General features: G+C 37.2%; 1 protein-coding gene across 1 annotated transcript; it reads left to right on the forward strand.

Moving 5' to 3' along the window:
- The first annotated feature begins 31062 nt into the window (after positions 1 to 31062).
- LOC108461238 (uncharacterized) lies at positions 31063 to 33499 on the forward strand. The gene is made up of 4 exons (XM_017761006.2): positions 31063 to 31655; positions 31863 to 31976; positions 32061 to 32348; positions 33165 to 33499. Exons 1-4 carry the CDS (start codon positions 31227 to 31229, stop codon positions 33363 to 33365), a joined length of 1032 nt encoding a protein of 343 aa, XP_017616495.1. The 5' UTR covers positions 31063 to 31226; the 3' UTR covers positions 33366 to 33499.
- The last annotated feature ends 38590 nt before the right edge of the window (positions 33500 to 72089 follow it).

Raw genomic sequence — 72089 nt, forward strand, 5'->3', positions numbered from 1 at the left:
CATGAAATAGTCAGAATTGAATCTAGTGATTTAAATGGATTGTCGGCTGTAATATATTCGATGAAAGCTTTGAGTATCTTGAGAAAGGGTTGTGTAGCTTATTTTGCATATCTGATTGATTCAAGAGTATCAGAAAAGAAAGTTGAATCTGTACCTGTTGTCTGCGAGTTCCCTGATGTGTTTCCTGAAGAACTTCCGGGATTACCTCCAGTTAGAGAAGTAGAATTTGGCATTGAATTGGTACCTAGTACTACTCCGATTTCGATAGCTCCATGCCGAATGGCTCCAACTGAACTAAAAGATTTAAAGTCTCAATTGCAATAATTGACCGATCGAGGATTTGCTAGACCGAGTTTCACACCTTGGGGTGTTCTGGTTCTATTTCTGAAAAAGAAAGATGGTACGATGAGAATGTGTATAGATTATCGTTAGTTGAACAAAGTGACTATCAAGAATAAGTATCCCCTGCCCCAAATTGATGATTTGTTTGATCAGTTGAAAGGAGCTGCTGTGTTTTCGAAAATAGATTTGAGATCAGGCTATTATCAGCTACGAGTTAAGGATTCAGATATTTTCAAGACTGCTTTCAGAACGAGGTATGGCCATTATGAATTTTTAGTTATGCCTTTCGGATTGAAAAATGCACCTGCTATCTTTATAGATTTGATAAATAGAATTTTCAGACCGTATTTGGACCAATTTGTTGTGGTATTCACTGATGATATATTGATTTATTCATGTGATGAATCTGAACATGTCGAGCATTTGAGAATAGTGCTGTAAACTTTGCAAGATAAACAGTTGTATGCGAAGTTCAGTAAATGTGAGTTTTGGTTGCGAGAAGTTGGTTTTCTGGGTCATATAGTATCAGCATCTGGTATTCGGGTTGATCTAAGCAAAATGTCAGCTATTTTAGATTGGAAACCTCTAAGAAATGTGAAGTCCGTAGTTTTCTAGGACTTGCTGGTTACTATAAAAGATTCGTGAAAGGTTTTTCGATGATTGTGACTCCGTTGACAAAACTGTTACAGAAAGATGTGAAGTTTGACTGGTCTGAAAAATGTCAGAACAGTTTTGATCAGTTGAAGACTTTGTTAACTGAAACTCTAGTATTAGTACAACTTGAATCGAGTAAAGAATTTTTGATTTATAGTGATGCTTCGTTGATTGGTCTAAGATGTGTTCTAATGCAAGAAGGAAAAGTTGTTACTTATGCTTCGAGACAGTTGAAGCCGCATGAGAAGAACTATCCGACACACGATCTTGAGTTAGCTGGGATTGTGTTTGCCTTAAAGATTGGCGCCATTACTTGTTCAGTGAGAAATGTCACATATATTCAGATCATAAGAGTTTGAAGTATTTGATGACTCAGAAAGATTTGAATCTGCGACAAAGAAGATGGCTTGAATTACTAAAGGACTACGAACTTGTGATAGATTATCATTCGGGTAAAGCAAATGTTGTTGCTGATGCCCTGAGTCAAGAATTGTTGTGTGCTTTGCGTGTGATGAATGCTCATTTGGTACTGTCTGATGATGGTTCAGTTTTAGCTGAATTAAAAACGAGACCTTTGTTCTTACAACAGATTATCGAAGCTCAGAAGGTTGATAATGAGATTTTAGCTAAACAAGCTCAGTGTGATGTAAAGTCTTATTCAGATTTCAGAGTGGATAAAGATGATTGCTTGAGATTTAGAGATTGAATTTGTATTCCAAGAAATCCAGAGTTGATTCAGATGATTCTTAGTAAAGCTCACAGTAGTTGTTTATCTGTACATCCGGGTAGTACGAAAATGTATAATGATCTGAAGCAGCATTATTGGTGGTCTGGAATGAAAAGAGATATCTCTGATTTTGTTTTTAAATGTTTGATCTGTCAACAAGTCAAAGCTGAGCATCAAGTGCCATCTAGATTGTTACAACCGATTATGTTCTGGAGTGGAAATGGGATCGAGTAACCATGGATTTTGTTTCGGGTTTACCTCTATCTCTGAGAAAGAAAGACGCAATTTGGGTTGTAGTTGATCAATTGACGAAATCAGCTCATTTTATTCCGATTCGATTTGATTACTCACTTGATAAATTAGCTGAGTTATATATTTCTGGTATCGTGAGATTGCATGGTATGCCATTGTCGATAGTGTCAGATAGAGACCCGAGATTTACATCGCGATTCTGAAAGAAATTGCAAGATGCTCTGGGTACTAAATTGCATTTTAGCACTACTTTTCTTCCACAAACTGATGGTCAATCTGAACAGATTATTCAGATACTTGAGGATATGTGGAGATGTTGCATTCTTGAGTTTGAAGGTACGTGGGAACAATATCTACCTTTGATTGAAGTTGCTTATAATAACAGTTTTCAGTCGAGCATTAAAATGGCACCGTACGAAGCCTTATATGGTAGAAAGTGTAGAACTCTGTTATACTTGTCTGAGCTCAGTGAAAATAAGATTCATGGGGTTGATTTGATAAAAGAAACCGAACAGAAAGTGAAAGTGATCCGAGATAGTTTGAAAGCAGCTTCTGATCTTCAGAAATCATATGCAGATTTGAAAAGAAAAGACATTGAGTTTGAGATTGGTGATAAAGTGTTTTTGAAAATGTCTCCATGGAAGAAAGTACTTCAATTTAGTAGAAAAGGCAAGTTGGAGTCTAAGGTTCATCGGGTCATATGAGATTATCGAGCGTATTGGGCTGGTAACATATAGATTGTTGTTACCACCAGAGTTAAAAAAGATTCACAATGTGTTCCACGTATCGATGCTTCGATGATACAGATCCGATCCTTCGTATGTAATTCCTCTGTCTGAGATTGAAATTCAGTCTGATATGACTTATGAAGAAAAGTCGATCCGAATCTTAACTCGAGAGGTTAAAGAGTTACATAATAAGAAATTTTCGTTAGTGAAAGTGATGTGGCATCGATACGGTATTGAAGAGGCCACATGGGAGCCTGAAGATGCTATGAAACAACAATATCAAAATCTGTTTAACAGTAAGATTTTCGGGGACGAAAATCCCTAAGGAGGAGAATTGTAACAGTCCGATTTTGACCCTAGTCGGAATAGTATTTTCGAGACCACATATCCGAATTAAAAAAATATTTTAATATTATTTTTCGTGCCTATTATATGTGAATGTGCATGTGCGAAGTCTCGTATGAAAATTTGAATATTTGTGTGCTTAATTTTGAAAAAAAAAACCTAATCACGTAAAATGTAAAAGTTGTCTGATACTTGTTAAAGTGTCTATTTGATATGGCTTTGTAAATGAGAGGTCCTTATGTGGTTATTTGACCATTGGAAGTTTGAATGGACATTAATAACCATCCATTATGTGATTTTATAATGGTTTAACAAAGGTTATAATGGTAAAATGTTTATTATGTAAATATTATTATAAAAAATGAAAAATAAGGCCATTTTGCATGTTCATCCATCGAAAATAGAAAAGAAAACCTTTGTTTGAAGATCTTCAAGTTTTGGCACACACAAAGCTTAATTAAGGTATGAGTTTTGATAGGTTTTTGATAATTTCTACATTTTTGTGATTGTTGTTAAGTATTGTAACTAGCTCATGCCTCAATTTCTGAATTTTTTTATGATTTGAAAATGTTCCATGGATGAATTCATGATCTTTGTGATGTTATATGATGAATTAAGAAAGCTTGATGTTGGGTTTGAATGTTTTATTTTTGGAATTTCGATGAATTTGAGCAATTTGGGCTAAATTGTAAAAAAGTTATTTTGAGGGACTAAAATACTAAATAAATGAAATGTGTGGACTAGTATGAGTACAAGGAGAATTCGGCTAAGCTTGTGTATATGCAAATTATGTGTATTTTGTGAATTTGTGAAATAGGGGCTAAAGTGTCGAAATGTGAAAATGTGAGGGCTAGTTTGTAAAATGCCCTAAATATGTGTTTATGGATTGAACTGAATTATTTGGTGAATAAAAAGGTTAATTTTGAAAACATATAGATCAAGAAAGGAGGAATTTGGACTTAGATCGAGGAAAGTCGAAGGTTATCGAGTAGACAATTCAAATCGACAATTCCAAGTGCGAGGTAAGTTCGTACGTAATCAATGATGTTAGAGCTATGTTTTAATGCGTTGCTAATGCATAAATTGTATAGATATTTGATTATGATTTGAGCATAATGTTATTCGACTATGCTTGGCACTAAGTGTGTGGTTTAATATAGCTTCGACTACATATAGCACTAACTGTGAGAGTTGGAATAGCTTAGGATATATAAGGCACTAAGTGTGCGATACCAACTTAGTTTCGGCTAACTGAAATGGCACTAAGTGTGCAGAATCATTTTAGCTTCGGCTAACCCTTATAGCACTAAGTGTGCGGATGTTAAAGTATGAATAATTTACGGAAAGTCTTGAATTACTCAAGCAAGAGGTAAGAATGAAAGTGAATATGTATGGGAAGATCCAGGTATGTAATACCTTTGTGGTAGATGACATTATCTAGGTGAAGCTTATTGAATTATTATGAACTTATGGATCTAATTGGTATAGATTTGATAGATGATTTGAGAATTTATATATATTTATGTATTGATGTTTTATGCTTATATACCGTTGATAATTTTAGTACGAGCTTACTAAGCTTTTGAAAGCTTACTTTGTGTGTGTATTTGAATTGTTTTTTTAGATATCGAAGCTACCACAAGCTTGGGGACTGTCAAGGATCATCACCATACTATCGAACTCATTTTGGTACTTTTGAAAATGTAAATATTTTTAGGTATGGCATATATAGGCTAGAATGTATATGTATTCAAGCTTTGATATGTATATATGTTATGGCATGAGAGTTGGCTAGCAAATGGTATGTTTGTGCTTAGTTTTGGTAATGGTTTGTGATGCCAAATTGTGTATGCTTGTAATGGTTATATAGCCTTGTACGTGGTGGTCATTTTGAAATATGCCAAGTTGAGGAAATTGTAAGTTTAAGCATGGGTTAGAATGTGCCATAAGTGAGTTATGAAATTAGTATTTTGGCATGCTGTTGTAATAAGATTTTTAATGTGTTTTGGTATGGATTTGAATAGGTTATTGAATGATGATGATTTATTTATAATGAAGCATGTGTTGACCATGGAATTGGCTGAAAATTTTGGTATATAAGTTGTTTAATATTGCTTGTAGGAATGACCCAAATAGGGGTGCCAAGTTGGTTTAAACCAAGCTTGCATTGTGCCACACGGTCAGGGAACACGGGCGTGCCTTGTGGCCATGTATGCAAAGTAGTAACCTCTTAAGATCACACGGTTAAGACACATGGGCGTGTCATATGGCCGTGGGCTCAAGTCAGTAGCTAGCTAAGTATCACACGACCATAGCACACAGGCGTGACTGTTGGCCGTGGGTGAAAGTCAGTATGTATGCTCTATTTTGGCACGGTTGGATCACATGGGAGTGTCTGGTGCCCGTGTGAGGCACACGGACAGGTCACACGGGTGTGTGACCTCAACAGAAGTGAAAAATTTTCTGAGTTCTGAAATTTATGAATGTGTTCAGTTTAGTTCTGACTTTTCTTAAAAGTATGTTTTAGGTCTCATAGACTATCATAAGGGATGAATTGTTGATGATTGCTTATGTATTAATGTTATGTGATATCTGTGATTTTGAATCGGTCTGAAATGTTCTGTCTATCTGGTAATGCCCCTTACCTATTCCAGCGATAGTTACGGGATAGGGGTGTTACACTGGGTTTATTGCTGGACGTAATATCTCTGATAATATCATCATTGCGCAAGAAGTCATTCACTCGACGCGCAGAAGCAAAGGAGGTGGAAACTGGATGGCCATCAAGTTGGAGTTAGAGAAAGCTTATGATAGGTTCAGCTAGGATTTTATTGATGTGTCCCTTGTAGCTGCTAGGATTCCCGAGTTCCTTAGAAAGGTAATTATGGGTGCTATCTCTTCATCTTCTATGCAAATTTTATGGAATGGAGTTTCGTCTCAATCCTTTAAACCTGTAAAGGGAATTAGACAAGGTTGCCCGTTATCACCGTATCTTTTCGTCCTGTGTATGGAATGGCTAGGACATATTATTCGATCTGAGATATCAGCAGGGAGGTGGCATCCGATTAAGCTATCTAGGACATGGCCGTTTTTGTCTCACCTCTTTTTTGCTAAGATCTTGTTATCTTTGGCAAAGCGGAGATGGATCAAGTTGTTCTGTTAAAGGAAATTCTTAAATGCTTTTGTGATTTCTCTAGGCAAAGGATCAGTGCAAGGAAGAGTAATATATATTTTTCTAAAAGTGTTGACAACAGTTTATGTGACCAGATTAGCCAATTCTTTGGATTTCAAAAGGTTTTTAATCTTGGGAAGTATTTAGGGGTGCCTCTCCTACATGATCAAGTCACCAAAAGCACTTTGAATTTTAGAGTTGATAAAGTGAGGAGTACAATTCAAAACTGGGAACCTAGGAAACTATCATTTGCGAGGCGAGTCACCCTTGCCCAATCGATTTTTCTCACTATTCCGAGCTACTTCATGCAGTATTTGCTTGTTCTAAAGGGGGTTTGTGATGATATTGAAAAGATTGCTAGACAGTTTATTTGGGGAGTATCTACTGGCCATCCTAAAAGTGCTTTGGTTGGATGGGACTCCATCTGTCAACCTAGATCTTGTGGTGGGCTTGGGTTTCGGCATCTTCATGATCAGAATAACTCTTTCCTTATGAAAATTAGGTTTAATCTTATTTCTCGAAAGGATGCTTTATGGGTTCGAGTTCTTCGTTCGAAGTATGGATGGAAAAACCAGCTCCCAGAAAATATTTGCAGGAGCAATTGTTCTCATCTTTGGCATTCCCTTTCTAAAGTGTAGCCCATTTTTCATGAAAACCTCTTGTGGTATGTTGGAAATGGTGCAACAATCCTTGGCTGGAAAGATTCTTGGATTCCTGATGTGGGTCCTCTTTTTCTTATGTCCCGACTGTGACAGCCCAAAATTGACCCTAGTCAGAATGTGGTTTCGGGACCACAAAACCGAGGCATAAAAATAATTTAAAATTTATTTTGATGCCTATGATATGTGTTAATTTGTGTGTGACATTTTTGATGATTGATTTAGTGTTATAAAGGTGAATTTCACTAGAAAGGACTTAGTAGTGAACTTTGAAAGTATGAAGGGAAATGTGTGATGACTAATTAAAGCATGCATGCAAAACAATGGATGGCATGTCAAATTCCCTTTTATAGGTGGTGGCCGGCCATGACAAAGAATATGGGCTAAACATGTCATGAAACATGTTTTGTTGGGCATTAGGGAGAAATAATAAACAAATAAGCATGGGTAAGAAAAGAATGAAAAAAAATGTGTGTGAGTGTGGTATCTCCCCATTGCCGTGAGTTGTAAAGGAAGAAAGAAAAAATTTGTTCATCCTTTCTTTGAGCCAAAACTAAGGAAGAAGGAGGGATTTTTGCTCCATTTTTTGGTTTAGAAGAGATCTAGAAGGAGATTTGGCTATACTTGCATCAAGATTAAGGTATGTTGAGGTTGTGTCATGAGATTCATGCTTGTTTTGGTTGCTAACTTGATGTGCATGTTAGCCATGGTTCAAATCCTTGCTATGCCATGAAAAATGGTATTTGGCCAAGGTTGATATTGTGTTAAAGCCATTGCATGCTAAATGTGAAGCTTGTTGATGATGCATGCAATGATGGATTGGCTACTCTTGAAATTTCTTTTTAGTGTTCTTGAGTAGGACATTGAATTCTTTGTTTAACCATGACCGAAGTTAAAAGGGTATGGTTGTGAAGTATTCGGCCATGGTGCATTCATGAGCATGATTTATGCTTGTTACTTGATTGGTAAAAAAAAAAAAATTTTGTGTTTGGATGGGTATGAACACCTTGAGATTCGGCCTTGCACCTATATGTGTATACATGTTTGCACATGATGTATTGGCATGACATATATACTATTTCAAGGTATATATTTGCTTGTGATGATGTTTCATTATGAAGTACATGAGAGATGTGTATTGAGCTACAATATGTAATCGTTAGTTAGTAAAATGCATGCTGTTTTTGTGTGGTATTAAGTGCATAATTGGCCTCAACATGGACATGCATATTCGCCACATGAGGGGAAATTGGTGTGCATGCATTCGGTTAGAGGCAAGCATATTGATGCCTATTTTGGCTTAGAAAATTCGCTAAGAGGAATATTAACTAATGTGTTGAGTTCGATTCGTGATTTCGTACATATGCGACTTTGATGCCTAATGAGTATATATATTGGCTAGGTATCTTGAATTCCCTTCGATGCTCAAATGATAAAACCAATTTATTTGTTAAATTAAGCTCAAGAGCAAAGAGGAGCTAAACCGATAAGGGAAGGAAAAGTCGTCGAATAGCCATCGAAATCGTTCGACCACGTCCGAGGTAAGTTTTCGAGTATCGAAACTTAGATTTTGATTCGATTGAATGAAGTAATAAGCAATCGAAATTGTGCCTTTGTATGTGGCCATTGAGCCGAAATGATATTTTGCTAAGTGAATTGTGCATAAAAGTTGTGTTATGAAGTTGAAACAAAGATGTGTATAAATGTTCGAGTGATATCCGGGCTAAGTTCAAGGCAAGTTAATGCAAATTGTGACATCCGGCTAAGCCGAAGGCAATTGTGCAAATTGTGACATCCAGCTAAGCCCGAAGGCAATTATGCGAGTTATGATATCCGGCTAAGCCAAGGCAATTGTGCGAGTTGTGATATCCGGGTTAAGTCCCGAAGGCATTTGTGCGGGTTACCATAACGGGCTATGTCCCAAGGCGTTTGAACGAGTAGCTATATCCGGATAAACTCAAGGTATGTGATTCGAGAACTTTGAACTTGCTGTAAAAATTTTCAGTTAATACGCTTGTGAAATTCCCAACAATAAGGTACGTTTTGTGTGTGCTTTGCACACTATGAGTAAGTGTATGTGCATATTCGCTCCGATGATAAATGAGTTATCGGCCTTGACTAAGCCGTTATTAGTGTATGAATATAAGAGTTGGGATTGTGAAGTAAGCATGTCTTTGAGAAATTGTGCATATGAATTATTGTTTAGCTACTTGAATGCTATGCTTGGTTGTGTGTATATTATGGCTCAAACTTACTAAGCATAAATTGCTTACTCCGTTTCTTTGTTTCTCTGCTTATAGATTTTGCTCGTTAGCGATCGGATTCGGGATCATAGAAGTTGAAGTCAACCACACTATCAAAGCCCTTTTGGTACTCCTTTAGTTGAGTTTTGGATATGGCATGTATAGGACTACCCTCGGTTGTTTTAAGTACTTTGTGATGTATATGTGTGCGCCATGCAAAAATGGTTCGTAAAAGTGGAGTATGGAATTTGACCATATGTGGTTTGTAATTATATTTGGTTTCATGATGTGATTATGGTTTGGAATGAGAGAGTTGGTCACATGATCAGCCATTGGAATGGCTAAATATGATCATATGTGGACCTAAGTATGACTAGACTATAGTTGGTCCATGGGAACTACAATATAGGTAAATCCTACCTTAAAAACAGATGCTGCTAGCTGCAGTGACGTGGATGTGAAAAATCACCAAAATTTGTAGGAATGGTGTTAAATAGTGAATAAATTATGCGATCGAACCTTGACGAGTCTATTTTCATATGAAAGTAATGAAACGATCATATGAACAGTATACCGAGAGATATTAAAGTTCTCGTGATACAGGACCAGAACGGTTTCTGGGTCCCCTGTCGCGACTTTGAAAATTTACCATAAATTATCCAGAATTAATTAGAAGTCATGCCTTATATGTGCAGATTCCTTTTTGAGTCTAGTTTCATAAGAAAAAACGGCATCAGTATTGAAACCTTGTACAGAGAGATATTCAAGTTGTAATGCGCGAAGGTCAGTGTAGTCGACCCCTGTAACATGGGTGACTTTAACTAATAAACTGTACCAATTGGCCTGACCAAAAATTCTAGAAATAAATCCATGGATGGATATATGAGTCTGAATTCAGCGGGAAAATTTACGGAATCAGTTTCCGAGTTGTGAAACTCGAGATATGCTTTTTAAGGCGACAATGACGCAGCTTTTCCAGCTTGCTCGGAATGTCAAATTGGTCGGTGCCATAAGTGGTTTTGGCTTGTTACCTCGTGTCCGACACCGCAACGGTCTCGGGTTCGGGTGTTACAATTTATTGGTATCGAGCTACGGTTTAGTCGATTCTAGGACTACCGTGATATGTTTGGGGTCTAGCTATACATGCCATTAAGTGATAATTGATAGTGTGGTGATTTCGACAATTGAATTTGTGTTTGTTTATAACAATGGATCCCGATCCCAACCGAGCAATAGCTGATGATGTGGAGAGTGTGGCGCTGCTCCGCGTAAGGGACAGCACCGCGAACTCTCAACCTATTGCCAAGAATCCGAATGATGAGGCTAGGCAAGCCTTTTATAGCGTGATGAATGATTGGTTCAACCAATACATTCGAACTAACACTACTGTTCCACAACCTCCATTCCCGACTAATGCAACCCCGCACCTACAATACCTCCGAAGAATCGACCAAGTAAGGTCAAGTAAGCCCCAATCGACGGAATTGAAAACATGGGGCTACGAATTCAAAGCTACGGATAGCGACGATGCCGAGCAAGCTGAATTTTGGTTGGACAACACTATCCGGGTGCTCGATGAGCTATCTTCTACACCCGATGAATGTTTAAAGTGTACTATCTCCTTGCTACGCGATTCCGCCTACTATTGGTGGAGTACTCTGACTTCGGTTGTGCCTAGAGAGCAAGTAACTTGGGAGTTCTTCCAAACCGAGTTCCGAAAGAAGTATATCAGTCAGAGATTCATCGACCAAAAACGAAAGGAATTTCTTGATTTTAAGCAAGGCTCTATGTCCGTTACTGACTACGAGTGAAAATTTGTTAGACTCAGTAGATACGCTCGGGAATGTGTTTCGTCCGAAGCTATTATGTGTAAACGCTTCGAGGATGGACTGAATGAGGATATAAGGATGTTCGTTGGCATTCTCGGAATATGAGAGTTCGTGGTACTTGTTGAGCGAGCTTGTAAAGCCGAAGAGCTTAGAAAGGAGAATCAAAAGGTTGATGTGGGAACTGGAGAATTTCTAAAAAGGTCCTTGGGAAAGTCTCTTCAATAGGCATCGAAGAGATTTCGAGATGATGTGAGCCGGTCTAGAGGCGCTTCGGGCTTTTCTAGACGAAATCGCGATCGACCCCCTGTGACCACACGAGTCACTTCGATCGCCATGATGGTGGAAATGATCGTCGAGAGAACGGAGTGTCGACATTGTGGTAAATGGCATTCGGGAGTCAGAGGTTCCGTGATCGCTCCTGCTATAAGTGTGGATCGGCCGACCACTTTATCAAGGATTGCCCGAGGTTGCTTGAACAAAACGTAAGTCAGAGTGGAAACCCGGGTGCTACCATCGTCAAGTAGGCCATCCGTAAATACGGCAATACTAGTGGCGGTCAGAGAGGGCGAGAGATGCTACAACAAGACCCGAGGCTCGTGCTCCCGCTAGGACCTATGCCATACGCGCACGCGAGGATGCTGCCTCACCAGATGTCATTACCGGTACATTCACTCTTTTCGATACTAATGTGATTGCTTCGATTGACCCTGGTTTTACTCATTCTTATATATGCGAAACCTTAGCATCCAGTAAGACTTTGCCTATTGAGTCTACTGAGTTTGTAATTCGGGTGTCAAACCCCTTGGGTCATTACGTGCTCATCAACAAAGCGTGTAAGAAAAGTCCCTAGTATTTCGAGGTTCTTGTTTTCCGCGGACTTGATGCTTTTGCCATTCGGACTAATTCGACGTTATTCTTGGTTTGGATTGGTTGACGATGCACGATGCGGTTGTAAATTGCAAAAGCAAGACTATTGATCCGAGGTACACGAATAACGAGATAATTTGGGTTAAGTCTACGGACTTAAAGGGTTGCCACCGTAATATCGCAATGTTGGCTCGAAATACGTAAGAAAAGGGTGCGGCGTACCTTGCGTATGTGCTCGATGACAAGGAGTCAGAAAAGAAACCCGAATTTGTGCCAGTGGTTTGTGAATACCCGGATGTTTTCCCTGAAGAATTGCCGGGTTTACCACCTGTTCGGGAAATAGAGTTTGGCATCGAATTGGTACCTGGTACCACTCCAATTTTGATAGCTCCGTATCGTATGGCACCAACGGAATTAAAGGAGTTGAAAACGCAGTTGCAAGAATTGGTGGATAGATGTTTTGCTCGTCCGAGTTTTTCACCTTGGGGAGCGCCAGTGTTGTTTGTGAAAAAGAAGGATGGAACCATGAGGCTGTGCATCGAATATCGTCAGCTTAATAAAGCGACGATAAAGAACAAATATCCGTTACCGCGTATCGACGATTGGTTCGATCAACTAAAGGGAGCCTCAGTGTTCTCGAAAATAGATTTGAGATCGGGCTATTATCAGTTACGAATTCAAGATTCGAACGTACCCAAGATTGCCTTCAGAACGAGATATGGTCACTACGAGTTCCTAGTGATGCCGTTTGGGCTTACTAATGCCCCTGCGGTATTTATGGATTTGATGAAACGGATCTTCAGACCATATTTGGATCGGTTCGTAGTCGTGTTCATTGATGACATCTTGGTCTATTCAAGAAATGAGACCGAACATGCTGAACACCTGAGGTTAGTGCTGCAAATTTTACGGGATAAGCAATTATATGCTAAGTTCAGCAAGTGTGAGTTCGGTTAAGAGAGGTTAGCTTCTTGGGTCATGTGGTATCTCGATCGGTATTCGAGTCGACCGAACAAAATTTCAGCCATACTTAATTGGAAGCCTCAGAAATATTTCGAGGTTCGAGCTTTTTGGGGCTTGCTTAGGTTATTACCGACGATTTGAAAAAGGTTTTCAACGATAGCCACGCCAATGACGGCTACTCCAAAAGGATGTTAAGTTCGAATGGACGGAGAAATGTCGAAAAGTTTCGATCAACTGAAAACTTATTTGAGTGAAGCCCCAATTCTAGTGCAACCCCAATCTGGCAAAGAGTTTGTCATCTATAGTGACGCCTCCCTACTTGGGTTAGGTTGCGTATTGATGCAAGAAGGTTGAGTTGTGGCCTATGTGTCGAGACAATTAAAGCCACATGAGAAAAATTATCCGACCCATGATCTCGAATTGGTCGCCATCGTATTCGCCTTTAAAGATATGGCGACATTACTTATTTGGTGAGAAGTGCCATGTGTATTCGGATCACAAAAGTCTCAAATATTTGATGACTCAAAGAGACTTAAATCTACGACAAAGACGTTGGTTCGAGTATTAAAGGATTATGAGCTGGTCATTGACTATCACCGGGAAAGGCGAATGTGGTTGCGGATGCCTTAAGTTGTAAATCATTATTCGCTTTTACGAAGCGATGAATGTGCACTTGTGCATTCGATCCGACAATGTGTTAGTAGCTGAATTGAAAGCCAAACCATTATTGATACATCAAATTCATGAAGCTCGAAAGTCGACGACGAGTTGGTCGCAAAACGGGCTGAGTGTGTTCCGAACAAGGACTCGGAGTTTCAAATCGATGATGACGGTTGTTTGAGGTTCAAAAGTCGACTGTGTGTTCCAAAGAATTCAGAACTTATTTCGATAATTCTGAACGAAGCCCATTGTAGCCGAATGGCAATCCACCCGGGGAGTACGAAGATGTACAACGATTTGAAACGTCGGTTTTTGTGGCATGGTATGAAACGAGACATCTCTGACTTTGTTTCGAGATGTTTAATATGTCAACAAGTGAAAGCGAAACATCAAGTGCCTTCAGGATTACTTCAGCCGATCACGATACCCGAGTGGAAATGGGATTGAGTCACAATGGACTTTGTATCCGGACTGCCATTGTCAGCGAGTAAGAAGGATGCGGTTTGGGTCGTGGTAGATAGATTGACTAAGTCGGCTCACTTTGTCCCCGTACGTACGGATTTTTCAATGGTCAAACTAGCCGAATTGTACGTTTCTCAGATTGTGAGATTACACGGGGTGCCTATTTCCATCGTGTCGAATAGAGATCCGAGATTTACCTCGCAATTTTGGAAGAAGTTGCAAGAAGCTTTGGGTACCAAGTTGCATTTCAGCACCGCCTTTCATCCCCAAACCGATGGTCAATTCGATGCGGATAATTCAAATACTTGAGGATATGTTGAGATGTTGCATCCTCGAGTTCGTGGTTCATGGGAGCGGTATTTGCCTTTGATTGAATTCGCCACAACAATAGTCTTCAATCAAGTATTAAGATGGCACCCTACGAGGCTTTGTACGGTCGTAAATGCCGTACACCATTGTTTTGACCGAGCTCGGTGAAAGCAAAATTTTTGGGGTGGATTTGATCGGAGATCTGAAATGAAAGTGAAAGTAATCCGTGAAAGTCGAAGATAGCCTCCGACCGTCAGAAGTTGTACGCGGATCTGAAACGAAAAGACATCGAGCATCAGGTGGGGGATAAAGTGTTTCTCAAGGTTTCGCTGTGGAAAAAGATACTCAGATTCGGCCGTAAGGGCAAGTTGAGCCCGAGGTTTATTGGGCCATATGAGATATCCGAGCGAAGTCGGTCCGATTGCATATCGCTTGATTTTGCCCCGAACTCGAAAAGATTCACGATGTCTTTCATGTTTCGATGCTTCGACGCTATAGATCCGATCCATCGCACGTGATTAGTCCATCGAGGTTGAAATACAAGCCAATATGAGTTATGAGGAAAACCGATTCGTATCCTATCACGTAAAGTGAAAGAGTTGCGAAACAAGCGGGTTCCGCTAGTGAAAGTGTTATGGCTCAAACACGGATAGAAGAAGCTACTTGGGAAACCGAGAACGCTATGAAAGAGCGATACCCAAGCCTATTTACTCGGTAAGATTTTGGGACGAAAATTTCTTAAGTGGGGAGAGTTGTGACAGCCCAAAATTGACCCTAGTCGAATGTGGTTTCGGGACCACAAAACCGAGGCATAAAAATAATTTAAAATTTATTTTGATGCCTATGATATGTGTTAATTTGTGTGTGACATTTTGATGATTGATTTAGTGTTATAAAGGTGAATTTCACTAGAAAGGACTTAGTAGTGAACTTTGAAAGTATGAAGGGAAATGTGTGATGACTAATTAAAGCATGCATGCAAAACAATGGACCGGCATGTCAAATTCCCTTTTATAGGTGGTGGCGGCCATGACAAAGAAATATGGGCTAAACATGTCATGAAACATGTTTTGTTGGGCATTAGGGAGAAATAATAAACAAATAAGCATGGGTAAGAAAATAATGAAAAAAAAAATGTGTGTGAGTGTGGTATCTCCCCCATTGCCGTGAGTTGTAAAGGAAGAAAGAAAAAATTTGTTCATCCTTTCTTTGAGCCAAAACTAAGGAAGAAGGAGGATTTTTGCTCCATTTTTGGTTTAGAAGAGATCTAGAAGGAGATTTGGCTATACTTGCATCAAGATTAAGGTATGTTGAGGTTGTGTCATGAGATTCATGCTTGTTTTGGTTGCTAACTTGATGTGCATGTTAGCCATGGTTCAAATCCTTGCTATGCCATGAAAAATGGTATTTGCCCAAGGTTGATATTGTGTTAAAGCCATTGCATGCTAAATGTGAAGCTTGTTGATGATGCATGCAATGATGGATTGACTACTCTTGAAATTTCTCTTTAGTGTTCTTGAGTAGGACATTGAATTCTTTGTTTAACCATGACCGAAGTTGAAAGGGTATGGTTGTGATGTATTCGGCCATGGTGCATTCATGAGCATGATTTATGCTTGTTACTTGATTGGTAAAAAAAAAAATTTGTGTTTGGATGGGTATGAACCCTTGAGATTGACCTTGCACCTATATGTGTATACATGTTTGCACATGATGTATTGGCATGACATATATACTATTTCAAGGTATATATTTGCTTGTGATGATGTTTGGTTATGAAGTACATGAGAGATGTGTATTGAGCTACAATATGTAATGCGTTAGTTAGTAAAATGCATGCTGTTTTTGTGTGGTATTATGCATAATTGGCCTCAACATGGACATGCATATTCGCCACATGAGGGAAATTGGTGTGCATGCATTCGGTTAGAGGCAAGCATATTGATGCCTATTCTTGGCTTAGAAAATTCGCTAAGAGGAATATTAACTAATGTGTTGAGTTCGATTCGTGATTTCGTACATATGCGACTTTGATGCCTAATGAGTATATATATTGGCTAGGTATCTTGAATTCCCCTTTCGATGCTCAAATGATAAAACCAATTTATTTGTTAAATTAAGCTCAAGAGCAAAGAGGAGCTAAATCCGATAAGGGGAAGGAAAAAGTCGTCGAATAGCCATCGAAATCGTTCGACCACGTCCGAGGTAAGTTTTCGAGTATCGAAACTTAGATTTTGATTCGATTGAATGAAGTAATAAGCAATCGAAATTGTGCCTTTGTATGTGGCCATTGAGCCGAAATGATATTTTTGCTAAGTGAATTGTGCATAAAAGTTGTGTTATGAAGTTGAAACAAAGATGTGTATAAATGTTCAAGTGATATCCGGGCTAAGCCCGAAGGCAATTGTGCAAATTGTGACATCCGGGCTAAGCCCGAAGGCAATTGTGCAAATTGTGACATCCAGGCTAAGCCCGAAGGCAATTGTGCGAGTTATGATATCCGGGCTAAGCCCGAAGGCAATTGTGCGAGTTGTGATATCCGGTTAAGTCCGAAGGCATTTGTGCGGGTTACCATAACGGGCTATGTCCCGGCGTTTGAACGAGTAGCTATATCCGGATAAACTCGAAGGTATGTGATTCGAGAACTTTGAACTTGCTGTAAAATTTTCAGTTAATACGCTTGTGAAATTCCCAACAACAAGGTACGTTTCGTGTGTGCTTTGCACACTATGAGTAAGTGTATGTGCGTATTCGCTCCGATGATAAATGAGTTATCGGCCTTGACTAAGCCGTTATTAGTGTATGAATATAAGAGTTGGGATTGTGAAGTAAGCATGTCTTTGAGAAATTGTGCATATGAATTATTGTTTAGCTACTTGAATGCTATGCTTGGTTGTGTGTATATTATGGCTCGAAACTTACTAAGCATAAATTGCTTACTCCGTTTCTTTGTTTCTCTGTTTATAGATTTTGCTCGTTAGCGATCGGATTCGAGATCATAGAAGTTGAAGTCAACCACACTATCAAAGCCCTTTTTGGTACTCCTTTAGTTGAGTTTTGGATATGGCATGTATAGGACTACCCTCGGTTGTTTTTAAGTACTTTGTGATGTATATGTGTGCAGCCATGCGAAAATGGTTCGTAAAAGTGGAGTATGGAATTTGACCATATGTGGTTTGTAATTATATTTGGTTTCATGATGTGATTATGGTTTGAATGAGAGAGTTGGTCACATGATCAGCCATTGGAATGGCTAAATATGATCATATGTGGACCTAAGTATGACTAGACTATAGTTGGTCCATGGGAACTACAATATAGGTAAATCCTACCTTAAAAACAGATGCTGCCAGCTGCAGTGACGTGGATGTGAAAAATCACCAAAATTTGTAGGAATGGTGTTAAATAGTGAATAAATTATGCGATCGAACCTTGACGAGTCTATTTTCATATGAAAGTAACGAAACAATCATATGAACAGTATACCGAGAGATATTAAAGTTCTCGTGAGACAGGACCAGAACGGTTTCTGGGTCCCCTGTCGTGACTTTGAAAATTTACCATAAATTATACAGAATGAATTAGAAGTCATGCCTTATATGTGCAGATTCCTTTTTGAGTCTAGTTTCATAAGAAACAAACGACATCAGTATTGAAACCCTGTACAGAGAGATATTCAAGTTGTAACGCGCGAAGGTCAGTGTAGTCGACCCCTGTAACATGGGTGACTTTAACTAATAAACTGTACCAATTGGCCTGACCAAAAATTCTAGAAATAAATCCATGGATGGATATATGAGTCTAAATTCAGGGAAAATTTAAGGAATCAGTTTCCGAGTTGTGAAACTCGAGATATGCTTTTTAAGGCGATAGCGACGCAGTTTTCCAACTTGCCTGGGAATGTCAAATTGGTCGGTGCCATAAGTGGTTTTGGCTTGTTACCCCTCGTGTCTGACACCGGCAACGGTCTCGGGTTCGGGGTGTTACACCGACCTACTCTAATCTTGATCTAGAGTGTTCTCTGAGAGACTAGGTGCTCCTTGATGGTTCTTGGTGTAACACCCCGTACCCGAGACCGTTGCCGGAGTCGGACACGAGGGGTTAATAGACTTAATTCACTTATTTGCACAGTCCATTTTAAATTTTCAGACGAGCTGGCTAACTGCATCACTGTCACCTTAAAAATCATATCTCGAGTTCAAAAACTCGAAAACCAGTTCTGTAAATTTTTCCTGAAACTAGACTCATATATCCATCTACAAATGTTTTTCTAGAATTTTTGGTCAAGCCAATTAGTACAGTTTATTAGTTAAAGTCTCCCCTGTTTCAGGGTTTGACTACTCTGACCTTCATGCATTACGACTTGGATATCTCCCTTTACAGGGCTTCAATACTGATTCCATTTGTTTCTATAGAAACTAGACTCGAAAAGGAATCTATACATATATGGAATGGCTTCTAATTATCTCTGGTTAATTTATAATGAATTTCCAAAGTCGGAATAGGGAATCCAGAAACCGTTCTGGCCCTGTTTTGCGAAAACTTAAATATCTCTTAACATAAGACTCATATGATCATTTCGTATCTTCCATATGAAAGTAAATTCATCAAGGTTCGATTACATAATTTATTCACTATTTAATTCCACTCCTACTATTTTTAGTGATTTTTCAAATTTACATCACTGCTGCTGTCAGCATCTGCCTTTAAGGTAGACTTTACCTATTTCATAGTTTCCATGATTCAACTAGCCCTTTAGCATATATAGCACAAAATATGATCATGATTAACCATTCCAATGGCTAATCGTTTCCAAACATTTCCATACCTCTTAATGAACAACATACAAAACGATTATAATACTATGCTCAAAGTGTATATAAGCCATTTTCGCATGGCTATCCAAATTTATACAAAACCAAAGGGTACATGACCAACAACAAAAAGGGTAGTCCTATACATGCCATTTTCGAGTTCAACCAAAAGTGTACCAAAAGGGCTTTGATAGTGTGGACGACTTCGACTTCGACAATCCCGAGTCCGATAGCTGACGAACCAAAATCTATAAAACAGAGATTCAAAGAACGGAGTAAGCATTTAATGCTTAGTAAGTTTTGAGCAATGAAATTAGGCACAATCAAGTATAGCATTCATATAACTAAACGGATAATTTCATATACACATATTCTCAACAATCACTCCTACTTACATTTCCAACCCTTATATTCATACATAAGGGATCAACTTAACCAAAAGCGGAAGCTCATTAATCGACTGAGCGAATAATATTTAAACGAAATCACTACTCCAATGCATATACGAAACGTACCTCATCGTTGGGATTTTACGAGCGTATTAATTGAAATTATTACAGCAAGATCGCTCATTCCCAAACCAAGTACCTTCAGGGTTTTGCCGGATATAGCTACTCGCTTAAATGCCTTCGGGACTTGGCCCGGTTTTAGTAGCTCGCACAAATGCCTTAGGGACTTAGCCCGGAAATAGTAACTCGCACAAATGCCTTCGGGACTTAGCCCGGAAATAGTAACTCGCACAAATGCCTTCGGGACTTAGCCCGGTTATCATCCGAGTATTCATGCACATATCAATAAATCATGACACATCTCTATTTCATTTTCATAACTAGAATTCAAACACAAGTCACTTATTAAGCATTCCCATTTTCGGCTCAATAGCCACTTACAAACAGCATGGTTTGGTTTGCTTTATGACATGATCTCTATGCACATACGGCTACCCGTCATACGTCATGCACTAATTAACTCAACACATAGTTCAAGTAGAATCATTATATCACCGTATATTTGTTATGCTCATACGTCATGACTTAATCAAATCATAAACTAAGTCTCATTACTCAAAACTTACCTCGGATGTTGTCGAACGATTTCGATGGCTATTCGATCACTTTTTCCTTCCCTTTATCGGATTTAGTTCCCTTTGCTATTGAGCTTAATATTAACAAATAAATTGATTTAATCATTTTGAACATCAAAGAGGAATTCAAGGTACTTAGCCCTTATATATTAGGCATTAGAGTCATATATGTATGAAATCACGAATCAAATTCAACATATTAGCCAATATTCTCCTTAGCGAATTTTCTAAGTCAAGATAAAGCCATCAATATGCTTACCTATGGCCGAACATACACATCAACCTATGTACTCATTCATGTGGCGAATATGCATGTCTATGTTGAGGCCGATTGTATACTTAATACATTCTACAAATATGGTCATTGTATTGACTAAATACCATTTTGTTTCAAGTTCAAAACTCGCTAATACACATATATACACTAGAAATCAAATACTAACATTTGCACTTCACCTTAATAGCTCGCTTAGAAAACCTTGATTTAACATATAATTGTTCATAACACAATTTAAGCATACTCTCCATTCCATCAATTCCAAAACACATACATTACTCAATAATGTTCAAACTTATATTCGCCTTAGCACACAACTTGCTAGCCGATTCTTCTCCATCTAGCAACTAATGCACATATGTGCTCATTTGTTAGACTCTACTTCATCTAACAACAACCATATTTCTCTTCTACCTCCTACCATGGCCGAATGCTCAAGATACCTCAATACCGAAACTTTTAACTTGGGTTGCTTAAAGAACTTGGTGATGAGTTAAAATTTATCTAACACCTCAAGCATCATAACACATCCATATAGCTAACATGCTAATAGTATCAAGGCTTCAACTAAAACTTTTGAAGCCTCTTAGTGAATACTAACTCTCTAATAACCCCAAATCCTCCATGAGATAGTTAGAATTTAGACTAATCATCCAAGGATGTATGAACTTTCAAAGCAACATTAAACATACCTTAATCTAGTGAACCACCATAGCCGATTTTCTCCAAGCTCTTTCCCTTCCTTTCTTTCTTCTATTCGGCCAACTTGAACAACATGAGAGCTTTTTTTTTTCTTTTTTTTTTCTTCTAGGTACGGCACAATGGGGGACAACCACACACATTTTTTTTGTTTCTCCTCCTACTAACACTAATATTTTATTGCCCATGTTCTTTATTTTATTATTCCTAACATAAAGCATAAACCCAACATGTTTATGACATGTTTTAGCCATAACATTTTATCCACCCTCATGCTCATGGCCGGCCACCACTAATTAGGGGGGAAAAATGACATGCAAGTCCACCCTTTTGACTACATGCACTAATAGATCCTTATAGATTAACCTATCACATTTCAAAAATGTCACACATAAGTCCTATTAGCTAAATTCACATGCAATTAACTAAATCGAAGCTTGAAACTTTCACACATTCATATTCACATATTTTAGACAATAAATATCATACTTAAATAATTTGGTGACTCGGTTTAGCGGTCCCGAAACTGCTTTCCGACTAGGGTCACTTTAGGGCTGTCACAACTCTCCCCCACTTAAGAAATTTTCGTCCCCGAAAATCTTACCGGTAAATAGGTTTGGGTATCGTTCTTTCATAGAGTTCTCGGTTTCCCAAGTAGCTTCTTCCATTCCGTGTTTGAGCCATAATACTTTTACTAAAGGAACCTTTTTGTTTTGTAATTCTTTCACTTCACGAGCTAGGATACGAATCGGTTCTTCTTCATAACTCATATCGGCTTGAATTTCAACCTCGGAGGGACTTATTATGTGCGAAGGATCAGACCTGTAACGTCGAAGCATTGAGACATGAAAAACATTGTGAATCTTCTCAAGATCAGGGGGTAACATCAATCTATATGCCACCGGACCAAGTCGTTCGGATATTTCATACGGCCCTATGAACCTCGGACTCAGTTTGCCCTTACGACCAAATCTGAGTATCTTTTTCCAAGGTGAAACCTTAAGAAACACTTTGTCTCCCACCTGATACTCAATATTTCTTCGTCTTAAATCCGCGTATGACTTCTGAAGATCTGATGCTGCCTTCAGACTTTCACGAATTATTTTACTTTCTGTTCAGCATCTTTAATCAAATCCACTCCGAAAATTTTACTTTCACCGAGCTTGGTCCAAAACAATGGTGTACGGCATTTTGGACCGTACAAAGCCTCGTAAGGCGCCATCTTAATGCTTGACTGAAAACTATTGTTGTAAGCAAACTCAATCAAAGGTAGATACCATTCCCATGAACCACTCAACTCGAGGATGCAACATCTCAACATATCCTCAAGTATCTGAATTATCTGCTCAGATTGACCATCGGTTTGTGGATGAAAAGCAGTGCTACAATGCAGCTTGGTACCCAAAGCTTCTTGCAATTTCTTCCAAAATCGCGAGGTGAATCTCGGATCTCTATCCGACACAATAGAAATAGGTACCCCGTGTAATCTCACAATCTGTGAAACATACAATTCAGCTAGTTTATCCAATGAAAAATCCGTACGTACGGGGATGAAGTGAGCCGACTCAGTCAATCTATCAACAACAACCCAAATCACATCTTTCTTACGTGCCGATACTGGCAACCCAGATACAAAATCCATCGTGACTCGATCCCATTTCCATTCAGGTATCATGATCGGCTGAAGTAAACCCGTCGGCACTTGATGTTCCACCTTCACTTGCTGACATATTAAACACTTCGAAACAAAATCGGAAATGTCTCATTTCATACCATGCCACCAAAACTGACGTCTCAGATCGTTGTACATTTTCGTACTCCCCGGGTGAATTGACATTCGGCTACAATGAGCTTCGTTCAGAATCATCGAAATGAGTTCTGAATTTCTTGGAACACACAAACAACTTCTGAACCTCAAACAATCGTCATCATCAATTTGAAACTCTGATTCCATATTCGGAACACATTCAGCCCGTTTTGCAACCAATTCATCATCGACTTTCTGAGCTTCACGAATTTGATGAATCAATAATGGTTTGGCCTTTAATTCACTACTAACACATTGTCGGGTAGAATGGACAAGTGTGCATTCATCGTCGTAAAGCAAGCGGTGATTTCCGCTTAAGGCGTCCGCAACCACATTAGCCTTTCCGGGTGATAATCAATGACAAGCTCATAATCTTTCAACAACTCAAGCCAACGCCTTTGTCGCAGATTCAAGTCTTGTTGAGTCATCAAATATTTGAGACTTTTGTGATCCGAATATACATGGCACTTCTCACCAAATAAATAATGTCGCCATATTTTCAAGGCGAACACGATGGCAGCTAGTTCGAGATCATGGGTTGGATAATTTTTCTCGTGTGGCTTCAATTGTCTCGATGCATAGGCCACAACTCGACCTTCTTGCATCAATACGCAACCCAACCTAAGTAGGGAGGCATCACTATAAATGACAAACTCTTTGCACGATTAAAGTTTGCACTAGAATTGAGCTTGGTCAAATAAGTTTTCAGTTAATCAAAACTTTTCGACATTTTTCCGCCTAATCGAACTTAACATCTTTTGAAGTAGCTTCATCATTGGTGTGGCTATCATCGAGAAACCTTTACAAACCGTCGGTAGTAATAAGCAAGTCCCAAAAGCTCGAACCTCGGTAATATTTCTGAGGCTTCCAGTTAAGTATGGCTGAAATTTTGCTCGGATCAACTCGAATACCGATGCGGATACCACATGGCCCAAGAAGCTCACCTCTCTTAACCAGAACTCACACTTACTGAACTTAGCATATAACTGCTTATCTCGTAAAATCTGCAACACTAATCTCAGGTGCTCAGCATGCTCGGTTTCATCTCTTGAGTAGACCAAGATGTCATCGATAAACACAACTACAAACCGATCCAAATACGGTCTAAAGATCCGATTCATCAAATCTATAAATACCGCAGGGGCATTAGTGAGCCCAAACAGCATCACTAAGAACTCATAGTGACCGTATCTCGTTCTGAAAGCAGTTTTGGGTATATCCGAATCTCGAATTCGCAACTGATAATAACCCGATCTCGAATCTATCTTTGAAAACACTGAGGCTCCCTTTAGTTGATAAAACAAATCGTCAATACGCGGTATCGGATATTTATTCTTTATTGTCACCTTATTCAGCTGACGATAATCGATGCACAACCTCATGGTTCCGTCCTTCTTTTTCACAAACAATACTGGTGCACCCCAAGGTGAGAAACTTGGTCGAGCGAAACCTCTATCCGTCAACTCTTGCAACTGAGCTTTCAACTCTTTTAACTCGGTTGGTGACATACGATACGGAGCTATCGAAATCGGTGTAGTCCCAGGTACAAGCTCAATACCAAACTCTACCTCCCGAACAGGTGGTAAACCCGGTAATTCTTCGGGAAAAACATTCGGGTATTCACAAACCACCGGCATAGATTCAAGTTTCCTTTCTGGCTCTTTATTATCAAGTACGTATGCAAGATACGCTTCACACCCCTTTCTCACATATTTTTGGGCTAACATCGAGGATATTATTGTTGGCAATCCATTCAAGACAGTAGACTCAACTCGGATTATCTCATTATTTGCGCACCTTAAATCAATAGTCTTGCTTTTGCAATTCACAACCGCATCATGCACGGTCAACCAATCCAAACCGAGAATAACATCAAATTCATCAAACGGCAAAAGCATCAAGTCCGCCGAAAAACAGGAACCTCGAATTACTAAGGGACATTTCTTACATACTTTGTCGACAAGCACGTAACGACCCAAGGGATTTGACACCCGAATTATGAACTCAGTAGACTTAATAGGTAAAGTCTTACTGGATGCTAAGGTTTCACATATATAAGAATGAGTAGAACCAGGGTCAATCAAAGTAATCACATTAGTATCAAAGAGAGTAAAAGTACCGGTAATAACATCTGGCGAAGAAGCATCCTCGCGTGCGGGTATGGCATAAGCTCTTGCAGGAGCACGAGCCTCAAATCTGGTTGTAGCATCTCTAGATCCTCTCTGACCGCCACTAGCAGTAGTAGTAGCACCAGGTTTCCCACTCTGATTTACGTTCTGTTCAGACAATCTCGGGCAATCTTTAATAAAGTGGTCAGCTGATCCGTACTTGTAATAGGAGCGGTCATGGAATCTACAACTCCCCGAATGCCATTTACCACAATACTGACACTCCGTTCTGTCTCAACGATCATTTCCAACACTGGCGACCGAAGTGACTCGTGCACTCACAGGGGGTCGATCACGATCTCGTCTAGAAAAGCCCGAAGTGTCTCTTGATCGGCCTAAATCATCTCTAAATTTCTTCGATGACTGTTGAAAGGGCTTTCCCGAAGATCTCTTACGAAACTCCTTTACTCCCATATCAGCTTTCCTTTTCTCCTTACTGAGCTCCTCGGCTTTGCAAGCTCGCTCGACAAGTACCACAAATTCTCGGATTTCTAAAATGCCAACATACAGCTTTATATCATCATTAGGTCCATCTTCGAAACGTTTACACATCACAGCTTCTGAAGAAATGCATTCTCGTGCGTACCGGCTAAGCCTCACAAATTTTCGTTCATAGTCGGTAACCGACATGGAACCTTGTTTAAGTTCAAGAAATTCCTTCCGCTTTTGATCCATGAATCTCGATCGATATACTTTTTCCGAAACTTGGTTTGGAAAAACTCCGTGTTACTTGCTCTCTGGGCACAACAGAAGTCAACGTATTCCACCAATAGTAGGCGTAATCACGTAGCAAGGAGATAATACACTTTAGGCACTCATCGGTGTGCAAGATAGCTCATCGAAAAGTACCGAATAGTGTTGTCCAACCAAAATTCAGCTTGCTCGGCATCATCGCTGTCCGTAGCTTTAAATTGAGAGCCCGTATTTTTGATTTCATCAGCTGGGGCTTATTTGACCTTATTTGGTCGATTCGGAGGTATTGTAGGTGCAGGGTGGTATTTGTCGGGAATGGAGGTTGTGGAACAGCCGTATTAGTTCGAATGTATTGGTTGAACCAATCATTCATCACGCTATAAAAAGCTTGTCTAGCTTCATCATTCGGATTACTAGCAATAGGTTGAGAGTCCGCCGGCACTGTCCCTTGTGTGGGAGTAGGCGCTACACTCTCAAGATCATTAGCTACCACTCGGTCGGGATCGGGATCCATTACTATAAATAAACACATTTTCAATTGTCAGAAATCACCACACTAACAAATAATCACATAATGGCATGTATAGCTAGACCCAAACGTATTACGGTAGTCCTAGAATCGACTAAACCGTAGCTCTGATACCAATAAAATTGTAACACCCCGTACCCGAGACCGTTGCCGGAGTCGGACACGAGGGGTTAACAGACTTAATTCACTTATTTGCACAGTCCATTTTAAATTTCCAGACGAGCTGGCTAACTGCGTCACTGTCACCTTAAAAATCATATCTCAAGTCCCAAAACTCGAAAACCAGTTCCGTAATTTTTTCCTGAAACTAGACTCATATATCCATCTACAAATTGTTTTCTAGAATTTTTGGTCGAGCCAATTAGTACAGTTTATTAGTTAAAATCTCCCCAATTTCAGGGTTTGACTACTCTAACCTTCATGCATTATGACTTGGATATCTCCCTGTACACGGCTTCAATACTGATTCCGTTTGTTTCTATAAAAACTAGACTTGAAAAGGAATCTATACATATATGGCATGGCTTCTAATTATCTCTGGTTAATTTATAATGAATTTCCAAAGTCGGAACAGGGATTCCAGAAACTGTTCTGGCCCTGTTTCGCGAAAACTTAAATATCTCTTAACATAAGACTCATATGATCATTTCGTATCTTCCATATGAAAGTAGATTCATCAAGGTTTGATTACATAATTTAATCACTATTTAGTTCCACTCCTACTATTTTTAGTGATTTTTCAAATTTACATCACTATTCTTATCAAGATCCGCCTTTAAGGTAGACTTTACCTATTTCATAGTTTCCATGATTCAACTAGCCCTTTAGCATATATAGCACAAAATATGATCATGATTAACCATTCCAATGGCTAATCGTTTCCAAACATTTCCATACCTCTTAATGAACAACATACAAAACGATTATAATACTATGCTCAAAGTGTATATAAGCCATTTTCGCATGGCTATCCAAATTTATACAAAACCAAAGGGTACATGACCAACAACAAAAAGGGTAGTCCTATACATGCCATTTTCAGAGTTCAACCAAAAGTGTACCAAAAGGGCTTTGATAGTGTGGACGACTTCGACTTCGACAATCCCGAGTCCGATAGCTGACGAACCAAAATCTATAAAACAAAGATTCAAAGAACGGAGTAAGCATTTAATGCTTAGTAAGTTTTGAGCAATGAAATTAGGCACAACTGAAGTATAGCATTCATATAACTAAACGGATAATTTCATATACACATATTCTCAACAATCACTCCTACTTCACATTTCCAACCCTTATATTCATACATAAGGGATCAACTTAACCAAAAGCCGGAAGCTCATTAATCGACTGAGCGAATAATATTTAAACGAAATCACTACTCCAATGCATATACGAAACGTACCTCATCGTTGGGATTTTACGAGCGGATTAATTGAAATTATTACAGCAAGATCGCTCATTCCCAAACCAAGTACCTTCGGGGTTTTGCCGGATATAGCTACTCGCTTAAATGCCTTCGAGACTTAGCCCGGTTTTAGTAGCTCGCACAAATGCCTTCGGGACTTAGCCCGGAAATAGTAACTCGCACAAATTCCTTCGGGACTTAGCCCAGAAATAGTAACTCGCACAAATGCCTTCGAGACTTAGCCCGGTTATCATCCGAGTATTCATGCACATATCAATAAATCATGACACATCTCTATTTCATTTTCATAACTAGAATTCAAACACAAGTCACTTATTAAGCATTCCCATTTTCGACTCAATAGCCACTTACAAACAGCATGGTTTGGTTTGCTTTATGACATGATCTCTATGCACATACGGCTACCCGTCATACGTACAGACTAATTAACTCAACACATAGTTCAAGTAGAATCATTATATCACCGTATATTTGTTATGCTCATACGTCATGACTTAATCAAATCATAAACTAAGTCTCATTACTCGAAAACTTACCTCGGATGTTGTCGAACGATTTCGACAGCTATTCGATCACTTTTTCCTTCCCTTTATCGGATTTAGTTCCCCTTTGCTCTTGAGCTTAATATTAACAAATAAATTGATTTAATCATTTTGAACATCAAAGAGGAATTCAAGGTACTTATCCTTTATATATTAGGCATTAGAGTCATATATGTATGAAATCACGAATCAAATTCAACATATTAGCCAATATTCTCCTTAGCGAATTTTCTAAGTCAAGATAAAGCCATCAATATGCTTACCTATGGCGAACATACACATCAACCTATGTACTCATTCATGTGGCGAATATGCATGTCTATGTTGAGGCCGATTGTATACTTAATACATTCTACAAATATGGTCATTGTATTGACTAAATACCATTTTGTTTCAAGTTCAAAACTCGGCTAATACACATATATACACTAGAAATCAAATACTAACATTTGCACTTCACCTTAATAGCTAGCTTAGCAAACCTTGATTTAACATATAATTGTTCATAACACAATTTAAGCATACTCTCCATTCCATCAATTCCAAAACACATACATTACTCAATAATGTTCAAACTTATATTCGGCCTTAGCACACAACTTGCTAGCCGATTCTTCTCCATCTAGCAACTAATGCACATATGTGCTCATTTGTTAGACTCTACTTCATCTAACAACAACCATATTTCTCTTCTACCTCCTACCATGGCCGAATGCTCAAGATACCTCAATACCAAACTTTTAACTTGGGTTGCTTAAAGAACTTGGTGATGAGTTAAAATTTATCTAACACCTCAAGCATCATAACACATCCATATAGCTAACATGCTAATAGTATCAAGGCTTCAACTAAAACTTTTGAAGCCTCTTAGTGAATACTAACTCTCTAATAACCCCAAATCCCTCCATGAGATAGTTAGAATTTAGACTAATCATCCAAGGATGTATGAACTTTCAAAGCAACATTAAACATACCTTAATCTAGTGAACCACCATAGCCGATTTTCTCCAAGCTCTTTCCTTCCTTTCTTTCTTCTATTCGGCCAACTTGAACAACATGAGAGCTTTTTTTTTTCTTTTTTTTTTCTTCTAGGTACGGCACAATGGGGGACAACCACACACATTTTTTTTGTTTCTCCTCCTACTAACACTAATATTTTATTGCCCATGTTCTTTATTTTATTATTCCTAACATAAAGCATAAACCCAACATGTTTATGACATGTTTTAGCCATAACATTTTGTCCACCCTCATGCTCATGGCCGGCCACCACTAATTAGGGGGGAAAAATGACATGCAAGTCCACCCTTTTGACTACATACACTAATAGATACTTATAGATTAACCTATCACATTTCAAAAATGTCACACATAAGTCCTATTAGCTAAATTCACATGCAATTAACTAAATCAAAGCTTAAAACTTTCACACATTCATATTCACATATTTTAGACAATAAATATCATATTTAAATAATTTGGTGACTCGGTTTAGCGGTCCCGAAACCGCTTTCCGACTAGGGTCACTTTAGGGCTGTCACACTTGGAATCTGGATCTGCTTCGCTTATGGTTACCTAAGGACATAATTAAACGCATAGCTAGTATTCCCTCTCCTCATCTTGATGGGGGATTGGATAGGATTATCTGGGCTCGATCTAGTTCAGGGTCCTTTTCTGTTCGAAGTGCTTACTGGACCTTAAAAGAGAGTTCCTGGAATACTAATGATGATATTTGGAAGGTTGTTTGGAAATACCAAGGCCCTCAAAGAGTTTGTCTTTTTCTATGGCTTCTAGCTAAACAGAGGCTTCTTACAAATTCAGATTAAGTCAGGAGAGGGTTTGGACAAAGTAGTGCATGTCTTATTTGTGAGCATGGCACTGAGGATATTTTGCATGTTCTCCGGGATTGTTCTATGGCTAAGGAAGCTTGAAGGCTCGTTGTTCCTGTAGAAAAGCTTTCCAGGTTTAGGGTTTAGGGTTTTTTTTTTTTTATTCTCTTCAAATTTGGTTTTACATTAATCTTTGTGATCATGATAAGTTGCAGGATAAGAAAGTTACCTGGTCGAGGTTTTTTGGGATCATTGCTTGGAGACTCTGGAAGAATAGGAATCTGTTCATCTTCTAAAACACTACTTGGACGACATATGAAATCATTAAAACCTCTCTCAATTTGGCTCAACACTTTGAATCGTTTTTAGTCGAAGCCAAATCTACTGTGATCAATTCTGGAATTCGTCATCATTTGGCAGATAATTAGGTTCGCCTTTTTTTTGATGGAGCAGTCGCTAGAGATTCAGGAAATGCCTCAGCAGGAGGTGTGATTAGAGACCGAAATGGCAATTAGATATTGGGGTTCACTCGCTATTTGGGTAGATGTTCACCTTTGGAGGCTGAAGTTTGGGGTGTTTTTGATGGAGTTCTTATTTTATTAAGCAAGGGATATACAAAATTCTGGATTCTGGTTGGTAGTCTCGAAGTAGTAAAGGCTTTGTCCATGGACGTTTTAGCAGATTCAAGCACTACCGTGCTTAAAAGAATTAAGAGACTTTTGCGTTCTGAAGGCTAATGGGAAATTAAGTATGTTTTCAATGAGTGCAATTTAATTGCATATCGATTGGCAAAGATCAATTTTTCTTGGAAATCATCCTTCCAAATTTTTGAAGTACCTCCTAAATTGGTTAATACGTGTATTCAGAGGTTTTAATTTATATTTTCTTTCATCTTTCACCAAAAAAAATTGTGAATTTAGCTTCCCGTTACTATTTTAATAGCTAGTGATAAAAAAGAAAAATGGAATAGTTTAGTGATAGAAAAAAACAGTAGTAATTTATTCGGTGTAGTTTACCAAAAACAAAATTTGACATTTATTTGCTCTCGCAAGCCGTGCAACAGTCGTTTGTTGAATGCGGTTATTACGGAAAAGCCTGAGATAATATCCATAACCGTAAAATTTTATTTTCGATTATGCCACAAAAATGGTGGCGATTTCTTTGTACAGAGGGAACCTCCACAGAGCACCGGAGGTATCTTGGCGCTGGCTAATGCCGACTCCCAAAATCTCTCTCAAAGACTTCAAATCTCTCTTGCACCGCCGCGACAGAGCTCTCTCTCGTCTCCGTTCCTCTTCTTCTTCTAACCCTAGCCCTAACTCTGTTTTAAAGCATCAAATTCAATCTCCCGTGTCCTGTGAGCCTCCTATTGAGCCGAAATTGAAAGCCAAACTGGAACCTGAACCGTCCGAGGGTTTGAAAACTGGACCACCTCTCCAGGAGGTCAAGGTGGACATAGTTGGAGGATCCGACGGTGGAGGTTGTTTGGTGAAGTCGGAAGATGAGCAGACCGAGAAAGATATCAATTTGCAAGTGGATGAGAAGCCGCCTGAGGAGGCTAAAACAAATGTAGAGGTATTATGATTACTTTTTTTTTCTTCTAGTTGATGTTTTTCTAGCCTGAAATTTTAATTTAAGAATTCGTAACCATAACTGTTGAGAATGGATGAATATTAGTTGATTTTAAAGTGCTAACAAGTCTGATTTTTTCCCGTGTTCATGTTTGTGCAAAACTTCTATTCTTGTTTGTGGAAATGTTCTTGATTTATTGTGGATTGCTAGGTAAGCGATAAAATAAATGATTTCAATGGAAAAGAAAAAAGGAAAAGGGATGTTGAGGAGAAATTACAGGTTTTGAATGCAAAAAAGCATAGTTTAGTACAAGTACTAAAGCAGGTAAACCTCAATTGTAATGCCTTTCTATTGAAGACCAGTCTTCCAATAATTGAATTCCTGAAATTAATTGGTAGCACTTGATAGATCTTGAATGCAGAGGAGGAGTTGAAGAGAAGAAATGGCACACAAGGTACAGTGAATCGTCCAGCCGTTCCACTTCAAGTGGAAACCACAAATGACTCAGGGTCAATGACGAGGCTTGTCACTCCTCGGATGGGCTTGGATGCTAATCTTGCTGGTGAAAATGATGGAGTTGAAGCTGATGATGTTTCAAACCATAACGTTCATTCTCGTCATGTGTTTCGGATGAGCAGTACATCTCCATCTTCAGAATCTCCTCTTAGAAGGCCTACCTACATTCAACATAATGTGGTAATATACTAAATTTGTTCTTCCTTTTTCTTTTTCCAGTAACATACCAAAAAAATGAGCATCCATAGATTTTATTTTTCAACATCGTTATGTTGTATGTCAAAGTGGGTGGTCTGAGCTAGGAACCTAAAGTTTATGTGAACCTGCATTTGATCCCTTAACTTTTTGCGAATGTGCTTTTTGTTAAGATCTGACCCTAAAACTTACCTCCCATGATTTGCTCCTATTTCTGCTTGGTCATATTTAGGAAATTGCCAATTGCATACCTTATGAATCACCACAAGCTCCTTTCCTCCAATGATTTGCGGTTCTGTCAAATGCTTGACATTTACTTAGCATGGGAATTTGAAGATTAATCACCCTCATCTGGACATTGGTAGATAATAAGCCTGCTTAGAGCCTTTTTCCTTGCCTTTCAAATTAAGGAAACAGCATATGTTATGATACTTCTTTCTTTTTTGTGTTTTGTGTAAATAGATGCACTATGTAGCTGTTAAAGTGGGACCTCATAGAAAACGATAATAAGCATCTACTGCAAGATGTACTTGTTTAGTTATTTATATTCCTACTTTACAGAAATAATATATGATCTATTACCACCAAAGGATCACAATGTTTAGTGTTAACATTCAAGAAAATATGTTTGTTTGATTGGTTGATCTTCGATGAGTTGTATTGAAATCAAATTATTTTCTCTCCTAGTAAATGTTATGCCATGCAACCTTAAGATTAGCGTACAATATCTGTTTAGGCAAGGTGCGTTTCTTGACGTTTGGCTGGTTGCTAAAGATATTCAGTTATTGGTCATGCGTGTAGGTTTCCCACCCTTCTCGAACAAGCATGGGGGTCACAGGTAGTCCTTCACGTTTTGCTCCTACTGGAAATCAAGGTCATCCTGGGAATCCTCCCACCGTATCTGTGTCAGGAACAAATTTCGTTGCATCATCTCCTTCCCCTGCAGCATCTGGTGGCACTTCAGTCTTACGAGAGGCTTGGCAGCCAAGCCCATGGAATTAGAATCTGTAGCAAATTGAACTTTTCTTGTGACTTGAGCCTCTAAGATGTGTATTGCGAGCTTGGCAACATTGTAAGCCCTTTCTAGTTCTTCCTGCTTAATCAAAGCGAGAACATCGGTTCTCAATTTCATATAATATTATCAGGTCTGTGGAGATGCCGCCTTTTACTTGTTAGCCATTTATTGAAGTTGAAGCTTCTTCTTTTTTTTCATTTTTCTTTTGGATTTCTTCCATTCTCTTAGGCCTAGAGAGAATTGAATTTGTTAAAAAGAAAAGAACTAAAAGGAAATTATCTTCCGTAGTAGTTCTTCTTGATGATTGTCTTATTAAAAGGTATATAAAGGATTTGGCCAAAAGAACACAAAATGGGGAAAAAAAAAAAAGGGTAATGTTATTGGTGACAATATATTCACAAGTTTTAAAATTTTATTTAAATTAATTTGTTCGAAAAATTATAAATATAAATTGATTTAGCAATGTCAATTATTTGGAAATTGATCAGCCCTGTTCTTAACTGTGAATCGGTCTATTCGGCCTCTTGGAATAAATATCATTATTTGTTTTATTTTTATTAGGTGTTATTTGTCGTATTGATATGACATTTCTTGGTGAGATCGGTGGTATGACTGCTTCTTTTTTTTTTTTTTTTTTTTTTTTAATAATTAAGAGAGGAAATGAGATCAATTGAGATTGAACCCAAGTAAAGGATACGGTGTTATCTTTTCTTTTGGTACAATGACTATTTGAACAAAGGAAATGAGGAATAATTATACTCACAAACTATTGAAATTTGAAAATTTTTATGGTAAATTATATTTGAGATCATTGAACTATTATTAAGTTTATGTTTTGGTCACTTCAAAAATTATAAAATAATTATTGAACTATTCGAAAGTTTTTATTTAAGTCATTAGGTTGTTAAAATCATAATTGTATGGCTTTCTTTATTCGCACTACCTTCGCCAATTGAAACCTCTCTTTCCTTATATTTCGTAGTTCAATTTTTTTTATTAAACAAATTTGAATATCATGAATCCGCTAACCAAAATTCTAATAGCCTCCTTCTTCAACCTCTGACATTGGCTACTAGATCAACTTGGATCTAAGTATGTTTTTCTACTTGTTGATGGATATTAATCCACCATATCAATCATTGAATCATCGCTTGGAGTTTGCTAGTCGAACTTTAAAAAAAACTTAACAACCTAATTACTTAAGTGAAATCTTTCAAATAGTTTAGTGACCTAAATGATAACTTTCGAATAATTCAATGACTATTTTTGTAACTTTTTGAAATTGAATAACCAAAACACAAACTTACAAATAGTTTAATAATCGTAAATATAGTTTATTCAAATTTTTAATGGCACTCACAAAGAAATATATTTTTATATCAAATTACCAAATTGCAACAAATGCCAATAAATTGGAAAATAAAAAAAAATCAATTTTTTTTTTGTTACAACCTTGGTTTTATATTTATCAAATGAGCTATTAACTTCAATTTCTCTTTCTTTTTAATCATTTACACTTTATAAGTTAGAGTCTGGTAGCTCTATTAACTTCCATGATTTGTTGGTTATTAATGATACATCTTTCACCTGTCCTGATATATAGTACGAATGGGAAATGCTAACAGGATACACGCAAAACAAAACCTTGAAGATATTTGAAAATTTCAAACCTTATACCATATTTGTAAAATCATAAAAATTTATTTGAGACCATTGGAGAGCTTTAAAAACATTTTTAAACCATTTTGAACCATTTCGTAGAAGCTTGGAAGCATCCGAGATAAAAAGGAGCATTCAGAAGCTAAAATGAGTCCAATAGTGTAGTAGGGGACAATGTGGTGCAAAATGTTGTGACTTTCCATAATGTCGAGACATGAAAGAGATAATGTCGCAATATTACTTTCTACACATACAATGTCGCAACGTTGCAATAAATAATGTCGCGACTTAACCATTTGACATTTGTAATGCCCTCAACCCGATCTGATTTGCCAAATCCAGATCTTAAGTGTTACCCCTCTGTTATAGACTTACTCAAAAGCAAAACATACAAAATTTTCAACATCTACAACTTATTTAAGAATATTGTTCCAACTAACTTACAACTAGATGTACCTGTAGATAATTACAGCTATTGTACAATACTTCAAATAGCGAGTTCTTACAAGTGAATATCATAACTTAATTACATTATTCTATTTGTTTTATGCATAATAGCCCTCAGTGATAATATTGACTATAATTGTGCTGCCAACACGTTCTGTATGCATAATAGCCCTTTTCGCCACCTCAGGCGTAGCCTTGGCATCGTTTCTCCTGGAAAAGACCTAATTAGCTTACTTGTAACATAATTCACAGAGGTAAGTTCATGATAACTTAGTGAGTTAAACTTCATTTACCTATATTTCTCAGTACAATTCAATGGAAATTTCATTATCAACTCATTGTTCTTCATTCTTCGACTTGACTTTGGTGAGTACCATTCTTCTTCATACCATAGATGTCATACCTTACTTTGTGACCATGCCAATCCCTTCTTATTTTCAGTAAATTGCTTACGTTCTTCACCCAGCCCTTTTGTGATTCCTTAACTGTTCCCATTCTGGGACTCATACATACAAAACACTATTGATCGAGTTATTCTTCTAGTCTACTTGGTTCATACTATGAATTTGCCACATACCCTAGCACGTTCCACATTCTCTATACATATCTTAAGACTATGCAGGATATGCCTCAACCTTTTCCTACGGAACTGTTCCTTCAAAGTTCGCCATACATATCATTCTCTTAGAGTTTACCATACCTACCATTCTTCAAAGTTAGTTATTTATCATTCTTCCAGGGTTTTTCGTATTTACCATTTCTCTCTTTCAGGGTCTTCCATAAAGGCATTCCCTTCAGATAATTGCCATAAAGGCCTTCCTTTAGAATATGGCACAAAGGCCTTCCTTTCTATAGGTCACCACAAAGACTTCCATTTCATAGATTGCTACAAAGGCTTCCATTTTATAACGTGTTCATTATAGGGATTCGCCTTGTAACACCCCGTACCCGAATCCGTTACCGGAGTCGAATACAAGGTGCACACAGACTAATCTTAATTGTTTTCACAGTCCATAAAAAAAAAATTTCCAGACAAGCTGGTTACTGCATCACTGTCGCCTTAAAAATCATATCTGGAGTTTCAAAACTCGAAAATCAGTTTCGTAATTTTTCCCTGAAACTAGACTCATATGTCAATCTATAGATTTTTTTCTAGAATTTTTGGTCAAGCCAATTAGTACAGTTTATTAGTTAAAATCTCCCATGTTACAGGGGTCGACTACACTGACCTTCGTGCGTTACAACTTGAATATCTCCCTGTGCAGGGCTTCAATACTGATGGCGTTTGTTTCTATAGAAACTAGACTCAAAGAGGAATCTATACATATATGGTATGACTCCTAATTATCTCTGGTTAATTTATAATGAATTTCCAAAGTCGGAACAGGGAATCCAGAAACCGTTCTGGCCCTGTTTCACGAATACCTAAATATCTCTTAGGATACAACTCATATGACCGTTTTGTTTCTTCCATATGAAAGTAGATTCGTCAAGGCTCATTTACATAATTTATTCACTATTTAATTCCATTCCTGCTATTTTTAGTGATTTTTCACCTCCACACCACTGCTGCTGTCAGCATCTGTTACTAAAACAAACTATGCCTATTTCATGACTTTTCCTTGATTTAACTAATAATTCATCATGCATGTCCCAAATTATAACCATGACTTGTGTCCAAACATCACAAAACCAATTCCAACTGAACATTTACGCCATTTTCGCATGGCTAAAAGTTTACATACCAATTTCAACAAAGCATAATAGCCTATACATGCCGAAATGTACTCCTAGACCAACTACGAAGAAAATACCAAAAGTTGTTAGCGGTGTGATGACTTGATGACGGTCCCGAATACGCAAAAGGTCGAGTCCAAGAAACCTAAAATAGGTGACAAGCAAACACCGAATGAGTATATAACTCAGTAAGTCATAAGCAATGCACTACCAACCATTAATAACATTATCACAAGAGGAAACAAAATGGAACGAGGCTAATTACTCCATTCAAACCGAACTATACCATAGTTCCTTAGACCTTTCGATTCAATCTCATACCAAGTTACACATTCACATTCCATATACTAATCAATAGGATATTTGAGGCATTTTTTTGTACACCATTTTGTTTTCGTTACAATCATACATCTACATGACCTTTCACTTATTCCACGATAATTCTTATGTACGTGACTTCAATTTGAATTGTCACATAGGTTCAAAACTTCCAAGCTCAACTCCAAACATAAACATAGCGCCTATTAGCCATGAACTCAAGGTACTTACCCGATCCGCTGTCCGTGATCAACTCAATAATGTCGCACACTCAGTGTCAATAGTGATTCAAAAGCATATAGTGAGTCCGCACACTTAGTGCTATATAATCAACTAGCACACTTAGTGCTATATGATCAAACTCGCACACTTAGTGCTGTACAAATTTTAAACCCGCACACTTAGTGCCATTCTCATGATCACAAATGTTTATACCCGCACACTTAGTGCCGAAATCAACAACTCGATGCATCTCACCTCTTTTCTTTTCATTCAATACCTTCATCACCACATACATACATGTATATAAATTTATCATTCCTTTCGACATAATTACATAGACATTATGTCTATTTAAATCAATACAAAATATATGCTTAGTGACCTACCTTGTGTGGTGTAAAATAATTCCAAGTCGGCTACTCGATGACCTTCGATTTCCCCTTGTTGGACGCCTCTCCTTTAGGATCTTGAGCTTAAACAAATAAATTAACTCATTCAACCGCTTTGCTACACATATTGATATTCACATTTTAATGGTTTTATGACATACGGAACGGCATGGTAAAATTTTTATCTTGCTACCTCATGCTCTTAGCTATTCGGCTCATAACCATATGCTATAGCCCTACTATCAATAATCCAATCACACATGCATATATATATATATATGGCCGAATGTACAAAGCATAGACTCATCATCACCTATGCTCTTAATTTGATGGCCGAATATGCATACATGTATATACACTATTAATCAATCACTAACATTGCACTTCACCTTAATAGCTAGCTTAGCAACCCTTGATTTAACACATAGTTGTTCATAACACAACTTAAGCATACTCTCCATTCCATCAATTCCAAAACTTAATGTCTTACTCAAAATGCTAAAAAAAATCCAAGAGTCATCAATCCACCATCACATGTATCATTAACAAGCTTCATATTTAGCATGCAATGGCATTAACACAAAATCTACCTTGGCGAATATCATCCCCATGATATAGCAAAGTTTTGAACCATGGACTAATTAGAACTCAAGCTAGCAACTAAGAACATGCATGAATCTCATAGCACAACCTCAAACATACCTTAATCTAGATGCAAGTATGGCCAAATCTCCTCCTAATCCTCTTCCAAACCAAACATGAAGCAAAAACTCCTTCCTCCTTCCTTAGAGAATTTCGCCAAAAGAGATGAAAAAGGATGAACATTTTTTTTCTTTGTTTTCATCATAATCCTTTTTTTCATCTTTTCTTATTTTATTTTTTTCCTCCCATGATGCACCAACAAAACATGTCTATGACATGTTTTGCCCATATTCTTTGTCATGGCCGGCCACTAGGCTTGGATTTAGGGAAATTTGACATGCAAGTCCTCCTTTTTGATTACATGCACTATTAGATCCTTATAGATTAGCCTATCACATTTCAAAAGTGTCACACAAGTCCTATTGACTAAATTCACATGAAATTTACTAAATCGAAACTTAAAACTTTCACACATTCATAATCACATATTTTAGACAATAAATAATACGTTCAAACATTTCGGTGACTCGGTTTAGCGGTCCCGAAACCACTTCCCGACTAGGGTCAATTTTGGGTTGTCACAACTCTCCCCCACTTAAGAAATTTTCGTCCCCGAAAATCTTACCAGTAAATAGGTTTGGGTATCGCTCTTTTATAGAATTCTCGGGTTCCCAAGTAGCTTCTTCCATCCCGTGTTTGAGCCATAACACTTTTACTAACGGAACCCTTTTGTTTCGCAACTCCTTCACTTCACGGGCTAGGATACGAATCGGTTCTTCTTCATAACTCATATCAGCTTGAATTTCAACCTCTGATGGACTAATTATGTGCGACGGATCAGATCTATAAAGTCGAAGCATCGAAACATGAAAGACGTCGTGAATCTTTTCAAGTTCGGGGCAAAATCAATCGATACATAATGGACCGACTCGTTCGGATACTTCATATGGTCCGATGAACCTCGGACTCAATTTGCCTTTACGGCCAAATCTGAGTATCTTTTTCCAAGGCGAAACTTTAAGAAACACTTTATCCCCCACCTGAAACTCAATGTCTTTTCGTTTCAGATCCGCGTACGATTTCTGACGATCTGCGGCTGCCTTTAGACTTTCATGGATGACTTTTACTTTCTGTTCAGCATCTTTAATCAAGTCCACTCCGAAAATTTTACTTTCACCGAGTTCGGTCCAAAACAATGGCGTACGGCATTTTCGTACAAAGCCTCGTAAGGTGTCATCTTAATACTTGAATGAAAACTATTGTTGTATGCGAATTCAATCAAAGGTAAATACCGCTCCCATGAACCACTAAACTCGAGGATGCAACATCTCAAAATATCCTCAAGTATCTAAATTATCCGTTCGGATTGGCCGTCGGTTTGTGGATGAAAAGCGGTGCTAAAATGCAACTTGGTACCCAAAGCTTCTTGCAATTTCTTCCAAAATCGTGAGGTGAATCTCGGATCTCTATCCGACACAATAGAAATCAGTACCCCGTGTAATCTCACAATCTGAGAAACATACAATTCAGCTAGTTTATCCAATGAAAAATCTGCACGCACAAGGATAAAGTGAGCCGACTTAGTCAGTCTATCAACAACAACCCAAATCGCATCCTTCTTACTTGCTGAAAATGGCAGTCCGGACACAAAATCCATTGTGACTCAATCCCATTTCCACTTGGGTATCATGATCGGCTGAAGTAACCCTGAAGGCACTTGATGTTCCGCTTTCACTTGTTGACATATTAAACATCTCGAAACAAAGTCGGAGATGTCTCGTTTCATACCATGCCACCAAAACCGACATTTCAAATCGTTGTACATCTTCGTACTCCCCAGGTGAATTGACATTCGGCTACAATGAGCTTCGTTCAGAATCATCGAAATGAGTTCTGAATTTCTTGGAACACACAAACGATTTCTGAACCTCAAACAATCGTCATCATCAACTTGAAACTCTGATTACACATTCGGAACACATTCAGCCCGTTTTGCAACCAATTCATCATCGACTTTCTAAGCTTCACGAATTTGACGAATCAACAAGGGTTTGGCCTTTAATTCTGCCACTAGTACATTGTCGGATAGAACAGACAAGTGTACATTCATCGCTCATAAGGCAAACAAAGTGATTTCCGCTTAAGGCATCCGCAACCACATTAGCCTTTCCGGGTGATAGTCAATGACAAGCTCATAATCTTTCAACAACTCGAGCCAACGTCTTTGTCGCAGATTCAAGTCTCTTTGAGTCATCAAATATTTGAGACTTTTGTGATCCGAATACACATGGCACTTCTCCCCAAATAGGTAGTGTCGCCATATTTTCAAAGCGAATACGATGGCAGCTAGTTCGAGATCATGGGTCGGATAATTTTTCTCATATGGCTTTAATTGTCTCGACGCATAGGCCACAACTCGACCTTCTTGCATCAATACGCAACCCAACCCAAGTAGGGAGGCGTCACTATAGATGACAAACTCTTTGCACGATTCGGCCTGCACTAAAATTGAGCTTCAGTCAAATAAGTTTTCAGTTGATCAAAACTTTTTGACATTTTTCGCTCATTCGAACTTAACATCTTTTGAAGTAGCTTCGTCATGGGTGTGGCTATCATCGAGAAACCTTTCACAAACCGTCGGTAGTAATGTAAGCAAGTCCCAAAAGCTCGAACCTCAATAATATTTCTGGAGGCTTCCGGTTGAGTATGGCTGAAATTTTACTCGGCCGACTCGAATACCCGATGCAGATACCACATGACCCAAGAAGCTAACCTCCTTAACCAGAACTCCCACTTACTGAACTTAGCATATAACTGCTTATCCCGTAAAATTTGCAACACTAATCTCAAGTGCTCGGCATGTTCGGTCTCATCTCTTGAATAGACCAAGATGTCATCAATGAACACAACTACGAACCGGTCCAAATCGTCTCAAGATCCGATTCATCAAATCCATAAATACCGTAGGGCATTAGTGAGCCCAAACGGCATCACTAAGAACTCGTAGTGGCTGTATCTCGTTCTGAAAGCATTTTTGGGTATATCCGAATCTCGAATCCGCAACTGATAATAACCCGATCTCAAATCTATCTTTGAAAACACCGAGGCTCCTTTTAGTTGATCAAACAAATCATTAATACGCGGTAACGGATATTTATTCTTTATTGTCACCTTATTCAGCTGACGATAGTCGATGCACAACCTCATGGTTCCATCCTTCTTTTTCACAAACAATACTGGTGCACCCCAAGGTGAGAAACTTGGTCGAGCGAAACCTCTATCCGTCAATTCTTGCAACTGAGCTTTCAACTCTTTTAACTCGGTTGGTGCCATACGGTACGGAGCTATCGAAATCGGTGTAGTCCCAGGTACAAGCTCAATACCAAACTCTACCTCCGAATAGGTGGTAAACCCGTAATTCTTCGGAAAACGTCCGGTATTCACAAACCACCAGCGCAGATTCGGTTTCTTTTCTAACTCTTTGTCATCAAGTACATACGCAAGGTATGCTTCGCACCCCTTTCTTACATATTTCTGAGCCAACATTGATGATATTACAGCTGGCAACCCCTTTAAGTCCGTAGACTCAACTCGGATTATCTCGTTATTTGCACACCTTAAATCAATGGTTTTCTTTTGCAACTCACTCATGCGTCATATACGGTCAACCGGTCCATACCAAGAATAACATCAAATTCATCAAATGGTAAAAGCATCAAATCGGCCGAAAACAGATTCTCGGATCATTAGAGGGCATCTATTACACACTTTGTCAACAAGCGCATATTGACCCAAGGGATTTGACACTGAATTACGAACTCGAGACTCAACGGTAGAGTCTTCTTTGGATGCTAAGGTTTCACATACATATGAATGAGTAGAGCCAGGTCAATCAACGCAATCACACTAGTATCAAAGAGAGTGAAAGTACCGGTGATAACATCGGGGAGGATGCCTCATCTCGTCGCTGAATGGCATATGCTTTAGCAGAGTACTGGTCTCGGACCGAACAGCCGTGTCGAGGCCCTCTCGACTACCACCCCTACCTCCTGAAATTCTCGGTGGTCTACCTCTAGTTGTCATTCCACTAGGTCTTGCACCTTGCATCCTATTCTTCTCATCAAGCTCGTGCAATCTCTAATGAAGTGGTCCTTGAACCGCATCTCGTAATGAGCCCTGTTGGTAGACTTACCCCAACATTCACCTATGTGTCTTCTCCCACATTGGGGCATTGGGTTTCTCTTGACGGTTATTGCCCACACTAGCTACCAAGTAGCTCGGAGTCCGTCGATGGTCGTGCTCTAATGGAAATTCCCTGATCATCCTCGATTTATTAGTGTCCTCCCGAACTTCTTTACACCGAGAACGGAGCTTTACCCGTAGATCTTTTGCGATAGTCTCTAGCTTCAAATTCACCTTCTTCTTCTCCTTTCCAAGTTCCTCCGCCTTGCGTGCTCGTTCAACTAGTGTTACGAATTCTTTTATCTCCAAAATACCCACTAGTAGCTTTAAATCTTCATTCAATCCTTCTTCAAATCTCTTGCACATAGCAACCTCATCAGCCACACACTCCCGGGCATACCGACTGAGTCTTACGAACTCATGTTCAGATTCAGACATCTTGTCATAAGGCCTTGCTTGAGTTCCAAGAATTCTTTACGCTTTTGATCGATGAACCGTTGACTAATATATTTCTTTCGAAATTCTATTTGAAAGAAATCCCAAGTAACTCATTCGTTTGGGACTATGGAAATCAAAGTCCTCCACCAATAGTAAGCTGAGTCTCGCAACAAGGATATAGCACACTTTAGACATTCATCGGGTGTGCATGACAGTTCATCAAACACCCGAATGGTGTTATCAAGCGAACTTCGGCCCTTTCGGCATCATCAAGAACTATGGCCTTAAACTCCTCCTCCGCCGCTTCCTAATCAAGTCTCTGGTGGCTTACTCAGCCTCACGGGATCGAATCGATGGCATTACGGGCTCTTGGGATGGATTATTCAAATTGGAATTGTTGGACAGCCGGATTGGTTCGGGCATATTATGCGACCCACTCATTCATCATGGTAAAGAAGGCTTGTTTAGCCCCTCACCTTGATTATTCGCAGATGGTGAGGTTCAACAGTGCGTCCCTTGCGCAGAGCAGCCGCTACACTTTCAACGTCATCCGCCAAGGTTCTCTCTACACCGGATCCATTTACTAATCAAAACAAAAATTTTAACCGTCAAGTCATCACACATTTAAACATTAACATTAAGGCATGTATAGCTAGACTCATACGTGCTATGGTAGTCCTAGAACCGACTAAACCATAGCTCGAGATACCAATAAATTGTAACACCCGTGCATCGAATCCGTTCGGAGTCGAATACAAGGTGCACAGACTTAACTTAATTGTTTTCACAGTCCATAAAAAAAATTTTCCAGACAAGCTGGTTACTGCATCACTGTCGCCTTAAAAATCATATCTGGAGTTTCAAAACTCGAAAATCAGTTTCGTAATTTTTCCCTGAAACTAGACTCACATGTACATCTACATATTTTTTTCTAGAATTCTTGGTCGAGCCAATTAGTATAGTTTATTAGTTAAAGTCTCCCATGTTACAGGGGTCGACTACACTGACCTTTGTGCGTTACAACTTGAATATCTCCCTGTGAAGGACTTCAATACTGATGCTGTTTGTTTTTATAGAAACTAGACTCAAAGAGGAATCTATACATGTATGGTATGACTCCTAATTATATCTGGTTAATTTATAATGAATTTCCAAAGTCGGAACAGGGAATCCAGAAACCGTTCTGGCCCTATTTCACGAATACCTAAATATCTCTTAGGATACAACTCATATGACCGTTTCGTTTCTTCCATATGAAAGTAGATTCGTCAAGGCTCATTTACATAATTTATTCACTATTTAATTCCATTCCTGCTATTTTTAGTGATTTTTCACATCCACACCACTGCTGCTGTCAGCATCTGTTACTAAAACAAACTATGCCTATTTCATGACTTTTCCTTGATTTAACTAATAATTCATCATGCTACCTCATGCTCTTAGCTATTCGGCTCATAACCATATGCTATAGCCCTACTATCAATAATCCAATCACACATGCATATATATATATATATATGGCCGAATGTACAAAGCATAGACTCATCATCACCTATGCTCTTAATTTGATGGCCGAATATGCATACACGTATATACACTATTAATCAATCACTAACATTGCACTTCACCTTAATAGCTAGCTTAGCAACCCTCGATTTAACACATAGTTGTTCATAACACAACTTAAGCATACTCTCCATTCCATCAATTCCAAAACTTAATGTCTTACTCAAAAATGCTAAAAAGAAAATCCAAGAGTCATCAATCTACCATCACATGTATCATTAACAAGCTTCATATTTAGCATGCAATGGCATTAACACAAAATCTACCTTGGCCGAATATCATCCCTATGATATAGCAAAGTTTTGAACCATGGACTAATTAGAACTCAAGCTAGCAACTAAGAACATGCATGAATCTCATAGCACAACCTCAAACATACCTTAATCTAGATGCAAGTATGGCCAAATCTCCTCCTAATCCTCTTCCAAACCAAACATGAAGCAAAAACTCCTTCCTCCTTCCTTAGAGAATTTCGGCAAAAGAGATGAAAAAGGATGAACATTTTTTTCTTTGTTTTCATCATAATCCCTTTTTTCATCTTTTTCTTATTTTATTTTTTTCCTCCCATGATGCACCAACAAAACATGTCTATGACATGTTTTGCCCATATTTCTTTGTCATGGCCGGCCACTGGGCTTGGATTTAGGGAAATTTGACATGCAAGTCCTCCTTTTTGATTACATGCACTATTAGATCCTTATAGATTAGCCTATCACATTTCAAAAGTGTCACACAAGTCCTATTGACTAAATTCACATGAAATTTACTAAATCGAAACTTAAAACTTTCACACATTCATAATCACATATTTTAGACAATAAATACTATGTTCAAACATTTCGGTGACTCGGTTTAGCGGTCCCGAAACCACTTCCCGACTAGGGTCAATTTTGGGCTGTCACACGCCTAGACTCACATTAGTGATGTTTTCCCTACATCGTCTTGGGTCACACAGAGAACTTTATTAGGTAATAACCTTCTTTTAGTTCTTTCCATATGATGCCATAACCCACCAGTAATGGTCTTACACAATATGGTCTTTCCATAAAACGCCATAGCCCACCAACTATGGTCTTACTCAATATGGTGCCATGAGCTTTTCCTTTTAGAGAATCGTGTTTAAAATCTCAACAGACCCCTTTAGAACACTCTGTAGAGACAAACACAAACTCACTTAACAAATCTTTCATGCTTTGGCACCATAAAGAAATTAACATACATTTCATTTCATATCACCTCATACATTCCAGAAGCACTCATACAGTCTTATTTCATCATTGGAACATCTATCTCATGCTTAACATATTGGATTCCTCATGAACTATACATGTACAACTCATTTAGCGTTCATAGTTTGACCATTTTCTATAAAAACATCACAAATACTACCTTACATTCGATAGTTGGCTTAGGGACTCATCCACGAACGACAGCTTGATCTCTAGATCCCAAACATCCAACACGAAAACTCAATAATCATTACTTATAAGGCATGGGGATACCGTCAAAAATCATTCGTATAACTTTTATTATCATCAGAAACCCCGTTAACTTTTATGCAAAGCCTTACTTCTTCATTTACTATCTACACTTGTAAACAAACTTACTCGATCAGAAATCCACATGCAAGTCCAAATTAATAACCCTGAATATGAAACAACCATATGTATGAACTCCGATCCTTAATTTTAGCTTAGTAAGAAAGATCCATGATCAGCTCTAAAGTAAGATAGAAATGGTGTTTTTAAATAGAAGGAAGAAAGTAACTCTCTCTTGTTTTTAGTTTGCCATGGATTCATTTCTTTTCGTTCAAAGTCTGCCACAGAGGCATTTCTTTCAAATGGTTGGCATAAGGGTCATTCTCTAGACTCGCCACTAAGGCATTCCTTTTCAGAGATAGCCATAAGGCTTCCGTGTCTAGAAATTTGCCTCAGAGGCATTACCTTTCAGAGGTTCACCACATAGGCTTACCTTTCCTATGTTTTACGAAAAAATCATTCCTTAACATTCAGTACTCACCACAAAGGCCTTCCTGTCTAGAGTTTTACCGGTGATTTAGGCAATAAGGATTTGCCTAGACTCACACTTAGTGAGGTTTGCTCCTCATTCTCTTGGGACACACAGAAAACCACATTAGTGAGTAACATTCTTTAAATTTTTCCATATAATACCATGACTCACCAATTACAGTCTTACACGATATGGTCTTTAGCACCATGGCAATGGACTTTTCCTTTCAGCTATTCATGTTTTTAGTCTCGACAAGCTCCTTTGATGACTCTAGAGATAGACACAGATTCATCATACATCGACTCATCATACAATGACTTACTCATGAAAGGCATAATCATGCTTTCAGACTCAAATGCATGCCATAATTGTAACAGCCCGGTTTAGACCCTAGTCAGAATAGTGGTTTTGAGACCACAAATCTGAGTCAAAAAAATATTTTAATATTATTTTCTGTGTTTATAATATGTGAATTGATATCTGTGAAAGTTTCGTGTGAAAATTTTATCATTTGTGTGTCGATTTATAAAAAGGACTTAATCGCATAAAATGTAAAAGTGGCCTTCTATTTAATTAAGTGCTGAATTGATGTGTCTCTTTACATGTGATCTCCTTAGGTTGTAAATGGACCATTGAATTCATGAAATGTCATGTATGGACATTAGTTAGTGGATTGTATATGATATTAATAAGGTTAAAAAGGTAATTAGTAAAATAAAGGTTAATTAAATAAAACCAAAGTACAAATTTGTTCATTATTTCTTCACATTTGCCAAAATAAAGAAGAAATAAAAGGGTTCATGGCCATTTAGGGTTTTGGCACTGTAGAAGCTTAATTCAGGTATGTGTTTTGTTCGATTTTTGATGATTTCTACGTTTTTGTGATCATTGTTGAGTGTTCTAGCTAGCCCATGCTTAAATTCATGAAATTTTTGATAATTTGATGAGATTCCATTGATGAATTCATGAATTTTGTGATGTTAAATGGTGAAATATGAAAGCTTAGTGATAGATAAATATGTTTTGTATTGTGATTTTTGATGATTTTGAGTAATTTGGGCTAAATTGTGAAAATGAGAAATTGAGGGACTAAAATGTGAAATAAATGATAAATAGGGCTGATAAGGATCATAGGAAAATTTTGCTCAGGCATGGTTTTGATGAATTTTATATATTTGGTGTTTTGTGTAATAAGGACTAAAATGTTAAAATGTGTAATTTTAGGGGCTAAAGTGTAAAAATGCCCAAAGATGTGATTGTGTATTAAATTGAATGTGTTGGTGATTAAATGAGTTAATTTTGAATACATATAGATCAAGAAAGGAGAAATTCGGACTTAGATCGAGGCAAAAACAAAGTGCTCGATTGATCGACTAATATTGTCATTTTTACATCCGAGGTAAGTTCGTGTATAATACATATTATTTGTATAATGTTTGTATGTGATGAAATAAATAGAAATGAGAATGATAATTTAAAGTATGTGAAATGTGTATCGAATTTGAGGCACTAAGTATGCGAGAAATGAAATAGCTACAGCTATTAAAAATGGCACTGGGTGTGTGAGAATATAACAGCAATGGATAAATAAATGGCACTATGTGTGCGATACCGATAAAAGTCTATTTAATGAAATGGCACTAAGTGTGCGATATTATTATAGCTTCGGCTAATTAATTGGCACTAAGTGTGCGAGTTCATTGAATGTTCAAATATGATTGAATGAAGTAGTGTATCGAGCATCGAAGTGATAAATGTAATAGATAAGAATGTGATGATATAGGTATGTACGGAACCTATGTGGTTGGTGATATTGAGTATGAAGTAGATGAAAGGTTATGTAAATGTATGATAAGATGTGTTGTATTAAGTGTTAGCTAATTGATAGAATTTTATTTTAATTGACGAGTTAAATATGTTATATCATGAATTTACTAAGCTTTTAAGCTTACTGTGTGAAATGTTCTTTGTTTTACAGTGTTATAAAGCTAGCTTGGATCCAGGGATCATCAGCGACTCACTCACACTATCGGATATCTATTTTGGTACCATTTTGAGAGTTGTATATATGGTATATGGCATGTATAGGCTAGAAGTATTTAGTATGTTTTGTGATGTGAATATCTAGCCATGAGATTTGGCTTGTAAACATTGGTATGTAAGGCCTTTTAAGTTGGCCTAAATGGTGTGTTTAATAGGTAGGTCATATGATGTATTTGATGTTCATGTGATGGTTTGGATATGAAATGTTGAATTGGCAAGTTTTGTGGTATGAAGTATGTGATAAAATGATGAGTTTATGTATTTGAAAACTTATGTAAGTTGTAATGATTTTGGTACATTGACTAGGTATGTTTTGGTTGTGGAATTGAGTAAGGAATTGAGTGGTATTTGAATGGAATGAAATGTATACAAAATGGTTGAATTGGTTGCTTATGAATGTATGCAAATAATGTTAAAATGTTGTGATTTTTGAATGCTTGAGATAGGTGGGAAATGTGGCTTAAACCAAGCCTAATTTCACCCTACACTGTTGAGCACACGGGCGTGTGTCTCAACCATGTATCTGTTATAATTTAGCTATTCAAGTAAGTCTCGAGCACGGTCTAGACACATGGGCATGTCTGGTGGTCGTGTGAGGCACACAGCAGCCTTGGTACATGGGTGTGTGTGGCCATTTCGAAGTGTACACGGGCTAGACACACGGGCGTGTGGTCGGCCTTGTGACCCAAGTCAGTTTTGACCACGGCCAAGGCACACGGGTGTATCTTGTGGCCGTGTAGCTAAGTTAGTATGTATGCCCTATTTTTCCACAGTTTAGACACATGGGCGTGTCTAAAGCTGTGTGAGACACACGGCCTGTTCACACGGGCGTGTGACCTATGAAACTTTGAAAATTTTGTTAAATTTTTGTGAAAATTTGTATGTACTCTGTTCAGTCCTGACCCCTTTCTAAAGCATGTTTAAGGTCTCATTGACCTGTATAGGGACTTTGTAATGTGTGTGAAGTTGATGCTATGATATTGAGAACTGAATGCAAGATGATTAGATTTTCTGGTAATGCCTTTAGCCGTAGTCTGACGACGGATACGGGTTAGAGGTGTTACATTTTATTGGTATTAGAGCTATGGTTTAGTCAATTCTAGGACTAACGTAGCGTGTGATAGTCTAGCTATACATGCCATAATATGAAATTGTGATAGTGTGATGATTCCTGACAGTTAAAATAAGTTTTTCATATAGCAAATGGATCCCGAACGAGCGATAGCTGATGATGTTGAGAGCAATGCAACCGCTCCCGCTCAAAGGGTAGTATCGGCAAAGTCTAGGCTGATATCTAGTAGTCAGGGAGGAGAGGCTAAGCAAGCCTCCTTCCAAATGATGACTGAGTGGTTCACAGTGTTCGTTCGAACGAATTCGGCTGCTCAACAACCTCTATCCCCACTTGTTCCTCAACAAGTTCTAGTTGTGCCAAAAGTAATAGATCCGATTCGACTGAGTAAGCCACTTGTTGATAAGATTCGTAAACACGGGGCTGAAGAGTTTCGGGCTATGGTTGATGATGATGCCGAGAGGGCTGAGTTCTAGCTTGATAACACTATCTGAGTATTCGATGAGTTGTCATGTACTTCAGATGAATGTATTAAATGTGTAGTATCTATGCTTAAAAATAATGCATATCACTGGTGGAAAACGTTGACATCGATGGTTTCTAGGGAACGAGTTACTTGGGAATTCTTTCAGACTGAGTTTTAGAAGAAGTACATAAGCTAGAGATTTCTCGATAAAAAAAAAGAGTTTCTAGAATTGAAACAAGGCCGGATGACCATTACTGAATATGAAAGAGAATTTATACATTTAAGCAAATATGCTCTAGAATATGTTTCTACTAGAGATCATGTGTAAAAGATTTGTTGATGGATTAAATGAAGATATAAAGCTATTAGTCGGGATACTTGAATTGAAAGAATTTGTAGTATTGGTTGAGAGGGCTTGTAAAGCCGAGGATCTCAACAAAGAAAAGAGAAAAGTTAATGCAGAGGCGAGAGATTCGAAGAAGAGATCGATGAATAAATCTTATCATTTTTCGTCAAAGAAATCAAGAGATTATTTTAATTAATCAACAACTTCAATGTGATATCAAAATAGAGATCGCGGGAAACAATACACTAATCCTAAAGCTCAAGCCACATCGATATCGAGTTTTGGTAACATAAAAGATGTTAAGCATGAGTGTCAACAATGTAGAAGATAACATTTTGGAGATTGCTGGGGAAAAAGTAATAATCGAGCTTGTTACAGTTGTGGTTCATAAGATCACTTTATAAAAGATTGCCCAGAGCTAGTTGAAAACGATAATGCTCAGAACATGAGGCCTAGTAACGTTGTAGCTAGAGGTAGACCACTGAGAAACACAGGAAATGCGAGTGGTGGTAGAGGTGTGATGCAAGACACTGCAGCTAGATCTGATGCTAGAGCACCTGCACGAGCCTACGCTATTCGAGCACATGAAGAAGCGCCATCTCTGGATGTTATTACTGATACTTTTACTCATTATGATACTAAAGTTATTGCATTGATAGATCCAGGGTCTACTCATTCGTATATATGCATGAATATAGTATCCAGTAAGACTTTGCCTGTAGAGTCTACTGAATTTGTAATTAGAGTATCGAACCCCTTAGGCAAGTGTGTATTGGTTGATAAAGTGGGCAAGAATTGTCCATTGATGATTCGGGGAAATTTTTTTCCGACCAATTTGATGTTGTTACCATTTGACGAGTTTGATATAATCTTCGGTATGGACTGGTTAGCTTTGCATGATGCTGTTGTGAATTGCAAACAGAAGATGATTGATTTCAGATGTCAGAGTAATGAGATTATTCACATTGAATCAGATGATTTGAACGGATTGCCAGGAATGATTTTAATGATGTTAGCTTAGAAATATGTGAGAAAGGGTTGCGAAGCTTATTTAGCTTATGTGCTTGACACGAAAGTGACTGAAAAGAAGATTGAATAAGTGCCAGTTGTTTGTGAATATAAAGATGTGTTTCTGTGACACCCCTAAAGTGACCCCAGTCGGAAAGTGGTTTCGGGACCACAAAACCGAGTCATAAAAATAATTAACCATTATAGTTGATGCTCATTATATGTACATATGCATGTGTGAAAATTACATGTTTGAATTTTGTTAATTGTAAGTGAATTTTATCAAATAGGACTTATGTGAGAAAATTTAGAAATGTGCTAGGCAAATGTAAAGTGGCCTAATAATGCATGTTGTGAAAAAGATGGGTTTGCATGGCAAATTACCCAAAATTAAGCATAGTGGTCGGCCATGCTATGGGTGGAAACATGTTGGAAACATGTTGTGTTAGTGTGTTATGTTAGAAAGAATAAAATAAGAGGTTAGTATTAAAGAAATGAAAAGAGAGGGGTGATGAAAAAAAAAAAGTTGTCTCACCTTGCTCCTCCATTGCCGTGACTTGGGGGAGGGAGAAGAAAGTTGGGTTGCTTTAATTTTTAGCTTAGAAGATGGCAAGAAGGAGGAAAAACTATGATTTTAGCTAGTTAGGTAGCTGAAATTTCAAGTAACTCGGTAATCCATCGAAGAAGAAGAAGAGGGCGCAACAAAAGAAAAATGGAGACAGCTTGCATGTTGAAGGAAACTAAGGATTTAGCTTGTTTAGGAGTTGTATCCTAAGTTGGTAAGTTTTCCAAGCTCTCTTCTATCTTTAACTTTGTTTTAAAGAAAATGATGATGGATTGTGGTTGGAAGGCATGAATGTGGGTTGTAGAAAAGAAAAGCTCTTAGATTAGTTGAAAAAAATTACTACCGTCCAATTTTGTGCCTTCGTTATGCTGTCCAAAATTTGAACAAATTAATGGTTCTATTTTCATGCCGATTAGGGGTTGATAAATTGAGTTTAATAGCTAAAATATTATGTTAATCTTACTAAGTTTCAATTGTTAGTAGTGACGTAACCATTTGACAATTAAATGCATAAATGACTGCTGGAAATTTCAGCTTGAAAACAAATTTTTCCAGCATGTAAATGCTGATTTGAATGTGTGTAAAATGTGGAGAAATTGGTCTGCTGCATGCTTGAAATAAAAGAAAATAATGCTTGCTGTCCAGATTGAAATTTTGCTAGAAGGTTGAACAATTGTTGTTCAAATGAAATTTTGTAGTGTTTAATGGACTCCATGTTGCTAAAATTTTCATGAATAGAAATTTCTAAGCTTAAATTATAAGAAATTGAGTTGTGTGGTTTAAATTGTCAAAGATGCATTTGGCAATTGATTATAATTTGTTAAAGGATGTAAAGTATTGATAGTTCTAAATGGTACATAGTTAAATGAAGATGGAAGCTCGATAAACTTTTATTTAGAATGGAAGTAGGAGAAGTGTGTATTCGCCATGTTGTGATTGAGTTGAATTTGAATGGTGATTGCCAAATGTGATTGTTAAGTGAATAATATTAGTTAAGTACTTAAGCAATCTATTGTTTTACTTAAGCTTAAGAGCAAAGAGGATCAAAGTCGGATAGGGGAAAAGAGAAAGTAAACGAATAGCCGTGGACATCTAATCGTCGACCACTTCCGAGGTAAGTTTTAAGCGATTAATCGTTGAGTAAATTCAATCATAATAGGACATAATGAGTTGATTTGATAAGATATGATGTGGCCATGATATGTCTTAAACTCAAATGGTAAGTTCATAGGTGTTTGGACTTGGAAATTTAAGAGCAAATTGTAATAATTTGCTTTGGACAGCAGCAGTAATGTGATTTTAGAAAATCACTATAAATTGTTGGTGTGGAATTATAGGCTGAACAAGATATGTAATCGAAGCTTAGTTGGTCTAGTTTCTTATAAAAGAGACCGTGGAAGCAAAGAAATTTCCTATAAAGAGATATTTAAAGTGTGCGGGACAGTGTCGGAATGACTCCGAAATCCCTGTTCTGTTTTTGGAAAATCATTATAATTTGTACAAAATGGTTATAAGATAAGATTTATATGCTTAGACTCCTTAATGAGTCTAGTTTCAAATGGAATCAAATAGAACACATTATGAATTCTGTACAATGAAAAATTTGATTCGTAGCGAAGAGTGGTCAGATTAATCAAACAGTGAAACAGGGGAAACTTTAAGAAAAATCTGGTATTGATTGGCCAAACCTAAAATTCTGAAAATTTTGTGGGTGAAAGATACATGAGTCTACATTCGGGGAAAATTAACGGAAATTGATTTTGAGTTTTGTAGCTCCAGTTATAAACAACTTAGTGACTGTTGGTCAGGAAAACTGCTTGTAGTGAATATGTGATTTTGTTGTAAACTTCGATGAAACTATTTGAGTTGCTTATAAGCTATTGCTGAAATTGATGTACAAGAAAATTATGAAATATGTATGATATACATATATGTGTGATAAGGCCGAATGGCCAATGTGATGAATGTGAAAGTGTATATGTGTGATAAGGCCGAATGGCCAATGTGATGAATGTGAAAGTGTATATATATGTGATAAGGCCTAATGGCCAATGTGATGAATGTGAAAGTGTATATATGTGATAAGGCCTAATGGCCAATGTGGTGAATGTGAAAGTGTATGTATATGTGATAAGGCCTAATGGCCGATGTGGTGAATGTGAAAGTGTATGTATATGTGATAAGGCCTAATGGCCGATGTGGTGAATGTGAAAGTGTATGTATATGTGATAAGGCCTAATGGCGATGTGGTAATGTAAAATATATGTGATAAGGCCTAATGGCTAATGCATATGTGTGATATGTATATGTGGTAAAGCCGAATGGCTAATGTGAATGTTGTAACATGTGATTAAATGTACATGAAACTTGGAATATGTTCCGGTGAGACCCGATGACTACGTGTGGAGATTATGACCGGTAAGACCCGATGACTACGTGTGGAGATTATGTCCGGTAAGACTTCATAATAAGAATTGCTTATAAATATACGCAATGCGAAAGGTTAAACAGTATGTACTCCAAGTTTATATGTGAGCTTGATTTAAACTAAACCATAAGGTAGTTATGTGATGTATATGAGAGCAATCTATGAGACTATTCCTATGATTATGATGAGATGTGCATATTCGGATAAAGGGGTGGTATACCCGAAGGAAGAGTGAAATAAAAATACGAACAACTATGTTATAACTTGATTGTTATCTGTTGACACTGCTTGAAACTTACTAAGCATTGTAATGCTTACTCGTGTACTTTGTTTCCTCTATTTTATAGATCTCATTTGGAAGCTACAGGGCTCGGGGATCGTCAAAGAACTAGTCACACTATCACTATCCACTGTTTGGTACTGCTATGTTTTGGAATATCTTATGGCATGTATAGAATAGACTAGTAGTGAGAGGATATCTTGGTTAATGTATAGGACTACCCTTTTGTTGTAGGTCATGTACCCTTCGGTTTTGTGTAAATTTGGATAGCCATGCGAAAATGGCTTAGATATACTTTGATCATAGCTTTATAATCGTTTGTATGTTGTTTGTCAAGAGGTATGGAAATGTTGGTAACAGTTAGCCATGGAATGGTCATTCATGATCACTTTTGGTATATGTATGACAAACTCTAGTTGATCCATGAAGGATCATGAAATAGGTAAAGTTTACCTTAAAATAGATGTTGGTAGCAGCAGTGACGTGAATGTGAAAATCACTAAAAATAGTAGAAAAGGAATTAAATAGTGAATAAATTATGTAGTCGAACCTTGGTGAATCTATTTTCATAGGAAAGTAACGAAACGATCATATGAACAGTATGTTAAGAGATATTTAAGTTTTCGTGAGACAGGGCCAGAACGGTTTCTGGATTCCCTGTTCCGACTTTGGAAATTCATTGTAAATTAACCAGAGATAATTCGGAGTCATGCCATATATTTATAGATTCCTCTTTGAGTCTAGTTTCTATAGAAACAAACGGCATCAGTATTGAAGCCTTGTACAGGGAGATATCCAGGTCGTAATGTATGAAGGTCAGTGTAGTCGCACCCTGTAACAGGGGAGAATTTAACTAATAAACTGTACTAATTGGCCTGACCAATAATTCTAGAAAAAATTTGTAGATGGATATATGAGTCTAGTTTCAGGAAAAATTACGAAACTGGTTTTCGAGTCTTGGAACTCAAGATATGATTTTTAAAGTGACAGTGACGCAGTTAGCCAACTGCCTGGAAAATTTTTTAAAATGGACTGTGAAAGTGAATGGTTTAAGCCGTTAACCCTCGTGTCCGACTCGGCAGCGGACTCGTGCACGGGTGTTACAATTTTATTGGTATCGAGCTACGGTTTAGTCGATTCTAGGACTAACGAGCACGCGTGAGTCTATTTATACATGCCATAAAGTGATAAAATGATAGTGTGATGATTTTGACTATTAAAATGTGGTTCTTTGTATTGTAATGAATCTTGATCCCGATCGAGTGTAGCAAGCTTCTAACTATGAGAATTTGTGATATAACTTCACTTAGATATGCCTAAATTATTAAGTTGATCAGTGCGTATCATGTACTCGTATTTGAATTTCGATTTGGATTGAATTAAGTGTATAAGTGATGCAATTTTGAAAGAGTGTTATGACTATAAATGTGATTTTGTATGTGGCTATGGAACCGGAAGTTGAATGGTCGATAAGCATGTTGTGTTTGTATTCAAGTAATGTAAATGATATACAAATGTGTATTGCTATATGTGTATATGTACATGAGAATTGAGAGTGATGTATCCGGCTAGGCCCCAAGAGCAATCATCTTGGTGACGTGTATTAGAGCCTTCGTGCCTAGTAGGCTTCGTGCGGTAATTTGAGCAAAGTTTAAGTGTTCATTTCTATACAATTCAAACTTAAATGAGATGATATGTTTAAAAGTGTACATATATGATGTTTTATAGACTTGGTTAAGTCCTTTCAATGGGTAATAACGAATGAATATGGGCATTACGTGTGCGAATGATTAGAGGCACTGTGTTTGCAAATTCGTTAACCGAGCACTATGTGTGCGAGATCGAATCGAGGCACTATGTGTGCGAGATCGAATTGAGGCACTATGTGTGCGAGATCGAGAATTGAGGCACTGTGTGCGAGATCGAATCGAGGCACTATGTGTGCGAGATCGAATCGAGGCACTATGTGTGCGAGATCGATGAATCGAGGCACTATGTGTGCGAGATCGATGAATTGAGGCACTATGTGTGCGAGATCGAATTGAGGCCTTGTGTGTGCAAGTTTTTCAACAGAGCACTAAGTGTGTGAAATGAGACTCATGTAAGACCTCGTCTGGGACGAAGGCATTGATTTGAGATGTTGTGTAAGACCATGTCTAGGACATGGCACCGACTCGATATGTGATAACATGTAAGAACATAGTTGGACTATGGCTTTAAGTAAATGACTTACTCAGACAAGTACAACGCTCCTTAAGTTGACTAATGTTAAGAAGTAGAATTGAAGTTAGATGTTGAATTTTAATTAGATACTGATATTCGGTATTTGAGTTTGAATCGGGGATTAATTGATATAAATTAATGATTGATTATTGTCTCGGCTGTAATTTTATTATAAGTGGATACAAAAAAAAAAGGTGTGGATATGTTGTTAAGGAATGGATTTACGTTATGTACACGTAAGTGCTTAGTTGAAAATGTGTTATGGATTTAGTTTATGAGATTCTCGGCATATGAAATTATATGTGCTAATTGCTGAATGGACACTATTTTGTTAATCTTGTTCAAGAAATTACTTTGATTAAGTTTCGACATTCGGAAGTTTGTAAGAATTTTTGATGAATGCTGATAATTTTGGATATACGAGTTATGCGCTAGAATAAATCTTATGCCAGTGTGTTATATTAAGCTTATGCCTAATCGACTATATACGGGTAACGTTAACTATGATTGAATGTGCTAAATGAATTCAATGTTCAGGTATGTGGAAGTTGATTTTACATTGGAAAGAGGTTAAGTTGAATAGTGAGATATGATGGAATTATAAAGGATAATTATTGGGATGTTTGAGTATATGTGTCCTTTACGTCAAAGTTACTGACTTATACATGAATGAAAATGTGGGTTACAAATATGTGGGATGATGATATGAATTATACATGTTAATATGTGATTTATATGTGTTTGAAATGCATTTGTGAATTAAATTAAGTGATTATTGCTTATGAAATCCAGAAATGAGATATATGTGCATCTTGGTAGAAATGTTTATGTATTTGTTTTAAGATAAGAAAATGAATTTATAGATCGATGCAAAATCAATAATGAATTACAATTGCTATTAATGAGCTAATGTCTTTGTGGATATAATTCAATAAGAGGACGTTATCCTAACCTAGGCATCGGTAGAAATTTTCGGGACGAAAATCCCTAAAGTGGGGAGAGTTGTGACACCCTAAAGTGACCCCAATCGGAAAGTGGTTTCGGGACCACAAAACCGAGTCATAAAAAATAATTAACCATTATAGTTGATGCTCATTATATGTACATATGCATGTGTGAAAATTTCATGTTTGAATTTTGTTAATTGTAAGTGAATTTTATCAAATAGGACTTATGTGAGAAAATTTAGAAATATGCTAGGCAAATGTAAAGTGGCCTAATAATGCATGTTGTGAAAAAGATGGGTTTGCATGGCAAATTACCCCAAAATTAAGCATAGTGGCCAGCCATGCTATGGGTGGAAACATGTTGGAAACATGTTGTGTTAGTGTGTTATGTTAGAAAGAATAAAATAAGAGGTTAGTATTAAAGAAATGAAAAGAGAGGGGTGATGAAAAAAAAAAAAAAGTTGTCTCACCTTGCTCCTCCATTGCCGTGACTTGGGGGAGGGAGAAGAAAGTTGGGTTGCTTTAATTTTTAGCTTAGAAGATGGCAAGAAGGAGGAAAAACTATGATTTTAGCTAGTTAGGTAGCTGAAATTTCAAGTAACTCGGTAATCCATCGAAGAAGAAGAAAAGGGCTGCAACAAAAAGAAAAATGGAGACAGCTTGCATGTTGAAGGAAACTAAGGATTTAACTTGTTTAGGAGTTGTATCCTAAGTTGGTAAGTTTTCCAAGCTCTCTTCTATCTTTAACTTTGTTTTAAAGAAAAATGATGATGGATTGTGGTTGGAAGGCATGAATGTGGGTTGTAGAAAAGAAAAGCTCTTAGATTAGTTGTAAAAAAATTACTACCGTCCAATTTTGTGCCTTCGTTATGCTGTCCAAAATTTGAACAAATTAATGGTTCTATTTTCATGCCGATTAGGGGTTGATAAATTGAGTTTAATAGCTAAAATATTATGTTAATCTTACTAAGTTTCAATTGTTAGTAGTGACGTAACCATTTGACAATTAAATGCATAAATGACTGCTGGAAATTTCAGCTTGAAAACAAATTGTTCCAGCATGTAAATGCTGATTTGAATGTGCTGTAAAATGTGGAGAAATTGGTCTGCTGCATGCTTGAAATAAAAGAAAATAATGCTTGCTGTCCAGATTGAAATTTGGCTAGAAGGTTGAACAATTGTTGTTCAAATGAAATTTTGGAGTGTTTAATGGACTCCATGTTGCTAAAATTTACATGAATAGAAATTTCTAAGCCTAAATTGTAAGAAATTGAGTTGTGTGGTTTAAATTGTCAAAGATGCATTTGGCAATTGATTATAATTTGTAAAAGGGTGTAAAGTATTGATAGTTCTAAATGGTACATAGTTAAATGAAGATGGAAGCTCGATAAACTTTTATTTAGAATGGAAGTAGGAGAAGTGTGTATTCGCCATGTTGTGATTGAGTTGAATTTGAATGGTGATTGCCAAATGTGATTGTTAAGTGAATAATATTAGTTAAGTACTTAAGCAATCTATTGTTTTACTTAAGCTTAAGAGCAAAGAGGATCAAAGTCGGATAGGGGAAAAGAGAAAGTAAACGAATAGCCGTGGACATCTAATCGTCGACCACTTCCGAGGTAAGTTTTAAGCGATTAATCGTTGAGTAAATTCAATCATAATAGGACATAATGAGTTGATTTGATAAGATATAATGTGGCCATGATATGTCTTAAACTCAAATGGTAAGTTCATAGGTGTTTGGACTTGGAAATTTAAGAGCAAATTGTAATAATTTGCTTTGGACAGCAGCAGTAACGTGATTTTAGAAAATCACTATAAATTGTTGGTGTGAAATTATAGGCTGAACAAGATATGTAATCAAAGCTTAGTTGGTCTAGTTTCTTATAAAAGAGACCGTGGAAGCAAAGAAATTTCCTATAAAGAGATATTTAAAGTGTACGGGACAGTGTCGGAATGACTCCGAAATCCCCTGTTCTGTTTTTGGAAAATCATTATAATTTGTACAAAAATGGTTATAAGATAATATTTATATGCTTAGACTCCTTAATGAGTCTAGTTTCAAATGGAATCAAATAGAACACATTATGAATTCTGTACAATGAAAAATTTGATTCGTAGCGAAGAGTGGTCAGATTAGTCAAACAGTGAAACAGGGGAAGCTTTAAGAAAAATCTGGTATTGATTGGCCAAACCTAAAATTCTGAAAATTTTATGGGTGAAAGATAAATGAGTCTACATTCGGGGAAAATTAACGGCAATTGATTTTGAGTTTTTTAGCTCCAGTTATAAACAACTTATTGACTGTTGGTCAGGAAAACTGCTTGTAGTGAATATGAGATTTTGTTGTAAACTTCGATGAAACTATTTGAGTTGCTTATAAGCTATTGCTGAAATTGATGTACAAGAAAAATATGAAATATGTATGATATACATATATGTGTGATAAGGCGAATGGCCAATGTGATGAATGTGAAAGTGCATATGTGTGATAAGGCCGAATGGCCAATGTGATGAATGTGAAAGTGTATATATATGTGATAAGGCCTAATGGCCAATGTGATGAATGTGAAAGTGTATATATGTGATAAGGCCTAATGGCCAATGTGGTGAATGTGAAAGTGTATGTATATGTGATAAGGCCTAATGGCCGATGTGGTGAATGTGAAAGTGTATGTATATGTGATAAGGCCTAATGGCCGATGTGGTGAATGTGAAAGTGTATGTATATGTGATAAGGCCTAATGGCTAATGTAAAATATATGTGTGATATGCATATGTGGTAAAGCCGAATGGCTAATGTGAATGTTGTAACATGTGATTAAATGTACATGAAACTTGAATATGTTCCGGTGAGACCCGATGACTACGTGTGGAGATTATGACCGGTAAGACCCGATGACTACGTGTGGAGATTATGTCCGGTAAGACTTCGTAATAAGAATTGCTTATAAATATAAGCAATGCGAAAGGTTAAACAGGTATGTACTCCAAGTTTATATGTGAGCTTGATTTAAACTAAACCATAAGGTAGTTATGTGATGTATACGAGAGCAATCTATGAGACTATTCCTATGATTATGATGAGATGTGAATATTTGGATAAAGGGTGGTATACCCGAAGGAAGGGTGAAATAAAAATACGAACAACTATGTTATAACTTGATTGTTATCTGTTGACACTGCTTGAAACTTACTAAGCATTGTAATGCTTACTCCGTGTACTTTGTTTCCTCTGTTTTATAGATCTCATTTGGAAGCTACTGTGCTCGGGGATCGTCAAGAACTAGTCACACTATCACTATCCACTGTTTGGTACTGCTATGTTTTGGAATATCTTATGGCATGTATAGAATAGACTAGTAGTGAGAGGATATCTTGGTTAATGTATAGGACTACCCTTTGTTGTAGGTCATGTACCCTTCGGTTTTGTGTAAATTTGGATAGCCATGCGAAAATGGCTTAGATATACTTTGATCATAGCTTTATAATCGTTTGTATGTTGTTTGTCAAGAGGTATGGAAATGTTGGTAACGGTTAGCCATGGAATGGTCATTCATGATCACTTTTGGTATATGTATGACAAACTCTAGTTGATCCATGGAGGATCATGAAATAGGTAAAGTTTACCTTAAAAATAGATGTTGGTAGCAGCAGTGACGTGAATGTGAAAAATCACTAAAAATATTAGAAAGGGAATTAAATAGTGAATAAATTATGTAGTCGAACCTTGGTGAATCTATTTTCATAGGAAAGTAACGAAACGATCATATGAACAGTATGTTAAGAGATATTTAAGTTTTCATGAGACAGGGCCAGAACGGTTTCTGGATTCCCTGTTCCGACTTTGGAAATTCATTGTAAATTAACCAGAGATAATTCGGAGTCATGCCATATATGTATAGATTCCTCTTTGAGTCTAGTTTCTATAGAAACAAATGGCATCAGTATTGAAGCCCTGTACAGGGTGATATCCAGGTCGTAATGTATGAAGGTCAGTGTAGTCGCACCCTGTAACAGGGGAGACTTTAACTAATAAACTGTACTAATTGGCCTGACCAATAATTCTAGAAAAAAATTTGTAGATGGATATATGAGTCTAGTTTCAGGGAAAAATTACAAAACTGGTTTTCGAGTCTTGGAACTCAAGATATGATTTTTAAAGTGACAGTGACGCAGTTAGCCAACTGCCTGGAAAATTTTTAAAATGGACTGTGAAAGTGAATGGTTTAAGCCGTTAACCCCTCGTGTCCGACTCCGGCAGTGGACTCGGGTACGGGGTGTTACAGTTTCCTAATGAGTTACTGGGTTTACCACCGATCAGAGAGGTTGAATTTGGTATTGAGTTTGTGCCTGGAACAAGTCCAATATCGATAGCTCTATATAGAATGGCACCGACTGAATTAAAAGAGTTGAAAGCTCAGTTGCAAGAATTGACATATAGAGACTTTGCACGACCAAGTTTTTCTCCTTTGGGTGCACCGGTTTTATTTGTGAAAAAGAAAGATAGAACTATGATAATGTGTATCGATTATCGACAGCTCAATAAAATGACTATCAAGAACAAATATCCTTTACCGCAGATAGATGATCTGTTTGATCAGTTGAAATAAGCTACTGTGTTTTCAAATGTAGACCTGAGATCAGGTTACTATTAGTTGCGAGTAAAAGATACAGACATTCCAAAAACTACATTCAGAACGAGGTACGGACACTATGAGTTTCTAGTTATGCCTTTCAGATTAACGAATGCACCTACTGTTTTTATGGACTTAATGAACAGAATTTTCAAACCATATTTAGATCAATTTGTTTTCGTATTCATTGATGACATTTTGATTTATTCGCGTGATGAAACCAAACATGCCGAGCATTTGAGAACAGTGTTACAGACTCTGCGTTATAAGCAATTCTTTGCAAAGTTTAGTAAATATGAGTTCTGGTTGCGCGAGTTGGTTTTCTAGGACATATTGTATCAACATCTGGCATCCGAGTTGATTCAAGCAAGATTTCGGCTATTTTGGATTGGAAGCCTCCGAGAAATGTTTCTGAACTTCGCAGTTTACTTGGACTTTCCAGTTATTATCGAAGGTTTGTAAAAGGCTTTTCGATGATTGTGACTTCGTTAATGAAACTATTTCAGAAAGATGTAAAGTTTGAATGGTCTGAAAAGTGCCAAAAAAGCTTCGATCAGTTGAAAGCCGTATTAACAGAAGATCCAGTGTTAGTACAACCAGAATCAGGTAAAGAATTTGTGATCTACAGTGATGCTTCATTGAACGGTCTAGGTTGCGTTTTGATTCAGGAAGGCAAAGTCATAGCTTATGCCTCGAGACAGTTGAAGTCTCACGAAAAGAACTATCCGACACATGACCTGGATTGGCAGCTATTGTGTTTGCTTTAAAGATTTGGCGTCATTATCTATTTGGTGAAAAATGTCATGTATATTCCGATCGCAAAAGCTTAAAATATCTGCTAACCCAGAAAGACTTAAATCTATGAAAAAAAAGATGGCTAGAACTGCTAAAAGACTACGAGTTTGTTATCAATTATCATCCGGGAAAAGCAAATGTTGTTGCTGATGATTTAAGTCGGAAATCATTATTTACATTACGTGCCATGAATGCTCATTTAGCTTTGTCTGATGATAGTTCGATTTTAACAGAATTGAAAGCGAGACCTTTGTTCTTACATCGAATTGTTGATGCTCAGAAGGTTGATGATGAGGTTTTAACAAAACGAGCCCAGTGTGATCTTGATTCTGATTCTGAATTTTGAGTTGATAGAGAGGATTGTTCGAGATTCTGAGATCGGATTTGTGTTTCGAGATATTCAGAGTTAATTCAGATGATTTTGAATGAAGCTCATAGTAGCCGGTTATCTGTACATCCGAATAGTACGAAAATGTATAATGGTTTGAAACAGCACTATTGGTGGTCTGGAATGAAAAGAGATATCTTCGATTTTGTTTCGAAATGTTTGATATGTCAGCAAGTTAAAGCTGAACATCAGGTGTCATCTGATTTGTTACCACCAATTACGATTCCTAAGTGGAAATGTGACAAAATCGCGACGGGTTTACCTCTGACACCGAGTGAGAAAGATGCAATCTAGGTTGTTATTGATAGATTAACTAAATTGGCTTATTTTATTCAGGTTCACACAAATTATTCACTTGACAAGCTTGCTGAGTTGTACATTTCTTAGATAGTTAGATTGCATGGAGTACCTATTTCTGTTGTTTCGGATAGAGATCCGAGATTCACATCACGGTTTTGTAAGAAATTGCAAGAGGCTTTAGGTATAAAATTACATTTCAATACTACTTTTCACCCACAGCTAGATGGTCAATCTAAGCGGGATTATTCAGATTCTCGACGATATGTTGAGATGTTCCATTTTTAAGTTTGAAGGTTTGTGGGAACAGTATTTGCCATTGATTGAATTTGCATATAATAATAGCTTTCAATCGAGTATCAAAATGGCTCCTTATGAAGCTTTATACGGTTGCAAATGTCGAACACCATTGTATTGGATAGAGCTTACTGAGAATAAGATTCACGGGGTTGATTTGATCAGAAAAACAGAAGAAAAAGTGAAAGTAATACTAGATAGTTTGAAAGCAACAGCGAATCATCAGAAATCGTATGCTGATTTAAAAAGAAAAGATATTGAGTTCAAATCAGAGACAAAATGTTTTTGAAAGTATCTCCGTGGAAGAAAGTACTCTGATTTGGCAGAGAAGGCAAACTGAGTTCGAGGTTTATCAGGCTGTATGAGATTACCGAGCATATCGGGCTGGTTGCTTATAGATTGTTGTTGCCACCAGAGCTAAAAAATATTTATAATATGTTTCACGTATCGATGCTTCGACGATATAGATCCGATCCTTCACATTTGATTTCTCTGTCTGAGATTGAGATCTAGTCCGATATGACCTATAATGAAGAACCGATCTGTATCTTGGCACGAGAGGTTAAAGAATTGCGAAACAAGAAACTTTCTTTAGTAAAAGTAATGTGGCATTGACTAGGTGTTGAAAAAGCTACGTGGGAGCCCAAAGATGCTATGATACAGCAATATCCAAATATGTTCCATGGTAAGATTTTTCGGCGACGAAAATCCCTAAAAGGGGGAGAGTTGTAACAGCCCGGTTTAGACCCTAGTCGAAATAGTGGTTTTGGGATGACAAATCTGAGTCATAAAAATATTTTAATATTATTTTTTGTGTTTATAATATGTGAATTGATATCTGTGAAAGTTTCGTGTGAAAATTTTATCGTTTGTGTGCCGATTTGATAAAAAGGACTTAATCGTATAAAATGTAAAAGTGGCGTTCTATTTAATTAAGTGCTGAATTGATGTGTCTCTTTAAATGTGATGTACTAATGTTGTAAATGGACCATTGAATTCATGAAATGTCATGGATAGACATTAGTTAGTGGATTGTAATGATATTAATAAGGTTAAAAAGGTAATTAGTAAAATAAAAGTTAATTAAATAAAGCCAAAGTAAAAATTTGTTCATTATTTCTTCATCTTTGCCAAAAGAAAGAAGAAAGAAAAGGGTTCATGGCCATTTAGGGTTTCGACACTCTGGAAGCTTAATTCGGGTATGTGTTTTGCTTGGTTTTTAATGGTTTCTACGTTTTTGTGATCGTTGTTGAGTGTTCTAGCTAGCCGATGCTTAAATTCATGAAATTGTTGATAATTTGATGAGATGCCAATTCATGAATTTTGTGATGTTAAATGGTGAAATATGAAAGCTTAGTGATAGATAAATATGTTTTGTATTGTGATTTTTGATGATTTTTAGTAATTTGGGCTAAATTGTAAAAATGAGAAATTGAGGGACTAAAATGTGAAATAAATGATAAATATGGACTGATAGGGATCATAGGAAAATTCTTCTAAGGCATGGTTTTGATGAATTTTATATATTTGGTGTTTTGTGTAATAAAGACTAAAATGTCAAATTTATAATTTTAGGGGCTAAAGTGCAAAAATGCCCAAAGATGTTTTTGTGTATTAAATTGAATGTGTTGGTGATTAACTGAGTTAATTGTGAATACATATAGATCAAGAAAAGAGAAATTCAGACTTAGATAGAGGCAAAAACAAAGTGCTCGATTGATCGACTAATATCGTTATTTTTACGTCCAAGGTAAGTTCGTGTATAATACATATTATTTGTATAATGTTTGTATGTGATGAAATAAATAGAAATGAGATTGAGAAGTTGGAGTATGTGAAATGTGTATCGAATTCGAGGCACTAGAGATTGAGAAGTTGGAGTATGTGAAATGTGTATCGAATTCGAGGCACTAAGTGTGCGAGAAATGAAATAGCTACGGCTATTAAAAATGGCACTGGGTGTGCGAGAATATAACAGCAATGGATGAATAAATGGCACTATGTGTGCGATACCGATAAAATTTTGGTTTAATGAAATGGCACTAAGTGTGTGATATTGTTATAGCTTCGGCTAATTAATTGGCACTAAGTATACAAGTTCATCGAATGTTCAAATATGATCGAATGAAGTAGTGTATCGAGCACTGAAGTGATAAATGTAATAGATAAGAACGTGATGATACAGGTATGTACGGAACCTATGTGGTTGGTGATATTGAGTATGAAGTAGATGAAAGGTTAGTTAGCTAATTGATAGAATTTTATTTTAACTGACGAGTTAAATGTGTTATATCATGAACTTACTAAGCTTTTAAGCTTACTGTATGAAATGTTCTCTGTTTTACAGTATTATAAAGCTAGCTCGGATGCAGGGATCGTTAGTGACTCACTCACACTATCGGATATCTATTTTGGTACAATTTTGAGAGTTATATAAATGGTGTATGGCATGTATAGGCTAGAAGTATTTAGTATGTTTTGTGATGTGAATATCTAGCCATGAGATTTGGCTTGTAAATGTTGGTATGTATGGCCTTTTAAGTTGGCCTAAATGGTGTGTTTGATAGGTAAGTCATATGATGTATTTGATGTTCATGTGATGGTTTGAACATGAAATGTTGAATTGGCAAGTTTTGTGGTATGAAGTATGTGATAATAAATGATGAGTTTATGTATTTGAAAACTTATGTAAGTTGTAATGATTTTGGTACATTGACTAGGTATATTTTGGTTGTGAAATTGAGTAAGGAATTGAATGGCATGAAATATATACAAAATGGTTGAATTGGTTACCTAGGAATGTATGCAAATAATGCTAAAATTTTGCGAGTTTTGAGTGCTTGAGATAGGTGGGAAATGTGGCTTAAACCAAGCCTAATTTCACCCCACACGGTCGAGCACACGGGCGTGTGTCTCGGCCGTGTATCTATTATAATTAGTTATTCAAGTCAGTCTCGAGCACGGTCATGGGCATGTGTGGCCATTTCAAAAGGTACACCGGCTAGACACACGGGCATGTGGTCGGCTGTGTGACCCAAGTCAGTTTCAACCACGGCCAAGGCATACGGGCGTGTCTTGTGGCCTTGTGGTTAAGTTAGTATGTATGCCCTGTTTTGCCATAGTTTAGACATACAAGCATGTCTAAAGTCATGTGAGACACACGGCCTGTTCACACGGGCGTGTGACCTGTGAAACTTTGAAAATTTTGTTAAATTTCTAGGAAAATTTGTATGTGCTCGGTTTAGTTTCGACCCCTTTCTAAAGCATGTTTAAGGTCTCGTTGACCTATGTAGGGACTTTGTAATGTGTGTGAAGTTGATGCTATGATGATTGAGAAATGAATGCGAGATGATTAGATTTGTCCGGTAACGCCTTGAACCCTAGTCCTGCAACGGATACAGGTTAGTGGTGTTATAATAATCATTTGGACTCATGCCCCGCACTTAGACCATAAAACTTCATGTAACACCCCTAACCTGTATCCAATACCGGAACAGGGTTAAAGAGCATTATCAAAGTTATAACTCAATCATTCAAACATTTTATAAACAATTCTCATTCAAAACAAAAAAAAAATCATTCATATAGTCCTTAATACGAGCCCCCGAGGCCCAAAAATAGACATTAAAAATGATTTGAGACTAAACCGAGCACTCAAGGAATTTTTGGAAAAACATGAAAATTTTTCAAGGTGTAAGGGGTGTTGGCTAGGCCGTGTGTCTCATACGGCCAATAGAAATGCTGGTGTCTCAGGCCATGTGGCCATTTGAAATGGAATCACTTGGCCATGTCCCAGCCCGCATCTGACCCCGTGTAACTCTCCGGTTTAGGTCACACGGTCAGACCACACGCCTGTGTGCTAGGCCATGTACCCTTCGAAATGGCCTCACACACACGTGTGCTAGGCCGTGTGCTAGGCCGTGTGAAGCTATTAACTTACTTCAAAAGAGGAATCAGGGAACACACGGTTGAGATACTGTCCGTGTCTCTGCTCGTGTGGACAAAAATAGGCTATTTTCCAAGCCCTTTTTCTCACCCAAGTGGTTTCAACCTAGACACCACAACATGCATATAACTAGGGCATAAATAAGCACTTAAACCAACTACCATACACAAACCACACAAATAACATGATATCCACAAACACATTCATTTGACCACTTTTAAACATACCAAAGATTTTTCTAAAGTATAACTAAATGGTCAATTACATACTTTAGACCATGTGCCTAACTTAGCATACATGCTCATTTTAATTCCAACCATTAGCTGCACAAGGTATCAATCCACAATAAGGCATTCACAAGGCCACTATACACCATATATCAAAAGGCCATATATATACATATTTACTTATCAAAACACATATCATTCACAAGCCAACTCACTTGGCTAATTACACAACCAACATATAGGCTACCTTAACCAAAATACCTATACATGTCATTTAACCCAAAATATACAAAGTCCAAAGTACCAAAATGAGAGTTTGATAGTGCAACACGATCTCCGATGGCTTTCGAATCGAGCAAGCTTCTGAAATACTATAAACATGGAAACATAAACTGAGTAAGCAATTAAGTTTAGTAAGTCCGTAATACTAATCAATATAACTTACCTATTCATCCACAATTTAAATAAGCATAAATAAATATAGACAAATTCCAATTCGGCTAATAGCCTATCATGTAAACATGAGTAGGTTAGTCATGCAGGAATTCAATCACTATATATTAGTTTTTGTATTTCTCACGAATACATATACTAATTAGTATTAACTCGGATCACCTCGTATTATCACGGAGCTCATTGAATTCTTTAAATATCGATAAATATACTTACTTTGTCTTTCCAAATCTTATAACGGCTTACGGATATGAGTACATCATTTTTTTGTGCCATAGTCTGACTATGGTCTTATACGTGAATTGCCATTGCCCTGGCATGGTCTTACACTAGTAGTGCCATAACCCATTTATGGTCTTACATACAAATATTGTTATGGTCCAAATCCTGTGATGTACTTGTTTGAACATTTAGTTACATTTCAAAAGTCAATAATAAATATTAATAATTCCATGATATCATTCATCAATCAAATAAATAAACATTAATTGTTTAACTATAAGAACTTACCTCAAATTCAAATGGAGAATACGATCGTTTAGTCCACGACTTTATCTTTTCCCTGATTTAAATCCAAAGGTTGCTTGTCTTGATCTATATTATCAAATTTAACTAATTTATTTCACATTCTATTCAATTCAATCTAAATTTCATGTTATGGAAAAATTACCATTTTGCCCTATACTTTTGACATTTTTTACAATTTAGTCCCTAGGCTCGTAAAATGAAATTCATGCCATTTCTTACCTATAAAATCCTAGCCGAATTTCATATGTACACATATCAGCCCATACTTTCCACAATTTTACACATTTAACTTAAAATTTTCACATTTCACAAATTAGCCCCTAATTCACATTTTCATCAAAAGTCCCTTAAAAAAGTTGTTTAATTAACAACAAAGACTCATATTCTTCCATTAAACACCAAAAACAACCAAAATGCTCTCATGGAAAAACCCTAGACGTTCAATTATATTGAAATTTAGTCCCTAAATTAGCTAGCTTAAGCTACAAGGGTTCTAAAAACATTAAAATCAACAAAAACAACCACCAAAATAACTTACATGCAAGGGAATTTGTGAATGAAAATTCAAGCTTTTCTATGATCTTAGTTTTTTGAAATTTTCGGCTCAAAAAGAAGGAGGAAGATGACCATTTAGTTTTATTTTATTTAATTTAACTTTAGTCATCAAATTACCAACCCTTACCAACTTTGACTTTTCATTATTACACTCTATGTATATCCACTATCTCTTTTAATGGTCTAATTACCACATAAGGACTTCCAAATTAAGTTCTATAGCTATTTAACACCTTTAGCTAATAGAACACAACTTTCACACTTTATGCGATTTAATCCTTTTTCACAAATTAAGCATACAAACGATAAAATTTCTTAACAAAATTTTTATACCATAATTCTAACATGCTATAGACCACAAACTAACATTAAAATAAATTTTACAACATCGAATTTGTGGTCCCAAAACCACTGTTCCGATTTCACTGAAAACAGGCTGTTACACTTCATACATTCCATACATGCATGATCATAAAGCTTTCATTTTGTATCAAAGTTATTGCATCATACTTTGCTAGTTTCATTTTCACTATTTGGTCACTTAGCATAGAAGTTCCTAGAACGTACACACTACATGCAAAAACCAACCTAGGGACTCACTTGACTTCCATTTTCGACTTCAGATTTTAGATCCAAACTTCCATAGAATGGTTAGCTTCAACTATTTCTTGGCATGAAGCTCTCCTAGGTGGAGATTCATATCAGCACATCAACTTTCGTCAAGGAAGGTAGCATTCCAGGTTGATTCAGATCTAGACCAAAAAAAAAATTTCCTGAAGAAGGAAGAGGAAAACTCCTCTTCTTTCCATTCCTGATTACCTAATATACAACCTTTATCCCTATAAGAACTTGACATGCATCAAAATCCTATTATATCTGTCATATGGGTGGTTTAAAACTATGAGAGAAACATGTACAACAATCACAGTTATAAATATAAATAAATGTTTCTAGGTCAAGCTGATCGTTCATTCCTACCATCTTATTAGAATATAACTAGCATGTTAACTAGTCAAACTTGGCTTATAATGCCTTTCGGTGATATCCCGGTTTTCTAAAAATTTCTTAATATTTTACTTAGTTCTACTTCTAGAGATGTCTCACTTTCTGAGACATTTTTCACTAGTTACCCCAATGTTAACGGTTCGCACAATCTATCCACCAAAGTATCATTTGGGCGGATGGAACTATGCTACTGTTTACGTCTAACTTGTTCACCTAACCAAGATTTTGCCCAAGAGCATACCTGTAGACTTCGGCCTCTTGGTTCAATCTAGCACCTTACTTACTCAAAACTGATTCCATAATTCTTACCTCTAAACAACACTCGAGCACTAGGGCTTCGCCAGGCAGGATGTCACATTTCTAGTCTCATTATGTTATTAAGAAATGGTATATACCTAAGGTTGAGTTGGTCTTATATTGAGAAATTTAATTTTGGTACTTTAGATGGAAAATGTTAAATTGAACATGAATATATGAATTGAAGTAAATAAATGTGAAGTCATGAATAGAAGTTGAAATGTTATTTATATGTTAATTTAATGAAAGAGATGTTTAAATCTTGAATGAATGCAAATAAGCACTTGATTTTATGTACTAA

The sequence above is a fragment of the Gossypium arboreum genome, chromosome 13 (assembly GCF_025698485.1).
Source record: "Gossypium arboreum isolate Shixiya-1 chromosome 13, ASM2569848v2, whole genome shotgun sequence".
Taxonomy (NCBI): domain Eukaryota; kingdom Viridiplantae; phylum Streptophyta; class Magnoliopsida; order Malvales; family Malvaceae; genus Gossypium; species Gossypium arboreum.

Bases quoted from the DNA above. Each gene is read 5' to 3' on its own strand.
- LOC108461238 (XM_017761006.2), top strand. From the start codon at position 31,227: ATGGTGGCGATTTCTTTGTACAGAGGGAACCTCCACAGAGCACCGGAG. The intron at 31,656-31,862 runs GTATTATGATTA...GTGGATTGCTAG, and splicing joins AGGCTAAAACAAATGTAGAG to GTAAGCGATAAAATAAATGA. The intron at 31,977-32,060 runs GTAAACCTCAAT...AGCACTTGATAG, and splicing joins TAGTACAAGTACTAAAGCAG to ATCTTGAATGCAGAGGAGGA.